The sequence below is a fragment of the Tauraco erythrolophus genome, chromosome 9 (assembly GCF_009769465.1).
Source record: "Tauraco erythrolophus isolate bTauEry1 chromosome 9, bTauEry1.pri, whole genome shotgun sequence".
NCBI classification, from domain to species: Eukaryota; Metazoa; Chordata; class Aves; order Musophagiformes; family Musophagidae; genus Tauraco; species Tauraco erythrolophus.
The window spans coordinates 19747813-19819312 of record NC_141473.1 but is presented as its reverse complement, the minus strand read 5'-3'; the positions used below and the strand labels follow the sequence as shown (position 1 = coordinate 19819312).

Genomic DNA, 71500 nt, shown 5'->3' with positions numbered 1-71500 from the left:
GATTTTACACCTTTCATCATGTGTATTGCAACAAGTAAAATAAGCTTCTAAATCCTTCTCCTTGCCACAACCAGCTAGAAGCTTAGCAGGTGCTACAGCTACGTTAAATAAGCAAGATTTGTTATAGCAGCACTGGAACATAAATAAAGCCCGCTACTTATTTTGTTTGGGTATTAGTGCTTGGTAGATAACACACACCCATCAGCTTTTTGGGTACAAATTACTGCCAAGTCAAATTAAGGTGTTTGTATTGAGAAAGTTTTGGTTAAATTCTTCTAACAAAGTAATGAATACGGCTTTCACAAAATACGTATTATAGGTTTCTTCACTCTTACTTCACAACTCCATTGTAGCCACCAGGAAGGTGTAGATACCAAGAAAGCTGCTTGGCTCAGCAGAGTAAAGCATACAATTCAACTTTTCTGCTAAAATTCTTAGGAGGAAAAGAGTGAATATTTACTTTCCACTGCTATCCACATGTTTTTTGAGATAAAAATCTCTAACAGTTATAAGGTTAGTTCTTACTTCCCACTAGGTCTAAGAGTAAGAAAAATACATCGACTCACAACAGATGAAGAACATGTATATTGTCGGGTTTTATTCTTTGTTTTGCTTTTCTGCAACTGTAATGATTAGAAACATAACTCATCCTCAGGAAATGCTTAGGTCTTAGAAGAAAGTTTTGCAGCAAGAAGCAGGCGCTATAAGTAATTTCTGAATGCAGAAGGTCCATACTATGCCTATAGCCCCTTAGGAGATAGCTTTTTCCTCTGTGTTTGTAGAGCTCCTGGCACCTAGAGTTTGGTCAGGATTTCAAAATGATATTATAAATAATAATATTTGAACCAGTGCAAACTGCAAATTATTAGGCTTTACTGAGATGGTTAACTTGTAGAAATGATACTGATGCTAGTACACGGGCGCTAATTTATCCCATTACCCTATGATTAAGGGGTCTGAGAGAAGAGCAGGGAAGCAGCAAGCTGAAGCTCAACAGGCAAAGGAAATAAAACAGAGAATCAGCTGCTTCTGCTGATACGGCAAAGTGCATGTGCCTTTCCACATGTAACATGCTCTGGTCTTTTGTTATCTGTCCATAGCTTTCAGAGAAAAACAGTGTTCCTCTGCTAGCTGTGCCAAGTGGGGAGGAAAATTAAATTCCTTCTTCTAAAAAACAGTTCAATTACTCAGAATACAAATCTGAGCCACAAAAAAGAGATAAAAAAAATAAAAATAAATGCATATAGCATAGGGGCTAAACTATGCAATTGATTTCCAGAAAGAAAAGAACACAGAACAGTAGGTTTAGGGCCCAGATTTAACAGCAGTGGGAGGAGGGTTTTGTGTATAGACACAGCATCAGGATTTGCTACAAAGCAGATAAACCAGTAAATGATCAGTGGTGGTACTTGCAAAGAGTGTTGTTACATAGACTAAGGCCAGCCAGCCAGCTGCATGCTAGTGATTTTGCTTCAGCTTTCTGGCTTGTGAAAACACATGCTATGTAATATGAAATGGAGCTGTCATGAATGGGAAAAGCAATTCCTCACAAGCATCACAGGAATCACAAGAAGCATCAGACACTACTGAACCCACAATGAGCCATGGCTGTGAGGACAGAGAAAAGGCCCTAGCTGGAAACAATCTGGTTCATAGAAAAAGTAATTAAACATTCTTTTGCTATTAAGCTATTATTACTCACTTTCTTGAAGCTCCAACTTTGGGTCAGGTCCGATCACACTAGAATTGTTGCTGACAAGAAACTTGGATACCTTCAAACGCTGCATCCTGCAGCTTTACATCAGCATGGCCCTGCTGACCCAACAGGCACAGACCCACCAGAGACCCTTCCCTGCACACATCATCGGACTGCTCAGCTTCCTCACCAGAGGACCTGGCACTTGCTTTATACTCACGGAAGAAACCACACATGGGAGCCTTTGAGCTGCACCACCACCCACAAGCACACTTACTATACAGCAGAGAAGTCCGCCATGAGTTAAGGTCACTTCAGCAAGCACAGTGAGCCAAACCAAGACCTCTCTGAACTAGGATTCAGGAGCGGAAAGATGCCTCTCCTGCTTCTTTGAGCTGAGCTTAAGTGGGGTCTCAAGAGGCAGGTGGGCAGGTAACAGGAGGATGTCCCGCAGGGAACAGACCTAGAGAGAAAACACCTGAAAGGTGAGCCAGCTGGCACAGAGCTGAGTGGGAGAGAAAAAGGGACAGAGGAGAGGGATTGCCTTCTCAGGGGAGTTTTCCAGGAGAGGTTGTGAGGGATAAACCTCCACTTGCAGCAGGACATGTGAGTGCAGTGTATTATGGGTTCTTAGCTGATGCAGGCCAAGGGACCGATCGTCTGACTGCCAAAGTGAAAAAACACAGCAACCTGGCAAAGCAGCTGACAGTGCTCGGCCAATTTTCTTAAGGGATGAGGGGAAACTGTCAGCAGCTGCTCAAGTGAAGTATTTTGGGGCTACCAGGAAAAGAGAGTACCAGTGGAGGAGATTACCAGGATAAAAAAAAAAAAGAGGGAAGGCAGCTGGTGGGCATGTGCTCTTTCTGGAAGCTCAACTGGTTAAGCCACCTCTGAGCTTGCATCTTGCTCACCTTAAAAACAGATTTTTCTATAGCTTATCCTAGATTTAGGGCTACTTAATCCCCTGAGTTGTTTGCTGCTTAGTTCTGAGGGCAAATAGAAGTACCTGCCATCTAAACTCTCCCTGGAAGTATAGGTAACACATCCTTCCACATCCCTCCAAATCACATATCTGTAGTTTTGAAGTTTCTCTCAACAGATGGAAACCAAAGCAGTCACATTTCTGCCTGCCTGTCCTACCATCCTGCTGGATGGTTACATCCAGCCTGCTTTGTTAGCTTTTTGGCTTCACACACGTAAAACCCGTTATCTCAAAACTGACCATGGAAGAGGCACTCTAGTGCTTGTGCCTGTAGAATTTAACTTAATCTTATACCTGATGACACAAAAGTATGTTTGCGTTTATGTTGACCAAAGGCGTAATTCCCTCTTGCAGCTCACTGTGTTTTGCTGCTGTGGGAATTTCCAGAAAGAGCTAGATAATAGGCAGGAAAAGCTGTGTGTGGATGTGGAGTTTGTACCACTCCAGCAGTAAGAACCTGAGGGCTGAAAGCATCTGTGCCACTGTGGGGAGGATACATCAGTGCAGCACTCCATCCCTACCTGAAAGGGAGTGCGTGCTGCACTGAGGGACTGTGATGGTGGTGCCTGTGGACACTTTAGTTTTCCTTTCCCTTTCTCCTTTCTTTCCTCCTCCTGTCCACATCTATAGCCTTCATCATGGCAATCCTTTAAGTTTGGGAGACAAGGTGATTAGTAAGTTTTTCAAATCTTCTTTTTAAAAAGAAGAAAGTCTGAAAAGAAGGAATAAAAACCCCTCGGCATCATTTTCCACAGCTAAAGGCCCTTCTGCATTTGTTCTGTTGTCTTTGAAGCCTGGAATGCTTGTGTTGGTCGGTTTTGGGGGTGTGGGTTTTTTTTTCTGTGTCCTAAGCAACTTTGAATTTCCATAAATTAGAAACACATTTAAGTTTTGGAAAACAATTTTTTGGCAGTTCTTTTTATGAGAAAAACATACTGCAGACACAACTCCAGACTGTGCTACAAAGACCTTTCAGGTTGGACAGTACTAAGCAATGGAAGATCAGCCCAAATATTTGAGCAAACTGGCACATCGGTCAAGCCCAGCATAAAAAGCCAGGGTCTTAGACACAGTTTACATGTAAATGTGATAGTAGGCTCCCACTGAGAAGTCTCTCAACCAAGGTAATCTGGGAATAAATCCACTGGAGTTTTGTATTTTGAGAGAGTCCAAGACGACTGATTTTTTCAGATACAGAACCGTAACTGGTTCGAAAAGAGTGGCATGGATGTAGGCAGGAAATACTGGCTGCTTAATACTTGTGCATGAAAGCAAGAATAAGTAAAACTGCTGATGTGACTGCTGAGTCCACTAAGATCACATCAAAGAGTTATTTACTTCTTCCAATAATGTTGAGGCACAATGGATGACAATTAAGTGTTCTGTCATTACAAATTGCTTCAAAACTAATTTATAGATAGCATAGTCTGATAGCCCAAAGGGAAACTAGTTTTTCATTTAATCCAGATAACACACTAAATCCATTTATGACACAGATTATTTTTCACATAATAAAAAATCAGAGCTGTAGTCTGTGTTGGTCTTCCACTGTAAGGTACCTGCATTTGATCAACATGAATAGGACAAAGCCTTTTCCAGAAGTGAATATTGACTCAGTATGGCTCTAAACTTCATACACTCTCTCCAAAGCACCTGAGGAGCAGCACTGAGAAGGCACTTGCTAAGCAAAAAACTGTCCCTTTGCAGTGTTGTATACTGTTATCTCAAAACCGACAAGCCAGGTATCATTTGAGACTCAGCATAAATTTCAAGAGAAGTATAGTGCTAAATTGCCAGTGAGAATTTGGGAACTCCTGCAATTTGTAAGATTGGACAGAGTGAGGTACTTAAGCATGTGCCTATGAACTAAGATACAGTTACAAAGAGAAATGCATAAAATTTTACTTCTTTGACCTTTATTGAATAATTGGGATTTTTAAAGATATATAGTGGACAATAGCAGCATCAAAAATCTATTTTTAGCTTCAAGGGTCTGTGCAAAAATCCTCTATTTACTCACAAATGACAATAGATTACCTTTTGGCAAATTAGATAGGAAGTCTGTGTGGCACATGATGTCCCATTATAATGAGGAAGGAAGCTGCAAGAATTTTGGAGCAGAAGAGAGAAAGTCGTTTTGGTTTCTGACATAAACCCTTAGAATAGAGTGTCACGTCGTTCCATTTTTCTAGCAAAGACTTGTGGTAAAGACCAATGGGGAAATGCAAATATAGGAAGTAACATCTGTTAAAACCCATTTTAAAATCTCAGCACCATCAATAGACAGAACTCGCTGTGCTCTCATGCTCAGTGGTACAGTGTATGCTGAACTTTCAATGAAAACAGGAAAAAAACCCAACTCTTATTTGCTTTATTTTCAGTATATGTTTTGCTTTTCATTGAATTGCAAAGGCCTGAAGTTACATGTTTGTCTGGGTCTTCTGCTCATGAGTTTTTCTGATACATACACCTAAAGTTATATTATAGTACATTGTTACAGAAAGTGTTTCAAAGTACACGCAATATGTAATGGTGTCAATCTGTCACAATTTAGAGCCTAAGTTACCTTCAAAGCATTGGAGAAATAGGGACAAGGTATGCTAGGATTATGTTATGATGACAAAGTACAGATATTTCTAGCACGGATTTCAAATAAGCCATTCCACACATGTGCTAGTCAAATTTCCATATGACAACTCCTTTTTTTTCTTGTATAGTTTTCCAAGTCCATGCAATAATGAACCTTTAAATTGAGACTTCAGGTCTGACTGGCAAGACGTTCAGTACAGATAGAACTGGGGGAAATTCCATGTTTGACGAAATGCAGTCTTGGAGCATGTCTGAAGTCATGCAAACATTGAGGATGTGAGGGAGAGAGGAGTCGGCAGGATCATCATACAGTACATTGCCCTCCTTACGTTGTCACTTTGATCATCCTCACTGCTCTTACACTGTGCTGTCAATGACAATGAGGCTATCATTTCACTTGGCTTGACAAGAGCAAGCACAGTTTTGCCTGAAGGTGACTAGGACTCTCTCCGGTAGTGAAGTATTTGTTATATCAACTGTTAACCGCTTCACATAAAAAAGTAGAATAATCCCCATGGGCTCAGCTACAACCTTTCTTGTGAGATTTGCTCATAGGCTTCCTATAACAACATATCCAAGCATCATTTAGCCTTAACCTTGCTTACTTAGAAACCAATAGTACGTAAAATTGACTGTCAGAGTGGTATAGTTACAATATACAGTTATAGTATAAGGTCTAAACTCATGAAACCACAGAGCACCCCAACCAGATGCTCAGTATTTGCCAAGCTGAATTAAGTGGGATTTCTAGAACTGAGAGCGTGACTTTGGGATACTCAAAATGGCTAAACAGCTCAAAGAAATCAAAGACTATATTTTGCCTCCTGCATTTGGCAGAAAAAAAAAAAAAAGAATACTTTCTCTTTGTAGCAGACCTCAAAATACTTAAGATTATAATCATCAGAAAGATTGGGAATTCTTTCTTTCAGCTGAATAGATGCATGGCAAAAATGCCAGTTTTGTATGCTTTTAAGCCTCAGTTTGCTCTCAGGGGATATGTCATGCTCTTACCACTGAAAAGAAGGTTGCTTGTCTGTGACATCCAGAAAGCAGAGGGAGTAGTAAGAATTCAGCTTGCAGCATTTCATACTGTTTATGAAGATGTTTATGAAAATTATTTCCTGTTATCAAAAAGATGCAGTATCCAAAAGTGCTGTTCCCTTTGTAATTTCACATTGCTGGAAATACTATGGGTTCTCTCTTCTCCTGGACAAACAGCCTCTGTAATGTCACACAACCCTCTAGACATAACATAGTGATGACAAAGACATTTTTGGATGATGATGCATAAGTGTTGTTACACACTCTCTACATTATTTGCACTTTCTCTGTTCATATCGCCATCCTAAGAAGTTTATTAGTAAGACAGGACAGAGATTATAAACACTAAAATGTTATGTGGTGGATATAAGAAGTCCATACGGATCTCTGCTGAATGAGACATGGAAGACCTGCTTATCTCTTCATGCATACTTTTGTCAGTGTGACTTCTGTGAGATTACATGGCAATATTTCATATATAACTGTTCTTCTAGCAACATGTAACCATTTTGTTCTATGGTTTAGGATCCTGAAAGGTTTGATTATATTCCTCTGAAATCTACTTGAAAGAATAGTCTATTTTGTAGAAACCCTGTTTATATTCCTTGTGAGGTTTTTTCATGCAAGTGACCATTAATTGATGCGGTTCTAAAAGACCAATGCTCCTCTTTAATAAAATGCTGCTTAATGTTCTGCTCTCACACCATAAACTTAGTGACATTATTCAAGCTTCTCACAAATGTAATAATAAAATTTCACTGTAGCTTTTTAAACTGCATTCTTCAATATTCTGTTTCTACAAAATTGAAAACTATTCAAAAATAAAACGTGATCCTAGAGAAAAAGTAAGTGGTTCACTTTAGAAATAACATCACAATATCTTAATAGAAAAAGTCCTGAAACTCTGAAACTCAAATAAATGACACCTATGCAAAAGGAATCATACCTGTTCCTAATTTGAACAGAGGAATGAATAAAATGAAACTGAATATAACTTTAAAATAATTACCATATTTATTTCTATAAAAAACAGACAGTACATCAAAATTTAAAATATAAATATCAAAATTATTGCACAGTTAGCCAACTAGCTTTTTTTGGTAGCAGTATTTACAACATCATTGTGCAACAATATATTCTGGCAGATTAAACTCCACAAATCCATGATGTGTACCTTTTCTGTTTACATCATAAATCATCCTACAACAGTAAGATAATTGTTCTGGCGTATGTATAAAACATCATACAGTAATACAATACATGCTTTATGAAAGCTGGAAAGAAGAAAGAAGAGAGAATGTCTCTTAATGCTTCCCTTACACCTTTGACTCAAACAAATTAAGCAACAGATATCTACCCTCCCATTTGCAGTCATTTAACATGAGCAATTCCAAGTACACCTACAAATTCACATATATTAAGAGGATTTGTTATAAATAGCTATTGCTTTTATAGGCAGCTTCAAATATACAATCTTCTGTATATCTTTGAAAAATTAATGTCCCAGTTTAGTCTATTAAAAAATAAGAGTTCGTCCACAGGTAAATATCCTTAATTAGAATGTGACTCTGTGAATGTCCCAAGAGTTTGTCCCAGTGGGTGAAGTAAGGAGCGTAGTTTGATTTGAATTTCAGATGATGGAGATCATGATGGTGGCGCTCCTCCATACAAACCAAAAGGTACAAGTCGGTGAGTTGACCACGGAAGGTCGTATCCTGAATGGTCCTCCACTGACAGCCAAATGTTTACAGGAAGAAAATCATTTCTGTCAAAGGATGGCATCCGAGGAGCCTGGGTTGACAGCAGCAAAAGTCCCAGTGAGAGCAATTCCCATACGCTGGAATACTGTGCAGTAAGAGCAAATGTGACACATGCTTATGATGCACCTTGTGGAAGGTCTTGTAGAGCAAAGGCACCTTGTGATGAAGCAAATGCCACAGGAAGTACTCAAAATCAAACAGTAGCAGGCAAACTGCTACTTCCAGCAGGACCTCAGGCACCTCTGGAGCTATCACTGGTAGATTCATTGGTCTCCAGTACCAGTGGAGAAACGTCACTGGAAGATCAAACGACATGGTGATATGCACTTTGAATAATGCAAGGCACCATCATTCCAAGAGGTGGATAGTTCTGCGGCTGGATTTTGTATTTTCTCAAGTTTGGTAGTCTAGTGCTTAAAAAGTCCAGTGCAATATATGGAAGACAGAAAGCCATGTATGCTGTAAAAGAAAACAGCACTGGAAAAAACGGTGACTTGATCAATGCCTCCTTTGCTGTGACAAAGTCCCAAAGAGACTGAAGGCACAACCTGTCCCGCTGTGTATCCATCGCGTGGCTGAGCAGCACTCTGTCTGGCACGCTGCAGTTCATGCTGATTGCAGTCTGAGAGGTCTGTAAATGCTGCAAGCCTTTATCCAGTCTGCTCAAGGGAAAACTCCGCCCACCACAAATCCTCCTTATTTGGTAATATTGAAGCTTTAAATAGGAAGTTCCCTTTCCTGTTGTACAGAAACGTGTAACACATTACAATCTCAGAACAGAATTACCTGGCCAGGATGATCACTAGAGCTCTACAAGAGACTTGCACTGTTGCAAAAATAAGCCAGAAATACAGAACTTTAACACTGGAATCCAGAGAAAGAGGATAGGAACATTTCCACTCCACTTAGTGCACCACACTTGAATAACTGCTGTCTCTTAATTTTTAAACTGTCCTTTGTTATCCTGTTGCCTTTTTAGGTAAGGAAATACAATCTACCATGGATTGTTTTTTATGTAACTGCTACCAAAGACGTACGTGTACCTAAACCCCAGTGCTTGACTTGTGGATGTTTGGTGGGTAATGGATGTGTGTAAGCAACATTTTCTTAATGATCCCTTGGGTATACAAAAGGCTAGATCAAAACCTTAAGGAGACCTACAGCATGCTTCCAGTCTGAATGTGGGGGCTGCGAGTTATATCCATCTGCTTTGGAGGTCATGTTCTCCTTTGTGCTGTTCTATCTGCTTGAGACGGCAAAATCCACCCGACTTGACCAGATGCAAAATGGAGCCAACAACGTTGGAAAAACAAAATATCCACGAGTTGCTGGAAGAATACAAGGTAACATCTCATTATGCTTCCAATCAGATACTTAGGTACACGTATTATTGCATTATTACAATATTGACTCCACATACCTACAGCTCTTTGAGCAATATGATATGGAAATCATCCTTTAGCCAAGTATCAAACTATCTTATAACTAAAGATCCACTGGTGAGACCTACGTCCTTAAAGGATCTTCCTTTGACCATAGCCAAGCACAGACCAGACAGAAGCTAGCAGGTTTGAGCCTCGACATTTCCGATTTGCTAAAAGTATTTTGAGGGTAAACTATGGAGGTTCTGATTTAACCACTAAGACATCACTTCTTTTGTGCTTTTAGAAAAGACAAACAAAGCTTTGAACATGTAGGGAAACAGAGCTTGCCATTAGTTTCCTATGAACTCACCTCTTTTGTAGGTACAGCATTTATTCTGGTATTGGAAATGAGCTCAACTTCCTGGATGACTTTATTAGCTTGTTCAGACAATTTTAGTTCTTTGCTATTCAGAAAAGAAATCTGATGGGGGAAATGGGAGACAATTTCCTTGCTTCTCCATAATTAAGAATGACTAATTAGCGGTGACCTTTTCTGAACTATGCATGGACTTCTCCCAGTACTTAAGTTGCTTTCAATCCCAACTATTTTCTCTTCAAGAGATTCTGCTCTTAAGGAAGCACAGATTTGTTCTCTTCTTAGACTTCAGGGAGTTTAATGAAACAGTAACATTACCTGTGCTATTATTCAGGCAGTCAGAAGTTATTTGTTGGAGACAGGTATAGTAAGGCCTTCAAGACTTTACCCATTGCATATACACTTCAGAAAACAGATTCAGATTTTCTGCCGTGTGAGACTGTTCTGTTGAACTCAATTCATTCAGACTGTCAAATACAGTGAAACTAAAACCCAGTGATAGACACTAATTTAATGGACAAGGATCTATATCCAAGAGCTTCATTTCAACCTTCTGACTGTATTTTATCCTGACCTCCTTTTCACAATAAGGACATGAAAAATGCATTTGTAACTCAATCACTGCCTGTGTCTGAAAACATTGTTGTGAGAGATGCTTTCTGTCGATTTATGCAGTTATAATCAGAAATTAAGCCTCCCAGATATGATAGGTGATTCTCTATTTTATTAGAATTATGCAGGGACTGAATTTATTCTATAACGTATTCCAAATCTGCCTAAAGGGGGATTGACAGAAATTGCTCAACTGCCCTAAAGACACTCCTCTGACTAATCCCCAATAGCCACGCAAGGTCTCAAGAAGCTTTAGAACCACTGCTGCCTGTAAGCTAAAATTTAAAGAACAGGCATTTCGCCTGCAGATTAGCTCACAGAAAAAATATTCTTAAATCCCTTACGGAAAAATAACGGGATTCTGCAGTTTTATTACTCATAGGTCCGGCAACACAAAACCCCAGGAAGGCGCAAGGCGAGCAGAACTTACCTCGGAGCGCAGCGCAGCCCCGAGCTGGGCCCCGCTCGCCGCCGGGCCGGCCGCGCACCGCGCACCGCCCACCCCGCACCGCGCACCCCGCACTCCGCCTGCGGAGGACGCGCTCTGCTGGCCAGGCTGGGCCCGGCCGGGTACCGAGTCGGGCTCAGCAAGTGGGTGTGCTCAGAAAGACGAATCCTGGTCCATCAGAGAGGGCAAACCCGTATCCTCCAGAAATCGATTTCGAGCTGTTGGGCTTAGCCACCACCAAGCAGTTACCACACACTGCCGCTCCGCTAACTCGCGTTTCTTTGTCAGCGCAAGGTACAATGTGAAGAAAAGACAAAGCATGCGCAAATCCTTTCTGTACCTAATTCAGCAATACAACCCCAGCTTTTTTCCCTGAGCTCACGATGCTGCCAAACTTCCCCATGTGTTACAAGACTCTAAACGGGTCTCGCAAAAAATCAAAACTCCTGCTACAGAGTTTAGGTTGAAGGGCACATAGTTTGGAATGAGGCCCCGCAAAGGGTCTTAAATAGATTCCACATGAGCACAAGATGCAAGCACCTACCCCAAGCTGCACTGTTAGGTACAAGTTATAAGCTAAAGAGCGAAACGCTACGCGGGTAGGCAAATGAGGAAAAGTTAGCAGGAGGGAATACCAGGATCAACATGCTGAAACTAATGTCACTGCAGCAGAGGCAAAACTTCTGTTCCCCTTCTCCTCTTCTGGATGGTAGGATTATTGTTGTACCAGAGATAAGGCAACATCCCAGTGCGTGCTGAGCCTTCTACCAGAAAAAGGGTGCTGAGGAGAGGGGTCAATAAGTTTTTCAGGACAGTAGCAGGGAAGCAGGACAGAAACCAGAGCAAAGGCAGGCAGAGGCAATCCCTTCTCTCCTTTTGAAAGAAAATGTTACCATGCTGGAAAAATACAACCAATCTGAGGTCCTCACATCCTAACTCACCTCACTGCAAGCGCCCGAGTGCAAGGAGACACTGTTCAGCAGTGCTCAGGGCAGCTCCGCGGTGCGATGCGATGCGACGCGATGGGAGCGAGCGGGTGTAAGCGAGCTCTTTGTGCCCCCCGTGCTGGGCTGCCGCGGCCTCTCCGCGGGCAACAGCACCCCCCAGTGCAGAATCCCGCTGCCAGCAGCTCCGCTGCCCGCAGCCCCGCTCAGGCAGCCTGCCTGAGTCAGCTGTGAGAACCACTTTCAAAGTCAGTGTTTGCTTTCTGTTAACGTTACTGTTACCAGGAAATATTTATTAGACTTTGTTAAAATTTTCAGGGATAACAAAATACACACTACTTTGCAGCAGGACAAAAAGTTGGTAGGTGTAGATCTGTCATAGGCCTTAGAGGTGCAACAGGTTGGGAGGGAAAGAGGGAGCTTTACATTTACATCTTTTCAGCCTATAGTCTCCTTATATTTAGATATACTGAAATTCAAATTCAGGATATGAATCCAAAGAGAGATGTGAGCCTCTACTCCTCGCATCCCAGGTAAGCGGCTTGAACCCTGAGCCCATGAGTATGCTGAGTACTTGAAGATGAAGAATACACATTCCTCTTGAGTTTTGATTAAAAAATTGAGCTTACACACAAAATACTTTTCTTAACAGAACTAACACATTTTCATAATCAAAATATTTTTGTACCAACATTCTATCTCCCTAACCAAGCTTCACTGAAAGCCTCTCCAGCCAGCACAGAAAGAAACCTTAATCGAAGGTCTTTTTAATGAATTCCTAACAATGGCTGGGGATGGAAAGCTGCCAGCAAAGTAAATCATTAATTCTCAAGCTTTACATTATCAGGATCAGTTTTCAAAATAATAACCATCAGAAGAAGATCCTAAAATTCTTTCATTCAGAATTTGTAATTCAGTAGTGAGAAATTGATTCACATCCTCTACAACCACACACATTCACCATTTCTAGAGGAGTCAGAACGCAACACACTTTTCAGCTCAGTATCCTCAGAAAATAAGACTTAGGAATCGTGTTACAGGTGTGGCTACTGCCCAGCCAACCTTCATTAATTTTTTTTCAGTGATGACTTTGTTCATATAAAGTTACTTGAAAATAGGCTACTGGAGAAGAGAGACCATTATTAGAATGCTCATGATGGGCAATGCTGCAGCATGAGTTTGTATTTTGAAAGACATCAAAAAAGGGAGAAGATATTTTAAATGATTTAATTATAGGAAAATCTTCCACCAAGAGCCATGTTTTATTACGTATCAGAAAACCTATTAGCCATCAAGGTCTCTCTCACATATCTTACAGATTAAAGCCATTTGTAACTTCTCGTGATATAAAGTATATGTGCTGCCTTTTTTTTTTTGTATGGCACATTCCCATAAGAGTAATTTATAGAAAACTTGTTTCTTTTGTTTCCAAGCTGACAAAACAGTTTCTCTTACAGGGCCAAGGGAGTAGGAGCTCTGTTTTACCACCACTTCCTATTCTGAGGCACTTCTATGTTGTTTGAGTTGCTTTTGACAGTGTTTTCACTAGCTACAGAATCACTAAACAGTGCAAAAATTCTCCACATCAAGCTAGTATATCATTCAGTACTTAGCACTACCATACACGTGCTCAACCATCCTTAGGCCTTCTGCATGAAATGAACAATGTGAATATACTTGCAGATGACTATAAAAAAAATCCTTTTCAAGTTCCAAGCACAAATATGGACAAAAACATGTACTTTTATGACTGCGTAAGCCCCCGTATATCCAATTGTGTTTTGCATCTTTACGTCAAAGCCCTGGATCATGCACTCACTTCAGATGCACACAGCTCTGTGAGTCTGGCAATCCATCAGTTGAACAGGGATTAGCTTCTTCTGGCTTTCTAGCATAGTTTGATCACGTTACTAAATGCTGAGACTAAGTCAGCAGAAGGTGTCCAATGCCCTCTGTTATGCTAGTACACTTTTATATTATCCAAAGCTGACGTTCGGCCAACCTTCAACATCATATATACACTTACAACACAAAGGCATCTATAGAACGGGCTCTAAGTGTGCAAGATCTGCTTTGAAAAAGGTGCCATTCATTACTGCTCATTCTTACTAGACCAAGCTTCTTGCTCTTCTCCTCTATGTTCTGAGCATCTTATTTTGCAAATTTCTTTCCACTGACACCTCTCCAAGTTTGTGTCACACAGTGCTTGTAACTTTCACAAGCCAGGGAGAGCACAGCAGCTCACAATTCCCATAGCCATCCCTGCTCCAGCGAAGCAGAGAAACTCCATAATGGCTTTTGCGTAAAGCTTCTGCTACTCTGGCTTTATTTCCAAGCACACAGGGGGTTCATCAGCTGACAAAGCTAGCAACACACAGGATTTACTACACCCTGCTACCTTGACTGCACATCTATTGCATTCAGAATGTACAAAAAGATACAGTCTGATCATATTTATTACTGAAGACGACAAAGGTCAAAAGCTGGGTCAAACTTACCACAGCAAAGATTATTACCCTGCCTTACTATGTGGTTAAGTGCTATTTATGAGATTACCAGACAGTCCGTTAAGCAATCCAATTACCCAAGGTTTAAGAATGTGATACAAGAAGCTTTCCACCATGTCAGTGGTTTGAAAGGAGTCTCACCTGGAGGCTTAGAAAGTGACTCTGTCTTGTGAGCAGTTACCTACAATTGGTACTTTACTTAAAAGTCTCAGAGAAGCCCCTCAAAACAACATGAATGGCCTTTTAGGTTTAGGAAAAGGCTCTTTTAGGACAAAAGTAAAATGGAAATTTACTTGGCTATTTTACTTTTTTATTGTACTTGTTCTATGGATGAATAGCTGTGAAAAACAGACTTGGCTTTCTGGATTCTGTCCCAAAGATTCACATGCAATCATGAAAAAAAAGATGCAAAACAATACATCACTCCAAATTCCAAGCAGTCGTCATATTTATTGAAATGTCTCAAGCTTAATAAAGTTGATGCACGTGGCTGTTGCTGTATCACATACCGTCACACTTTGGACTCCTACAGAAACTTCCTTTCAGCACAACAAGGTGTGGCAAATATGGCTGCTACAAATATAAAGCAAACTTAAGAGGTCCTGCTAGGAATCACAACTGAAAGACCATGAACCACTTTTTCCTTAAACAAAGCCTGAAGATTCCCTGAGTCTGAATTAGGCATAAAAGAACCCAAACAAACAAACCCTAATTTATGGCTTATGCATCTATTTTTTTTTTTTTTTACAATACAAAAAAAGTGTGCCTCAGCATAAAATGCACTATTTCCTATGCCATGTACAAAAGGCTTTATACCCTGTTGGGGTTACTGACAGAAATCTGGGTTGAATCCAACCATGGCACAGAAATTATCATCTGGACAGAGGCAACCAACTCTGGAGATTGTTCATACATCTTCATTTAGCATGGAACTTTTGTGCAACTCAGAGGAGCCAAAGTCCTCCACATAGTTAACGGAAAGAGCAAGGCACCTATACTACAGACAACTACAGCTCTAAAGTCAGACCTCTGAAGCAGACGTGAATCCTCTCCCCCCATTAAATGAGGGCTTAGCCTCATTTTGAAGTAGAAACAGACAAACGGAAACTGCCGTTAATACTGCCAGGCTTCAACAGGCTGTTGTACAGTTCCTGAACACAATGGTGGCAAGCACCACATAAGCAGCTAAGAAGTAAACAGATCTTTAAAGCAGCAGATGATTAAGGGGAGAAGTCCACACAAATTAAGTCACTCAAGCTATAGAATTAATGCTTTGGCTCTTCCCTCACCAGTAGTATACTGGGGGAGCTTGTTTTCTAGTGGTCAGTGCAAAGAAAACGAAACATGAGTATGTTAAATCATTCTCCTTGAAAGCCATAACCTATTGACAAAGCTAACTGAAAGTGGTATTTCTTTTAACTGCTTTTCTTGTTCCAGGAATCTGCAAGGGCAAATAACGATCCTTCTCCACAGCTGGTACACGAAACATGAAAGGCTTCACAGACACCATTAAATCAAGAAAAATGCAGCAATGAATCAGTCTCAAAATAGGAGATTTCAACTGACAGTGGTTATCTTCTCTGGCTTCATGACAGTTCTTCTGGGCAATATTGAAAAAGAAAGTCATCTGATGTAGCTAGTTTGTACGTGATGGCCAAAATAATAATGTAGCAAAAAGCCACTAAGTGCTTTTTAAAGTACCAGCACCAAACAGGTCACTGCAGTACAAGTAGTACTTCTGAAAGGTACTCAGAAACGGCAACGTACTGAGAAATGGCAGCGTTTTATGCACAGTGACATACTTATTGTTTTAATTGTCAAGCACCTGAGGTGCTGAACGGACTAATTTGTCTTTCAGACATGTCACTAAATTGATATGCACATGACATACTCCTTTTGAGCAAAGTCACACTGCTGTTTTTCGAGTACCATGCCACTGTGTGCAAAATCAGCAGGATACAATGAGGACTTTTGTAGGGCAGAGAAATAATACTGAGAAAAACAAACAATATGAGTACAATTCAGTAGTCATTGCTGGCATTTTAAAAATGCATCATAAATAAACAATGTAGCATTATTGCCAGAAAAGCATATGCTTCAAAAAGACGAATTCCTGGTGAACTCATACTCTGAAATACCATGCTTGTTTAGAGATACTTTCTAATCATGTTAATTATTTCATTATACATGCGGTAAGGGGCATCAAGGCCCCAGATGAAATCCAAATGTTCCCATTCTGGAATGTTTTCGTGGTAAACCAAATTTGTGATCTGAGTGAGCAGCATAGCAACATCCTTTGGGTCTGCCAGCCAGTCCTGTCCACCAGTCCACACCGCAGTTGGTACAGTCATCTCCTTTATTTTGTAGAAAGGGGGAGTAGACTGAGGAGGCAGAAAGAGAAAACAAAAGCATTAGGAAGAACAAGTCTTCAGTGTGATAATACACTGCAGTGTAACATACTAGCAAATGCAAGAAGAATGTGTCAGATTCTCATTTGCTTTCTTGGGCAGCTAGAGATGGAGATGGAGTCCTGACTCAACAGAAAATTTAACTCCAAGAGTCCTGCAATATTATACCAGCATAGCAGTTACATATCGTTTACAAGACAGCAGGGTAGCAGAAGTCTCAGACAACACATCTCATTCAGGTTATTTCTAAACTCTAACCAAATACAAAGTGACCGCTACTCTGAAAGTATGATACTGCAATTTTTCCCAGTCACTAAAGTGACAAGGGGCAAAATATTTTTAGTATTGCACACAGCAAAAAACAAACACGTGGAGATTAAATAGGTTGAAGATAAGCAATACACATGAATTGATAGTCTACGCCTTGTTGTGAGAAGTGCAGTGGGATCTTATGATCTAGGCAGGCAGGACCACCCTCAAGAAACAGTGTGCTATGAAAACATCATATTCAAGCATGTGCTCCATACTGACTTAGGACTACCTCAGAGCTCTATAGTCCTGTCTTTTTTTTTTTTTTCTTGAAAAGGCAGATCTCCAGCTGGTTACTGGGCAACAAAGTGGCTCCTTAGCATGCAGTATAAACACAGCACCCAGAGAAGTGCCCAGGGACTTACTTTGTGACACTCAAGAATTATAATATATTCATAAAAGATGTCTACCTGGTTGTAGTGAGCCATATTTGCAGCCTTGCTTCCCCAGTCATAAGCTTTGAGTTCCCCAGTCTTCACAGCCTAGAAATAAAAAAATATTTGCACATACAAAGAACTGTAACACTTCTATTGCAGGAATAAAAGGATACAGGTCATCTGGAGAATTGGCAAAGGTAACTGACACAAGAAAAAGTGAAATGCCAAGTATTAAAAAGGACAAGTGTCACTGCTTTGCCTAGCATCACAGGAGTGGGAAACATTAACATTCAATGCCATTGAACCTTGTCCCTTAAGATTTCACACTCCATAGCAACAGTAGGAAAGATTAAGGAAAACAGTTTAGTGTATCCAAAGCCAGGATGTGGCAGCTCCATGTTTACTTCTGAAATATTTACCTTGCTGTCTAAATGTATGTGAACACAGCATGGAGCTTTCTTAGAAAGTCTACTCTGTATGATGTACCTATTATTTTTCAGAAACAGAAATCTATTATTTTTCAGAAACAGAAATCTATTATTTTTCAGAAACAGAAATCTATTATTTTTCAGAAACAGAAATCTATTATTTTTCAGAAACAGAAATCTATGTAACAGGAATCGGGGTGTGGGGGGGGAAGTCTTCACAAATTTCTTTCCAAGCCAAGACTTGAAGAGCTATGTACAACAGAAGACATTGCTTCTGAATAGACGACGAAGTGCAGTTACAAGATCACAAGCAGCACTGACCACTACCTCCATGGCAAATGTTGTCTTATATTTGTGAGCCTGCTGGGCAAGCTTCAGGCCCAATAGCATCACAGGCACAAAACTGTGTACTGAGATGAAATTCAAAATACACTAATAAAACAGAAAATTAAGCTGAACAGAATAGAACAGAACAGAAAGCCTGCTGCTTTACGCTGGCTAAAACTACAACTTGGAATCAAGACAGCGTTTTCTGAAAGGGCAGCAAATGCTTGTTACAGCAGCTCTGAGTTAAGTTATTCCGACGTATCATTTGTGGGCCTGAAGTACTCCCAGTTAGCCTATCAGGGGAGAGGGATGAGCCACCATAAGCCAGTATCATCAAAGCAGCTGCAGTGAACCGTTGACATTCTGACAACTGGCAGTTCCAGAATTTCACTTGGGCTATGCTACATGTATATTTTGGCATTTTATTCCATTAAATATCAGAGGCATCAATATTTTACAAACAAGCTAGAATCACAGACATTTTAGATTCTGGAAACTCTACCTGGCTCCAGTGGATCATGTTTTGTACAGATGTCCCCGCAGGGCAGTGTGTTGAATACACATCCACTCGGCTCTGCAATAAGATAATTAATATCGTTTACTCCTCACAGTGCAACAATGCAACCATTATTGCTTCTTGAACAACTAACAGAAAATGTTCCATTCCTCTTAAAATTGTTATAAACAGAAGTTAACTGCAACTATATATACAGATGAGGTAAAATGTTTTGAGGATTACTTACAATTAACTGCAGAACTTTAAAGCTGAACATTAAACCTCATAACGATATCTCTTAAGCATTTTTTATATATTCAAAATATCTTTTTTAAAAGTGCTAGTATTCTAAGAATTGGAAGCACATTAACTAATATTTAGGTAGACCTCCAGAGAAACCTCATGTTACTCTGCAGCTAAACAAGAAGTTGTCAGTCCAAAGTGACTCAGAACTTCATACACTTTGAGTTTGGAAGTAAAGAATATCTAGGGGAAAAACTTAAATCCTGGCAGAAAAAAAAATATTATCCAGCATTAAACGCATGAAAATTGTATGTGCTGGGCAAGAAAATATCAAAAAATTGCACTTTCATCTTGATACGAAATACAAAAAAAAGGTACATTTTTGCACACAGAATAGTGAAAAAAAAAAAAGCTAATTCTATCTTACACCAATTAAAAAGTCCTCAGCCTTCATCCACCTGTGGATAAACTGATATCAGCTGCTACTGATTTCAGGGAGTCAGAAACACTAAGAAGCATTATGAAAAAAGGCACTCTCACACCAGTTGCTGGTAACTAGCTTTTAGATAATAAAACAGTTCCTATGAACAAATCCTTTGGAACTAGAATTACAGATGAAGCCATCAGCAAGGTCAGAAATTGGTCCCAGAGAAAATAATTGCACACTTCCACTGAGAGACCAGAAAACTTCAACGTTCTTCTCAAAAATTATTGAAAACTGTATCTTTATTCCTCACTTCCTTGCAAAAGGAATTAAATACTTGCACTATCATATTAATTCACTTCTCTTACCCACTTCACCAACAGATCTAAAAGAACGTATTTTAGCTTTCCAGTAATATTTTAAAAAGGTTAATTCTATCTATCCAAGCTGGCAACTACATCTACACCAAGGAGAGATATTAATCCAAACTCAGTATGATGAAGAAGGCATTAGTTTTTTTCTAATTACATGTGAAGGACAATCAGTACAGTGATACACGGACAATACTGTCTTAGAGTACCCAATAACTGAGCTATTAAAAGTCATCAAAACATACCATATTCAAGTTTCTCTCATTAAAACCACACAGAAGAAAGAATACATTGCCACAAAGGTCATCAAGTATTCTGTGGGTGCAAACATGGGTAGCAAGCCACTTCAGCAAAAAATTCTGAGGGAGGAATTGTTTCTTTCCAAACATGTCCTACAAAATAACAAAACATAGGACAAACATGTAATTGCATAGAATGGCCTGGGTTTAGCCTTTACACTACAACATTCTTGAAGTAATTATTTCCATTTGCACTGGTGACAGATGTGTCATATGAAAATGATCAACCTTGTTTACAGTCCAATGGTCACAGTTAGTGCTTCTGCTACAAATGATGCAGTCCATTACTCCCCAAAAAGTACGTGGGATCTGAGACCATCATTAAAGAATGCCAAACCTAATCTCAAATTATAATAATTTTTAAATTCGGTATTTTACAGGAGTACTACACAGCTTCTTGTCATCAGAGTTGTTTAAGGCTAAGATATTTTAAGCTGCATTTGCTAATGTTACATGGCTTTATATTTGCAACTTCCTCTCTTCAAACCATGTAAGAAAAACAAGTTGCATGACTTGTGGTGGTCACCTCCTCCTGATGAGTATTTTTAAAACATTCAAGGATTTAAAATGGCCCACTGAGCACTTCCTTAAAAAGTGACACAGCTCTTTAAAGATATGACTGACCCATGGGTTTGTGGCTATCTTGTACTTCTGCACTCCAGATTTTTTGCAAGTCACCATGAGAATCAAGTTCCTCAGCACATCACGAACATCCGCACAAGGCACTGGTCAGCTATTATCCTCATTAGACAAAGTTCATTACACGAGGAACAGGAGACCACAATTGTTAGTATTACTTTAAAGTATCTGCCTTTGGAACAGGTAACTAATAATGCAAACAGACATGTATTAGAACTGTACGAGGCATGTTAGAGAAAGGTTTATCTCACAGAATAAAACAGCTCTGTGTGGGAATCTCCATGGGTGGTGGAAGGGAAAGTGATGGTTAAAAATGACACATAGCAGAGTGTTCACAACATCTGACTTCAGGCAGTTACTGTGGCCTGCCTACAGTCCCTTTGATGTTAAAGGGGAAAAGTAAACTCCTCCAGAAGATGATTCACAGCATCTAAATAAAGCTGCTGGTCTTAATCACCCTCTGAAGGATCCTCTTCTAATACTAACTGGTTAATTGTGAAACAAATCTGTTAAAGTTCATGACAATTCCGAAGTATTCTGTATATGGCTACCATATGACTCCTCTAAAACCGACCAATTGTTTAATTAATCATATGATTTCTGTAGCGTAAATTCCAGATACATGTAAAAGGAAAAACATCATTTTACTCCATCTATTAAGTTCTAATTGTAAAATACTACTTTAAACTGATGCAAATTGTCTCATTAGACAGCAGTAAAGCCAGAGAAGCCACTGCTCACTTCCATAGCATTATTATGGAAAAGCTAGCCCAGTATTCTTGCCAAACATGTTAATCTAATCACAGTTATTAACATTCTTTGCTATGCTGTTTTAAACTAGAAAGGGGGACACCTCGTTTTGCTTAAAACATTTACACTCAAATACAAACCTTGAGGAGCAGGTCAGGAAATACTCCCAATTTTACCAGAGGGCTAGTGGCAAACTTGACTGTAGCTACTGGTGCCAAGGCAAAGAACATTTTGATTTTCTTAGCCAGCTGTGGCAAAGTTGAAAAAGCAATGAAAGCTGTAAATAACATGAGAATAATTAACAAAGTTCACCAACGTAAGTTAGATGAGAATTTTACCTGGCAGTGATTCTATAAAATCTAAGATACGTCGAGTGTGCACAAGTATTTTCAGATTAATAGTTTGATGTTGTCTCTAGGATCAGTTCAGATAGTTTAAATTAATCTAGTTACTATGGAACACAAATTAAATAAGGCAAATCAGAAGGATTTGTTTTTATTCTTGCTAACTAATCCAACACTCTTCCAGCTCTTTCTGTCTGCAGGTCTAAAAGCACCTGAGCCAGGCTTTATATACAGCAAAATACTCTGGAAACGGGAATCTTTATTCTACGTGTCTAAGGATTCTAACTTTATTATGCAGTTTATCAATTTACTTTAATAGAAACAGTACTGGTGGCTACCTGGGACATCAATTTATCATTTCAATGGCTTCCCACTTTAAGTAAACATAGAAAGGTTAAGTATTTTCTTTTTAACGTTGATGAATATTCCAGGAAGCGGCTAAAACCCAGAAGCAGTAGATTTCAAAAGCCCTACTTTTTCATCATTAAAACACATACGTGGAACTTGATATAATTTCAAATACAATATGTTCTAACAAACTCGTCTCTTCACATACCCATTGTGGTACCCTGTGAATGGCCAACGTAAAATACTTGCTCCTGTCCAGTCTTCTTCAAAATAAAGTCCACTGAGGCTGGAATGTCATACTTAGCCATTTCATCAAAGCTACAAAGCAAAGATAAAAAATCCATTATGTAACTAAAGTTATCAGTGTGGAACAGCTCCACAGAGCTTTATTGCACTGCAGATCAGTTGTCTGAACATAAAGTAAAGCTTCCTTTGGATGACACAGAACAATCTGGTGATTGAGTCTTCACAACAAGCACCAGTGAAAGCAATTAACGTTCTACTGACCACATATAAAGGCTGCCTCAGGACACTATACTGACCATAAAACTCACCTTTACTGCCCCTACATATGTGACAGCACACGTAACCAGAAAAAAAATAAAAGATAATCTTGTACATTCACAATGTCACTGAACTGAGATGACGGGCAAAGAGAGGAAAGAAGTCTGCTCGAAAACAACATGCACAATTTCTCTTGCAAGACGAGGATACCTGAAAACCCAGAATTCTTCTTGCTTCACTGTGAAATGTGTATGTTTCCTGGACCAGGTGTTCCCTCTGCTGTTTCCCAACCATACATCATAGCCAGCGTCCGCCAGCATAAAGCCGAGGCTGTTGTAATCCAAGTTTGTGATCCAATTGCTGGCATCTGCAAGCAAACCATGCTGCAGAAACACAGCAGGCCTTGGACCTGAAAAATAAAGCATCTATCATAGCTTCGTGTTCATCTAGAATTGAATGCCTAAGAACAATTCAAGCAAGTTATTGGAAGTCTGCTTTAGATTTGCATTTTGAATATTTAATACACTTGACTTAACCTACTAAGATTAGCAATTCATATAATATTCATAGTGCCATGAAATAACTTTTCATGAAAAGCTACTTTTTATCATTAAGAATTTTAAACTAGCAACTTGTTAGTTTCCAAACTAGAACAAAAGACTCCTCAAAGTTCAAAACAGATAGCAAATGTGCAATAAGCAAATATGAGAAAAGCAGGAGCTGCAAGAAAAACACAGGTAGCCCTTACAACTGTTTAAAGCTCACAAATACTCAGCAAAGTGTCTCAAACACAGAGGCAGCTAAACTACTTATGACCCTTGCCCTGCCCTGAAACCTAAGGAAGGCATTCCCATGTATGTGCTATTGAGATCTTTGTTGCCCAGTTAAGACAATGCCACAGTCAAGACCCAGGTGGAATTTAGAAAGCCTCTCTCCTGACTTCCCCATCCTGAAAAGGGAAATGACACTTTTATGGGGAATACTGATTAAAAAAATTGAAGGTTCAAGTTTCAACACAAAGAAAATAAATTAACATATAATCCTTTTGGAGGAACATGTCCTTCAGAAAATCCAAAGGCCTGTCTCTGGATCTCACAGCAGCACGGGTGTTTTGTGGGGTTTTTTTCTGGTTTAATAACTGAAATCTGATAACATGGTAACTTTAGCTCAATGGCAGTGATTACTCAGGAATTTACCTCTGCCAATGACACGTCATTCTACTACAACACTAACTCACGCAATACTTCCTCCATTGATAATTTAGACTTGGATCTTTCAGCAGAAACAGCCAAATCACAACTGTTTCAGTCACCCACACCCTCCATTCCAGGTCATGTCCATCAACATTTGCTGTGAGTTCCAAAATCCAAATTAGCAATGTTTCTCCCTCCTGGCAACCTTTATACCTGTGACAAGGAACTTTTTCAGTGCTTGCTTTTCCCATTTTGTTAAAAAAAACCCAAATAACACATTGTGGCGTACTGTCCCTGCAACCAGAGCAAATCTCCCGCAGAGCCAAACTGGCACTGGAGACAGTACAGTTCAACTGAACCGTTAACTCTGCTGCAGTAATACTTCATTGCCTTATGAACAGTGTGCAGGATTTTCAAGCCTAACATTAAACTGGTTTTCAGTAATGTTCACTTTTAGCTTTGATACCTTCTTCCCTTTTACTAAACTCAGATCAACCAACTTGTGATTTTTTGAAGAACAGGCTCTCCTCAAGCTGCTACTTGCATGTTTCATAACATAGGAAGGGGAAAACTGTTTAGCTGCTTTAATTCTGTTCTCCTATTAGCCTCCAATTTCTGCCAGTTCCTTTTTCGCTTTACCAAGTAGTCACCAGATCTGCACATGAACTGCACAATCATATGACAAACTTCCTTGGACAATAATAATTTTGTATCACCTATGATCCTAAAAATCCCAGAGGGGGAACAAGAATGGTAGGTTCTTAAACTACCCTTTCCGCTATAGAACATTTTGTTCTCTCTACTGCACCCCCAAGAAGATGAAGACAGACTTATTTCCATGCCCTTCTTACCCATGCTATGCAGTTATTTTAGATTTTTAGTTAATACTAAAACCAAAACCCATTGATGTTTAGGTTCTCTGGACATTTTAATTTTTTAGCTGAAGAGCTGTAGGTTTTGTTCCAAAACATCACGTGATACATAATTCCAAGGGATCCTATTCACATTATGCAGGTATTGCAAAAGAAGAATTATGGCATATATACGCTAAGTCAGCAGTAACACATCATCGGTATCTTTCTGAGAAAAGATACCAAGTCTATAAAAACTTAAAATCAACATGAACTTTGAAATCTTCATTCTTCTAGGAGATCATACTTCCTCAAATGTGCTGGGTAATCCTTGGTTTCAAAATTAAAGCATTTTGCAAAACATGAACTTGGGGTCGAGGATGTGGCAAGGGGAATGTGGAGAATTCCCACAGGTCAGGAAACTTCTGTTTGCTTATGTCATTGATGAATGATTCGACAAAATCAACAGGTACAAAGGCAGTCTGTCTTGGAATTCCCTGTGGGCTTCTCTGAAATTCTTAAGTACAAAGACACCTGCCAAGTTTGACTGGCCTCATCCATGCACTGGTCTTTACACATCCACCGTGTGAGAGGCAGCGGACAGTGCAAACATCCTGACCCGTACAAAACCAACAAATAAGGTCAGGAAGACTGTTGCTTGGCCTTTGGCAGAGGACAGGGTTTTTCCACAGGTCTTGTTCACACTCAAGGCTATAGGACAATCAATTATTTCTTTACTGAGCTCTGTGTTTTTACCTCTCACCTTAGTTTTTTTCAGTCCAAAGGGTTCTGAGGCAGTCCTTAGAATATGTACAGTTTCTATGCAAACAGGCTGCTGTTGTATGCATGCCATTGTCTGTAGGATCTTTTATAAGTGGTGGCGACAAGAATGCTACCAAATTCAGCCATTGCTATTCAAATACACTGTTAATTCTATATGCAGTGTACGAGGATAGCAAGTCAGAGGCTACATGCCTCTCCCCTTCCATACGCATTTTTCTCATTTTTAAAGCATTCTATCACTCAGTCCTTGGAAAAGCCTTTGCCCATATCGCTCCCTCAAGTTTCAGCTTACATTCCCCCTATCCTTCCTCTCCCCCACCTCCTGACCTGTACACCTCCTGCATCCCTTCCATGGTTTTATACCAACTTCCACAGTAAATCTTGCAGCTTGTAACAGTGCTCTGGTGGCACATGCCAATGCTCCTCCTAGTTGCCCATCGAATCACATCCATAAAACAGTCTTGGTTTGGGCTGCCTGTTGTCAACTACCTGTCACATACCCTCATTTGCAATATGTTTTTAAATTTATTGTACTCAAGATGTTCTGAAGGGATTTTATCTTACTATATTGTGTTATCTATTTAAGTAGCTGTGTGAAATATGACACTCCAGTAGTCCCCAGTATTGAACTGGCTTGTAGCTTCAGACAGGTTAAAATTACCAAACGAATTCTTATTTTATGCAGAAATCAGGCAGCAATTATTTTGTGACCACTCTAGTGGGAACTCTTGTAGCTTAGTTATATTTCACCAAAAGAGGCGTGTGAACAGTCCTTACTTCTGAAAAGGGCCAGGCATTTTTAACAAACTTATTTGGTACAAAGATGCATTTTTTTAAAATGAGGTTCAGAATAACCCAACAATTTTACTATCGATCTCTTTTCAAGACTCTTCATTACTTAAAAAAAAAACAAAATCCCCACTTCCTAGAACATCCAGGCCTCTCAGCCCCTCAAAAAATCAAACAACAATGAAGGGCTTGTATTAATGTCACAAAAAGGCAATGTCAGGAAAAGATAGCTCCTTCTCCCTTCCTTTACTCCAAAGTCATTCTACATGTGCCTAATCTATTTTGGCCATAATGTTCACCAATAAAACATTCTAACTGCATAGGTCATATAGTCTTTAATCTTTTTCTGGATTATTAGAGGATCAAATGGTTTATAAATCAAAGAGCTTTTTCTTGACTTTCCATTTTTCCAAGTAGACATAAATCTTACCTTCGCTCCTCTCACGGCCTTTTCTTCCATAAGGAATTCTGTTAACAGAAAGGATATACCCATCTTCTGTTGTCACTTCGTACTCCTCACTAGGGTATCCCCTGAAGGTAATAATTTGACTCTGAAGAAAGAAAAGAAATGGCATTGGAGTCAGACTGTCAGCCGCCTCAGTTCATTAACATGTACAAAGTGCTCTGGGTGAAATTAAAGGATGCGGTAGGAATGTGCCATACCATCTGCCTATTAGATGCAGATAGGTTTTTTATGAGATTTACCCCAGTACAAAGTCAGGAACTACCCAGAGCACAAACACAATCCTAGGAATTTGAGAGGACACCCTAGCCTATCCCCATTCACTGTCATATTAGTTGCTCACATGCTGCTTACAGTAAGAAGAGAGACTGAACTGTTGAAAAGCAGAGTGTGATAACAAGGCAAAACACCAAGACACAGACTTGGCAGACAGAAAATTGAAACCGTCTGCTCTCAAGGAAAGCGGTGTTTTCCAGTAACAAACAGGTGAGGACAGCAAAAAGCCACTGGCACCACAGTGGCATACGGAAGAAGAGAAGGTGGGAAGAGTTCATGTTTCCTGAAGGGAAAGGCTTCTTTAAAAACATTTCAGATTTATATCTGAACTTTATGGCAAATTCTCTGTTACATAGAGGACACAATCGTGTTTCGGTAATGTGCTGAAATGAATCACAAATACAGTAGCTTTAAAATGCCATAGTCACACTCTTCACATCTGTGAGCTGCTGACATTGCCACATCAGCTCGTGGTTTCATGTGTCGTTTCTTACTCGCCTTTCTTCTCAAACCTTACACCTGCTACAGAGCTTTTAAGTGGCTTTGCTGAGAAGCCAAATGAGAAAATAATAATAAAAAACCCCCAATAAAAAGTGCTTGTTGAACACTATGATTTCACTAATAGGTTTATCTCCCATCTCTTAAGTCTCAGGCTTTATGTTATTTTCATTTGATGCAACTCCCTTAGGGCAGAACTTGTTATTTAACTGGTTTTACGACACCGACTGTACCTTGAGAAAATAAGAAATGCAAGACATGATCAGAGTTCTACTCTTAGGCTGCTAGGCAAGGAAGAGAAGGAGCACTTAATTAAACATGCTATTTCTTTTAAACGTATCTTTAATCATCTACAGTGACATTAACATTCCAAAATGATTTTGAGGCTAAAGTCCATTCAAATACCATTAGCCTTGGACTAAATTACTATTTTCCGCCCTCGAAATTGTGTTTAGATGATACTGACAACTCAGGCACTTCTTCTCTTACAGACTTGAAGCATTTCTAGCTTGAAGTATCTTCTCTCACATGTGAAAAAATGGCACAGCTTAGATGGGGCAGAGGAAAGAGCAACTAATACCAGTTACTAACAGCAAATATCTTCTGGAGTTGGCTACTGCAGCAGAAGGAGAATAAAGTTATGAGAGTAAATGCCAAAAGGGAAGAAAAGCAGTTGTGAGTGAGAACATGGGAGCATCGTGCTAGCAGCACGAGTGTGCTTCATAAACATGCGCTATTTTAGCAGTTAAGACAGAAAGTGTCCTGACTCTATCAAAAACCACAGGTCTAGATGAAAAAGCATGTGAGAGAAAGATCAGCCCCAGGAACAGGGGACCAAAAGGGACCTGGAAAGAGGAGAAGAGAAAGACGGCGTAGAAGCAGCGGGTGTCAGCAGCAGCAGGCCGACCGCTGACCAGTGGCTGAAGTCCCGCGGGGCTTTCACCGCGGCTGCTGAGGGCGGCAGGCACCCGGCTTGCGCCCGCGGAGCCGGAAAGGGGCCGCCCGCCGCCCGGATCCCGCTCTGCTCCGTTCCTCGCCCCGTTACAACCCCGCGGCCACACCGGGTGACAGCGCTCGGGCACGCTTCCCTGACCGCCGCGCCCCGCCGCGCCACTCACGATGTTCATGTTCGCTTCGGGGTCCACATTTCTCCTCCCTCCGGCGAACGCGCCCGAACCGGCGATGCTCTGCAGCAGGAAAGCGGCGAGCACCAGGCCCCGCATCATGGATGGCCCCGCGAGAAGGAGACGGGAGGGCCCGGCTCGCCGCGGCGGAGCGGGACTCGGCGCTGGTGCGGCAGTGCGCGGGCCCCGCCGACGCTTATGTGCCGCCTCCGCCGGGCGCCGCGACCGGCACGGGACCGCGTGACAGGGGCGGGGGCGGCCGCCCGGCTGAGAGGGCCAGGACGGGGCGGCGGTGCTGTCAGCGGCGGGGAAGCCGCCGCGGGCCGGAGGCGTTGTCCGGCCCCGAGCGGCTGAACGAGCGCGGCCGGCCCCGCCGCAGGGCGCTGGCGGGCTGGGCGCCCGGGTGTGTCCCACGCACACCCTCGGGTGGCTGCGGCCCGGCGGAGCCACCCGGCGGCGGGACGGCTGCCCCTCCGCCGATTGCTGCTGCCGCGCCGGGACCGCCCCGCGCGCCCGCCCGCCGAGCCGAGCCGCGCCGCGGCGGGAGGAGGGCGCTCGGCCGGCGGCGCCGCTCAGGCCATGCGGCGCAGCCTATCGGCGGCGGCGGCGGGGGCCGCCCGGCCCACCGCGCCGGGCCCCGCGGGGCGGGAGCGCGCCCGGGGGCGGGGGCGCGGAGCCTCGCGCAGCCTCCGGGTGCGGGCGGCCGCTGCCGCTCGCTGCCGCCTCGCCCGGCGGCCGGCGGGGCGTGCGCCGCCTCGGGCTGCCTGAGCCGCCGTGGTTCAGCGTTTCTCCAGTATTAGCCGCGTAGATTCCCCCTGCCCGCCGGGACTCCATTTTGGGAAATCTTTCATCCCCGAGAACGGCGCCCGTGACTTTTGCTTCTCAGCCCTCCTCGTCTTCTGCTTCTCATCTGAAGTCTCCAGAGTCCCCATAGTGCCGCTCCGCCAGCGTGTGTTTTACTTTCCGCCCTGATCCCGCCGCAGAGCCCGCCGCAGTCCCCAGGGAGAAAGCAGCAGCAGGGAGAGGGTAACGCCTCGCCCGCCACGGCCTCTTCCCGTAGCGAGAGCATCCCCGGGGGTTGCCTGCCCAGTGTGCTGAACATCTGCACCTCGGGAGGAGCCGGTCCTTTGTAAGGGCTATAAAGCGTTGTCAGCAACCACTGTTATTGTTACACAAATAGATGGTCTGTCTATCATCTCCGAGCATACTCTACATACACAAAATCGAATACAAGTGGCCTTAAGTTACATGCAGGCACATCGTTCCAGCAGGGTTACCATCAGTTTCCTGCCAACCTATTATATCTTCGTTCTCTGAAGCAACTAATTGGCACTGTATTGCATAGCTGCAACTTCTCAGAAAACCTCTGTGGTCAGAAGACGTGTGGCCAGGCTTGCAAAAGCTTGGACCAAATTCAAGCCTATGATATAACTATTCATGTTACTACGTTCATAGTAATATCTTCAAACTAATACAGAAACCTGATATAAAATACACAGTGGTAGAACAGGAGAACAAGAACAGAATTATTCTATCAAGAACAGAAATCTTTCTGTTTATTTAGAAAGCATCAAGATTTTAATTGAAAAACTCCCTTGTTTTGATACCTGGATACATCACTCGATACAAGTAACGCTATGCAACCTTTGCATTCCTGGATCCAATTTCCTAGGGTCGTTTTGTTTTAAAGAACTTGAGTAGCAAAAATATTGCTCAGTGATTCACTTGGGTTTTCTGTTAAATTAATTACAGGGTGCTCTTCCCCCCTAGGGGAAAACCCAAGTTATAAAATGCCACAGCTGCTGCTGTCAAACATAGTAATTATATGCTAAACTAGGCTCAGTTGAAACCAGCATAAAATAGAATATTTAAAGTGGATCCTGTCACTTACTATGGTATAGTTCATTTACAATATTTTTATAATGAAAACTGCATTTCAGACAGTTGTTAGGCTGGGCTAATGCTACCAGGGGAGAATTCTTTGTCGGCAGGTATTCATTTCAGCTGCAAGGAAATGTACAGATAGGAATTTTGTCCCTAAAATATGTACGTATTTTTGAAGCCATTCCCTATTCTTGTGTATGTACAGGACACTCAAGTAAACAAAGTCCTTGTATTAAATACGAATGCTGTTGTTGTTTCCAGCCCATTTCTGCATAAGTGTTTTCCAAGAAGCTCTTGCTTTTGCTGCTATGCAACACTGGTCTCCCTGGTACCAATCAGCCCAGTCACAGCTTTCCCTGAAACGAAACAAAAGCAGAAGGGCTGTAGAAGTGTTTCTGAATTTTCCTGTGCTGTGCTCAGCAAGTTACAAAGATGGGTGCCAAAAGGCATTGCATAACAGTTCTCTTACTTTATTTCTCTATTTTAAGCACTTTCCTGCACTTATTTTCTGCAGTTATTATTTGTGTCAAACCAAAGCATATAAATGCAATTAAATTTGTAAAAATATGGAACCAGGGTAAATTTTTTTCATTCCAGAAGGAAATTTCCTACTTTTTCCCATCTGTACCAAGCTAGGTACCAAGCAATGTACCAAGGAAAACAGACACTCGGGACAGAGGAAGAGACAAGAAACCCACATATACTCAGTAGCATAGTAAGTCATTAGTGTTCCACATTTGGGTTTGGCCTTGCAGAAACCTTTTAAATACATTTTTCTACAACTACCCGCAACCGTTATTTTCCATAAAATACATGAATCTGTATAGATATACTAACTTTTTCCTTCCCACTTCACTACCCCTTTTCACCACTTATCAAATACCTGATTGCTAGGAGGTTGCATGCTACTCAGAGCAGTAACTGTCGAAACCTTTATCCTGAACTCTGAAACATCAGCTCCAACAAAAAAAAACCACCACATATACACACAAAATCACTTAAATGTGACATAAGAGGTGTGTGTGTTATTAAGGCTCTGCAACTTTCTGTAGAAACCAGAAGTTCTCATATGCAAGACTGTTTTGGTTTGGTTTGTTTTTAAAAGAAAGGGAAAAGGAAAGAAGGGAAAGGCAAAAGACCGTCTTGTCCTGAAGAGTTACTGCCTACCAGGAATTCACTCCATGCAGGCTGAAACTCTCCACACCGCTGGGAGCCTTCCCAGAGGGAGCACGTCCCCAGCAGCCTGTGGGTTGCCCCACCTTCCCCTTGGACAGCCCAAGGGTCACTGAAGCTGGCTGGACAGAGCCACGACCTGGCCAAACCCAGAGGATGAGTGCAGCATATCACCAGATCCAGAGGTTTACTTTGCCCTACGTGGATGCTTCCTATGCACTATGGACTGTTCATACTGCAGAAGATAAACTTTTATAAGCCAGAACCTAAATTTCTTTAAAACATACAAATTAGCAGTCAGAGATCATATAAATTTATAAATAAAAAAACAGAATACTGGTAATTCTTGTCTGTAATTGTAGAAATTGAACATGATTTCAGTAGCAGCAGTTCTGAGATGATGATGAGGTTGATATAAATGACTTTTTGGCTTGTTAGGACAGAGGAACAACCTTATGTGTCCTCCACTAAAAACCATTCAAAACAAGGGGAGCTGTCATATACCAGGAATAACGAGAAGCCTTGTGAGGCACCCTTATATGCATTATTCTTTGCTTATTCCTACAAAATAGGGGGTGGGGGCTCAAATTCTACAGATATTAATTATGAAAGGACACGAGACAGTATCTAACTAAACATATTACTTAACAAGATTCTTTCACAATTTAAAACAGAATGGATTCAAGATGGAGAGAGGTTCTGTGATGTTATGTAAAAGATCTTGTTTACGAGTAAAGAGGAAGGAAATCTCATACAGATAGGTGAAGACGAGGGTTTTTTGTTAGCATCGTGAAAATCTTAGTCTAATCCAAGAATTCTCATTAGTCTAAGTCTAATTATTCCAAAAAGAGAAAGAATAATAACGCAGTTAAAGTACTAATTTACAGAAAAATCACAACAGTAATATTATGGCTAAAATTGTTACATGCATGCAAGGACGCATCTTAGTTTCTATTCCTTCTCCTAGAGATTGCTCCTGCTCCTCCGGGAATTCGGGTCAGCAGCTTCAGGCTACTGGAGGAAGTAACACCAACAGTCATCGGCCACTGGCGTCCTTTCTTGGGAGAAACATTATGCTAATGGTGGTGGTTTCTTCTTCCTCTCCCCAGGATCCACTTTGGATCATTTTTATATGTTAGCTAACATGCTTTTACACCTTTCTTTTTCTTCACTGGTCTGCACCTTCAGGTTACATCCGAATTTACTATATATAGTGTCATTTATGTATGTTAGATAGTATCTGTTTGTTAGTTAGTAGAGATAAGATCTCTTTGTTACCCCTAAAATCAATTTTACTAAGTCAGGTCTGCATTATTTTTTTTTAAACTAAGCATCAGTGAGTTGTTTATATCCATAGGTGCTCCAGTACCCAACCCGTGCCCCGTTTGTTAACTTGCAGCCTTGTAGCACGGCCTTGCTCAGAGGCCATAAGCTTTGCAGTGAGTTTGCATGGCCTCAGGACCCAGGCTTGCCAGCCCTGCTCTGTTGGAGCTTGTCCTGACCTGCCTGCAGCTTTGTTTTGGTTGGCACAACTGTGACAGCAATTTCTTGAATTGACTGTCTGTATCCAATTTGTTTTGCTTTCTTTTATCTTTGCACAGTACAACTGCAGTTCGATGTAGAGAGCAGCAACAAACAGTTGTTCTGGGTGGGATGAGATATTTATTACTCTTACACAATGACACAGCACAGAGAAACGTGGGCCTGGTACAACAGCAGAGACCTTGCGATGAGAAGGTGCAGGATGAAGGAGTGTGGGCAGGGGTGATAAGACCTTCTGTGACAGTTATGTGGATGACACGATGCCAATAGAACAGGAGCCTAAAGCATGGTGCAAAACCGCAAAGGTGCATCAGCAGAGGCAGAAGGGGGAAACAACCCTTCCCTAGCCTATGCATGATAACCAGGTCAGCCTATACTAGCCTGAAATATTCTCCTTATCATAGATGCCTCTGGATTTGAACAAAGTAAACACCAAGAGCTATTTGAAGCTGTTGCCACATTCTCTGCAACACAATGTAATGCATGGCACAGAGCCAGGCTAAAGACAGCGGCTTAGTGACTCCTAGGTTTCTTTTCCCCTACAGGCAGCTCTTCCAGCTTCTTTTGCAAATTCAGACACAAGCTGTAGTTTCACTTTCTGGTTCCCGTTAAATTACTCATAGATCACGTGAGGGCTGGAGCACATAAAAGGAAAGTCATAACAACAGTGAGTGGTACTCCTTTGGCTTTGAAGCTCTCTTAAAGACAAGTGGGCAGAGAAGGAAAACCATGAGGTAAGCAAGGAACCCAATCTCTGAAAGATGCTTTTTTGCTATACCAAGGGAAAATAATGCTTGTTATTTACAGAAATTTAAGCAGTGAGGGACTTTGGGGATCCAAACAGCAGTAAGTATTTTACAGAATATTTACTGGAAGAATCGAAATAAAATAAGGATGCTATTGAATATTGTAATGTTATTGCTTCTGTGACAAGGGCCAGTCTCTGCGAACAGAACTGACAATCAGAAAAAGTGTGCTTGCAGTTCAGGGGTGAAATCCAGGCTGGAGCTGGAGCTGGTGCCCTGCCAAATGAGTGACTGGCGCTGTTGTGTTTGAGAATATACTTTCTGATCTCTGCTACAGCGAGGACCAGCAAACAGGGCAGTGCAGGCTGTGGGCTGCAGCTGGGAGCATAAGCGGGGGGTTAACATTTTCTGAAGACTGTCGTGCATGCACAGAGGCACCCACACAACTAGGACAAAGCCATGTCATGACAACTTTGGAAATTGCATTTACCAGTTATGTGTTGAACTAAGCTAAACTGTATTTAATCTGCATCACTGTGATAGTTCGGTGTGGGGGAGGGAGTTCTGGTGGTGGGGGAGGGATTTCTGGTGGCAGGAGAGGGGATTTGCTCCCTGTGCCACCAGATACATATTCCCATCCCCCTCGGGGTTGAGCCAATCATCGACGCCTCTGCGAGAGTAGTTTCTGGAGTTTTCCTCATGCGCAGGGGATCCATTGGAGCAAGGGAAAATGGTGTAAGGACTCCTTTTCCTTTAAGAAAGGAGCGGCAGTAACAACATGGATGAACTGACCTGCACTCCCCCATTCCCTGTCCCCCTGCGCCGCTAGGGGGAAGGTAGAGCCGGGAACAAAAGGAAGGGGGTGTGGGGAGGTGTTTTTTAAGATCTGGCCTCGTTTTCTCTTTATCCTCTCAAGTAACCTGTTTAGTTTCCCTTTGTCCTTTTAAGCAACTGTTAATAAATTGTTTTGTTTTAAGAAAACTGAGTCTGTTTTGCCCAGGACCATGGTTGGTGAGTGGTCCCTCTCTGGTTTTGTGTCGACCCTCAGTCCTTCTATTATAAAACCACAAAATCACAAACCTATTTTTGTGACATTCATGAATATTCATTTTCCACCAATGTCTTTTCATTAATTAATCTCCACTGTTGTTTTCAACCATGGACATTGTCATAGTTCTCAGCTGAGGCGATAAAAAAACACATTTCATTTTGAATTGAATGGGACTGTTCAAGTGCTTCAAGCTATTCCTGCTGATCTGGGAGCCAATATCTCTTCTGTGGTATTCACCTGTAGCCAAAGGTGTCTAACAAGATAGTCCTAATAATAGGAACTTACTCTCACTTCCCCTTCATCCCAGAAGAACTGTAATTACCTCATATACAGCTTGATAATTAGGAACAGCTGTTAATACTAATAAAAAAACCATCAGTTAAGCAGAGGAGATTATTTAAGAAAGGAAAAGTCTGTGAGACAAACTTATGCATTAACGGCATTTATAAATACCTCTTTTGTCTAACATTCCTCCAGTACCTCTGTGTCACGCGGTTTGGATGGAAATGTGTATTCAGTGTCACTTTCTCCAGTGTCCTTCCCTCTGTCCCACAACCTGTAAGAATTGCTTCCTGATCCATCCTTTATGTGTCTCCTCATAATTTTCTATTCTTTCCACTCACTCCTTTTTTATTTTTTTTTAACCTAAAAGATATCTCCTCTTGTACCTGATTTTGCAGGTAAGCAGCAGCATACGTTATACCACATAGGCTGTTAGACCCTCTAAGTTTTACAGGAAGGAAAGCAGAGCTGTCTTTCTAACAAAGACTGATTTGACTGAGAAACATCGGTTATAAAGTCGTGTCTAATTCCGCCTTTAAGGGAGAGCAAAATATGGACTAAAGTGTTATCTCCTCTGCCTTGTAAAGGTTTGTCCTTGAGAGATTATGTGATAAAAGCTGGTCTGCACACCCACACAGGGGCACAGGCAGGCAATGGCAGGAGGGGGAACCCAAATAACACCCTACCCCGGCTGCTCCCAGGCCTGTCCCAAGAGCCATCAGCCCATCCCCACACACACAGAGGAGCACAGAGGGACAAGGGCAGGTGGGGGCTCCTCGATGCCCCAGGGTGACATGAGCACTCACCCAGCTCTCTCGGGGCTACCCCAGGGGACCCTCAGCCCCATGGGCCAGGGGTAAACCCAGCACCGGGGGTCCACAGGAGTGCCTTACAATCTGAACTGCTCCAGGGTACGAGATACGTCGTGGGATGCAGGAAAAAGCATTTGGGCATTACATGAGACTTACTATGGGCTATTTGGGGAAGGGACCGAAGACAGCGAAACAAGGGATCTGGGTGATTTGAGAAAGAACAAATGTTGAAAAATAGAGAGGGGATAAAGGAATATTAAGGACCAGTTGTATGTAAAAAGGGACTGGTCAGTATGCGTGCATGCATCTAAGGATAAGGCACCTGAGCAGGGAGGATCCCTGACCAGCTACTGGATGTCCAAAACCAGCTTCTGGGGATCCGCAGGATTAGTGAGTGAGTGAGTGTGTGGTCTGTACCAGCAAGTGGAGTGGGATTGCGCCCTTGGGGGCCTGTACACCCAAGTGGCAGCAACTGGGGAGACTGGTGGGATCCAGGAGCCAGCTACTGGATACATCAGTATGGTCATAACAAATATCTGACAAACAAGGATTTACAAATTCAGGAAATGCAAAATGAAGTTTCTAATCCAAACCATAAAATATATAGAGACATGGGAAAGGCACTATATCACTTTCTCTATAGTTTGGGGAAAGATTTTTATTTGATTACCTCTTTTAGATAGGCTTCAGTAATTGTTCCCAGCATAGAAAATATGTTCCTGAGGCTCAGAGGAGTGCCAGCTTTACAATAGAGACCGCCCTCCTCTTTGACATCTGGATCGCCAGGTCTGTTGTTATGTAAGAGGCGCCCTCATACACTGGCAAGGAGAATTACTAAAATAATTATTCAGCTCTTTAGACCTATGGCTTTCCACAGCTTTGGCTTGTTTGAAGTATTGTTGACTAGTGGCACCAGGTGAGGTATTGCCTGCTTTTGAAGTACGGTATGCCTGGTTTAAAATAATAGCAAAAAGCAAAAGGAGTATAAGTAAGTTTCCCTTTGTTTCCTTCTAGTACCAATTCCAAGAATTCCTTGAAGACCTTCCTGCTACAGCTAGAATGTCATTTTACATGGACTTTGCTGAAGCAGGATGTGGATCTCGACGAGCTAGAGGAAACAATATACGATCAGATCGAGTTTTTAATAAAATCCAACATCCAAAATTATAATCTACTATCCTATGTATGCCACCTAAAGAATTCAAATGAGGAAGCCTTGAGAAATCTCCAAAAAGCTGAAGAAGAAATTAAAAATAATTATCCAGATGAAATTGCCAGGAGAAGTCTTGTTACCTGGGGCAACTATGCCTGGATCTATTACCATATGGAGAGATATGAAGAAGCTGAAACTTATATAAGAAAAGTGCAAAACAGCTGCAAAAAGCTTCCAAGTACTGCTGAATGGAAGATCCAGCTTCCAGAGATCTATGCTGAGCAAGGATGGGCATTAATAAAGTTTGGGAGAAAATACTATGAGAGAGCAAAGAGTTGCTTTGAAAGTGCTCTGAACATTGAACCCAATAACCCAGATTTTCATGCTGGCTATGCAATAGCAATGTACCGTTTAGAAGATTTTTCTCAAAGACAATGCGAAGATGTAAACCCATCCATCGAGCCCCTGAAGCGTGCAGTGGAACTGAATCCAAACGATACTTTCATTATGGCATTAACTGCATTAAAACTTCAGGACTTAAAGCAAGTTAATGAAGGGGAAAAGTACATTGAAGCAGCAATGCAGAAAACCCCTGATCTTCCTTATTTCCTGCGATATGCTGCTAAATTTTACAGAAGGAAAGGAGATGTGGACAAGGCACTGGAGATTTTGAAAAAGGCCCTAGCAGTGACACCAAGATCTTGCTTTTTGCATCACCAGCTAGGACTCTGCTACAGATCAAAGCTGTGGCAATTGAAAAGGACTACAAGATACCCACCTCAAGAGCAAGTGGAGGCACTCATCCAACGTGCCATTTTTCATTTTAAAACAGTGATTGACCAAAAGACAAAATTTTTTTCTGCCCATACTGACCTAGCAAACATGTATGCAGAAGGAAAGAGGTATGAAGAGGCAGAAGAGACATTTCAGAAAGCGTTCCAGATAAATATTCTATTTTATGATGATAAACAAGAATTCTATTACCATTATGGCAATTTTCAGCGTTTTCATATGAAATCAGAATCTGAAGCCATAAGGAATTACCTAGAAGGGGTGAAAATTGAAGAAGATTCTTATGGAAGAAATAAGTGCATAAAGGCACTGAAGAAATTGTTGGAACAGAGAATTCAGAGAGGTTTAGAAGATGCAACAGATTTTGCTACACTTGGACTCGTTCACAGTCTCAATGGTGAGAAACATGAAGCAATTGAGTGCTATGAGAAAGCCATTGCATTGTGTCCTGACAGTGAAGAATATCTGACTGCGTTATGTGAGCTACGACTTTCCATCTCAAGCTAAAGTTCTGAAAAATCCTTCACACCAAAAAAAACCCAAACAAGGCCATTTCAACAGACTCTCAAATTCTTTTTTTTTTTTTTTTTTACAGTTGAAGTTATAACCAGGTGAAACATCTGGTAGCATCACTTTCTGATGATAATGTAGAAACTGCAGATAATGATTGTTCATTTGTTCATTCATTCACCAACAAACAGTATGCTTGGAAACATTAAATAATAGCTAAGCTACCTTACTCCTCAATGTTAACACTGATATAAAGGTTGTGGTTAAGTGATGATCTGTAGAACATAGAACTTCTAAGCTGGAAATCAGATCTTACCTTCTTCCGAGAAAAAGATAAGGGAATCCTATTGTAGTATTTCACCTATCCACTTGAAAGGCATGCTTATACACAAATGGAATTTCTGATGCTTTTTCAAATATTTTAAATATGTCTTTTTTTAGTGTTATTTACAAAAACCTTTTGTTGAAGACATGTTTAGTTTACTACCTTGTGTGTTGTTTGACCATGAATATAAAGGCTGTTTAGCTAGCTCACTGAAAAGCTTACAAAACAGGTATTGTTGTTGTGAACTATTAAAGAGCATTGTGTCCATCAACTATTGCTTCCGGTATCTCTCTGCTGACTGATCGTCATGTTAGTAGATAGAAAGAAAGGGAAAGAGCCATTCAAAGAAGTAAAAGGGATAAAGTTATGACAGGATGTGAAAGGGTCAGGAGATAGGCCCATTTGTTTTCCCAAACTCTCAGCAAAGCTGGCTTCAGAGCTATTGCACCGAAGAATTAAACTGTGCACAAAACAACATCCGTCTAGTTTACCCAAAACAGCGCTCTCAGGAACTGCTACAGCAAACATCTGGAGAGGAAGGAAGGGCAGTCTTTGAGATGCCAAAGAGATGGCTGTCTGCGGCCATGCTTGTGAAACAAGCCAGGGATAGAGAACACACACAAGAAATGTACTGAACTGGGCACGGAGGGCAGAGTGCACGTAGAGCAGGAAGTTGCATGAGCACTGAAGAACAGGGCAGCAGAACACAAGGGGCATGTGGGAAAAGGGGTAGGCACCCACAGCGTCTACATGAGAGGAAGAAAGGGCGGAAAGAACAGAGAGAATGGGTGGAGGTAGTGATTGTTTTCAGATATCCAGCTATAGGCCAGTCTAATTCCACAGTATTGTACCTTGGTATAATAGATTATGATTCTCAGAGAAAACTAATGCTGCACTTCCAAAACACTTCTGAGCCCTAGCCAGTAGCATAGAACAACGCAAACTGGTGACAAAGCCCATCAGGAAGGATGTGTGGTTTTGTTTCTGGCCATCCTGGAGCATCCCTGCCCCCATATGTTGAGTTTATGGGATGGGGTTTTGGTAGCAGGGGAGGGGCTGCAGAGATAACCCCTGTAAGGACCTGCTAGAAGCTTTCCCAGCTCCAAGTCAGACCCACTTCTGGCCAAAGCCAAGCCAATCCGCACCGATGTAACACATTTAAGAAGAGACAAAGAAACCTGTGCCATGCGGGACCTGCAGTAAAGAGAGGAGGGAGGTGGGGGGGCCTGGCCCCTGGTTGCCTGTGCAGATGGGTGCCCTCGCTGGGCCAATGCCACTTGACTGGCAATGGCTGCGGCAGCATGGCTTGGAGCACTTTGCAGCTCCCTGCTCCCGGGACACTCCCTGGGCGGAGTTTGTCCTGCCAGGACTGCCGAAGTTCATCAGGCCAGTCAGGCCCATCGGGGCTGCAGCAGAGAGAGGAGTGAGATCTGAGTGAAACAATCCTGCAGACACCAAGGTCAGTGAAGATTGGAGGGAGGAGGTGTGCCGGAGCTAAGATTCCCTTGCAGCCCACAGTGAGATAGCAGGTGGGCCCCTACCATCCATGGAGATTAACGGTGAAGCAGAGATCCACCCACAGCCCGTGGAGAACCCTACACTGGAGCAAGTAGCTGTGCCTGAAGGATTTCATAGAGGACTGTCTCCTGTGGGAAGGGACCTCACACTGCTGGAGATCAACGGCTGAGCAGAGATGCATCTGCAGTCTGTGGAGGACTCCACACCAGAGCGGGTGGCTGTGCCTGAAGAAGCTGCGACTCCATGGGAAGAGCCCATGCTGGAGCAGTCTGATGGGTAAGGATCACATCTCGGGGGAAGGACTCATGTTGGAGAAGTTCATGGAGAACTGTCTCCTGTGGGAAGTGACCCCATGTTGGGAGCAGGGGAAGAGTGTGAGGAGTCCTCTGCCTGAAGAGGAAGGAGCAGCGGAAACAACGTGTGATGAAGTGACCGCAACCCCCATTCCCCATCCCCCTGTGCTGCTGGCAGGGAGGTGATAAAGCCAGGAAGGGAGCAGGGGGGAAGGTGGTGGGTTTTTTTTTTTAAACATCTGGCTTTGTTTCTCATTATCCTCTCTAATGTGATTGGTAACAAATTAAATTGATTTGTCTCCAAGTCAAGTCTGTTTTGCCTGTGACCATAATTAGTGAGTGATCCCTTCCTGTTCTTGTCTCAACCCTCAAGCCTTTGTTATATTTTCTCATCTCCATCCCACTGGGGAGAGAGGAGTGTGCAAGCGGTTGAGTTATGCTTAGTTGCCAGCTGGACAAAACCATGACACCCCACAACAGCAGTCCCGTGTACAGATGGGATGACGGGCCTGAACGAGTTTTATATTGCCAGATCATAAACCATCAAAAAACCTCTCCCTGCTCAGCTCTCCCTCAAAGAATCTTTCACAATACAAGCAAAAGTGATCAGGAGCTTAACAGTGCACATCATACAACTGCACCTTGTTTCTAAAAAAAGAGCTGGGGCAAAATCCACCCTTGTTTTCCAGACAACTGCCAGCTTATCTCTTACAAAGGTGGCCCCACCTAGGGAAAGAGCCAGGAGGGAGGAGAACAGGAAGGACTGGGAGCAGGACTGACACACCGCTCCTGAAAGCTGATAGAAGCAACAGTATGTTTGAAGTCAGGAACTGGTGACTACCTATGGCATTGTGCTCAGCTACAAAGGCAAAAGGGTACTTCAGGGGAATCCCCTGCCCTGCTCTTGAGGCTTTTAACGTCAGCATCATCTCCATTCAAACCCTCCTGACGGTATGGAAGGCAGCAGGGAGGAATTCGAGGAAGAGCTGGTGCAGGTTCCCCAAGCCGTGGTGGCACACCCATGCTCCTCTCCACTCCCTGCCCTGCCCCCAGAGCCACTCCTGCCTCTCTCCTGGAAAATGAACCTGGCAGAAATAAGAAGCAGCAATAAAGTATTCTGAGAAAAACAGGAGCCTGAATTTTTACGAAGAGTCAAAAGCGGCTCAACCTTCTCCATAGCGAAGAAATTCGCTGTGAGGCGCAGTGATGCAAGAAATCTCTTTATTGTGCCTTACCTTCTTTGGGATGTGGAGGATCACTGCTCGACCGCAAAACTACCCGGGGTGCTCGGAGCAAACGCTGCCTTCCAGTTCTTGCCCAGTGGCTGGTGAAGGAGGAGAAACGCTGTTTCCCACGGGGTGGTGCTGCCGCATCACCCAGCGCGGCGGCATCGGGAAGAGACCGAGCCTGACCTTCAGGAAGGGGACCACGTTGAACACACGTTTTGCAGTGTCCGAGTCCAACGGGCAAAACCAGAAGCACACAGAAGCTGAAGAATTCTCAGGTCACACTCAAGCATGAATACATCAATGAAGCCTACGCTGGCGGTGCAGGGAAAAAAAAAAAGAGGGAAGTATTCATTTACGAATCAAAAGTGCCTTTAAAATTATATCGAAACTAGTGGAATACACCAGAATAGTCACTTAGAAGAAGGTGTTATTGAAGCGATCCCGACTAAGGACTTGGTTGTGCTGACCGTGAAGTATTGTTACAGCTCAACTTAAACCAGCTCTTCCTTCTCACAGAAATTTGTGAAAGCAAACACGGAATTGTTGTGGCAATATAAAATATATTCACCATATAGTAGCGCAGACACCTTCTTTCCCAGGAGAGAGATTATCATCCAAGCTGTCAGAAACGCTTCAGGCTCAAAGTTTTATCTTTTTTTCTGAAAACAGGGTTATTTTTCAACAGAAAGTACTGGACTTTTCCAATGCTGTTTTTCACACAATTTTTCAAGGTGCAATTTATTACATGTTCCAAAGCCGATTTGATAAAAATTATCACTAGAACATAAGCGATTTCAGAATAATGATGATTTTCCCAATTCATATCTCATGGAATGGAAACAGAAGTGATAATTTCAGCAGTTGTAAGCACTTTCACTTACTTCCTGTTCACTGCATGGAATAGAGTATTATCCCAGGCAGGATTCATCGGAGGTAGGATTTGTCTGTTTCTGTCTTGGACAGATGTTACCTCAGCCAAGTCAGATCACGCTGTCCCGGGAAGCCAGACAGGCTCAGCGGTGCAGTGCTCCATCCAAGCTCATATCCATGAGTGCTCAACAGGGCTGGTAGGAACACGCAGTGTTAGCCAGAGAAATTGTTCACAGCCAGCCCAGGTATCTCTGCCTACCTCTGCACCATGCCGTACCAGGAAATACCCTCTATGGGAAGCAGTCTGAATATTATAATCTCTGGAAAAAACAACATTGCAGATACAATAAATCATTTTTAATAAACAGTATAATCCAGAGACTTCTATAGTGCATCACCTGAAATATTTCACATGGCAGGATGAAGATGAGTTGTTCAGTTTGAGTTGTGTGGACCAGGGGGTAGAAGTCTGGCATGAGGCTTTGGATTGTAATCTCAGTTCTTCCACTCTCAGCTCATTTCTTGTTATGCTTCCTTCCTCCTGCCTCTGAGCTGGGAAGATCTGTGACTGGACTGATACTTCACAGTGTGTTTTATGCACAGAAAGCATCATTCTGATATGTAAGCTTTTCTCCATTGACTTAATTCAGAGCACAAACAGTGTTGGAAAAGCCTGAAATAACTGTAATTTTCTACAAAAGGTCTGTGTATAAAACCAGTTGAAGGTTTTCTGCTTAATTAGATATTTTAAACAAGAAATATTGCCTTAATTGTAAGTTAAACATAAACCAGAAAAGCATATAAAAACATATTTTGAAATTAAAAAAGAATCCACAAAATGCTAATAACTTATTACACAGTATTATTTACTAGGATAAAAATGCATATAGTAGTATTCCAACAGGCTTTTATAACAAGCAGTTCTAGTATGAACCACTGCTAACATGTCACAATGTGGTAAAAAACGTAATTTAATTTTTGTAAAGTAAATGACAGCGGTAACTTACAACTTATTGAAATAGCCTATCTTTTTTGTAGGCCACACTATTCTCTACTTTTTGATAGAAACTTTTGCATTAAGTTCTAAACCAGTATCTTTATCACTACTAATTAATAAAGCCACCTTTTTTTTTTCCTCCCAAGTGTGCATATTTTTCCTAAGTCATTAAGAAATACTCATGGATAATTTTTTCTGTTTTTATGAACATATGTTAAAATCAAAATTAGGGTCCGGGACTCAATTGTCTCACAGAGCTGAGAAAAGGTTGTGTCATTAGTTTTAAGCAGTTTTTGCACTCCCATCTTTTAATCTGTGGTCTGTGCACGTAAATCATGCTACTTGCTCCAGTCACACTTCTGAAGCAGGGCAGTGAGAAATGCTTTTTTTGAGCACTGACAACTGAAGTCAAACAATTTTAATATGTTATATTTGAAATACGCAGGAATAACAGAACTACTTGATACACATACTATTCATATATATAAAAAATACATCATACCTTTATGGCTGCACTTTTGATCTAAACCAAATTTGTGAACATCAGACTATTTTGCTTTCCCTTCTGAGGCTCAGAGTGGAATGGGACACCATGACCAACCATTGAATACACTGCACATGATTAACAAAACTACTAGTTCAGCATTGATAAATATTATTTGGACTCTGATCAATTTGGTAATGAACAGAAAGCAGCTTTAGATAGCATCAAAACACAAAAATGATTTGCATTTCAGGACATGAAGTTCCTCCATTGCTGACAACAGTTTGACTCTGGAAGTGTAGAAGCATCCCATTATCTATTAGATCATCACATCAGGAATTTACTCCATGAATTACATTCAGTCCGTAGCTCCCATGGAGCAGCCAGCTATGGTATATTCCTCACACAAGCAGTAGAAAATCATCAGCAAATCGCAGCTGTTGTGTTCTGGCCATCCAGGACAAGCAACCCAATAAGCTCTTCAGTTGGCACGAATGAGTAATTTGCATCATCTGAAGATACAGCTCCTGGATCCAAAGAGAGACAGACTTGCCACTGGAATACGCAGAAACAACTTTGTCTGCCAACATGCTCTTTACTAATAGTCTGTGGAGAAAATAGCAGTTTCTCAGTCATCTGCTTGCACAAACTCTAAATTTCTTCAATAGCTGCCGATTTTACAGGAGGAAGGCTCTGTATTTGGAAAAACGCAAGCCTCTCCTCTGGTCTCCTTGGCTGCCTTTGGGCTTCTTCCAACTACTGCAGCTAAAGCAGATTCGTCTATCAGCATGCCTAGTCCCCCGGCACAAACCTGCTCCTCCTTCAGACAGCAGAGCAGCCACAGCACCTCTTCTACCCTCGCAGACAAGGATCGGATGGAGGATCATACCTGGAATGTCAATGCTTACAAATTCAAGCTTTAAAGATATCCAGCAAAAAAATAAAAAGCAGCAGCCACCTCAAAATTTTGCTGTAGGGGCTTAGGAAAGTAGGTCTAAAATCATATTTGAAATTCAATTGCAACCTATGTACAAAATTCAGCCACATTGTAAAAATTAAAGCTGCTCCAGAGATACTTTCAGCATAAATCAGTTTCCTGCCAGATTTTCGAAAAAAACCACCCAATAAATGGCTTTGGCATTTAGAAACAGTTATTTGCAAAGAGTTCAATGCAGATTGACAAATGTGGAGGTTTTTTGGTGGTGTGTGTGATTAGTCCATTGAAGCATAACAGACCAGAACAGCAAAAAAGTTTATTTCATTAATACTATTTTTGAAATAATTTAAACTTCATTGCTTGGTTTTGGTGACTGATTACTTCATAGCTTCCTTTTGATTACAGCCAATTATCATCTTTGGGATTACCTGTGGAGTCGACATACTGCATTTCAAATAAATCTGCGAACATTTGTATCTACGAATTCTCTATTTTCAGCCTAGCTTCCTTCTATTACTGCATTAACTTGGTATTACTGTTGCCGTATGTAGATTTTGGCCAACTAAAACATGACAGAAAAAAAAAAATCTAATTGAGAGATGCCTTGTTTCACAGGAGTAATATCTTCAACAGTGCAGCACTACAGAGCCACCTCCATCTCAGTCACGGCTGTGCAGGAATCCTGACGGTCCTTGTCATCTGTTGCTGTAGCCGTTTGTATCCACAGCCAAAAATTCAACATCTTTTTGATCTAATTCTGCTGTTACAGAATAAGCTATTGCTCCATTTGTCCAGATGTGCTGTTTGGTGCCAGTATCATTGGTGAGTGACCGCAAACGTGTTCTTTTGATTTTCTTTGCTAGTCTTGCAAAGCACAATAACGTTGAACTAAATATCATAGAAAATCCACAGAGGAGGAATGATGCAGTATAGCTGCCAGTTGTGTCCACAAGCCAACCTGTAGGAAAACAAATCACAGGTTTTTAAAGGCCCACCAAAATTCTGATAATTTACAAATCCTGTGATCAACGGGAGTCTTATAAACTTCTGGAGTTATCATATATAAACACGATCAAACAATGCGGGTTTACATCACCATCACTATCGTTTCACCTCCTGAGGCAGGGAAAGATTTGTCCTGCGGGCGGGTAAGATTTTTATGGGCTTTGTTTAGAGGTCAAACCCATAAGAAAAACCACAGCAGTCATCACCACAATACTAAATAAACGTCTTTGAACTGTGTGGATTTAACTGGCAGTCTTTAGAAATGCTTAGAAAGCCCTGAGATTAAATACTGTGTGCATGAGATCCTCATCCAGAAACATCTAGTAAGCTATGCCCTAGGCGTATGCATCACTTAAAACAATTCCATTTTGCAATTTTTTTTTGCTATGGAAAATTAAATTAAAAGCATCAGAAGCAGAGATTAATCGGGAACTGATACGAACAGCAAATAAAACATGCAAGACACGTAGGTACATGGCTATTTGAAAAAAGATCTCTGTCCTTCCAAAATATTCAAAACCGTGTCAAGTTCTTTTTAAAGAATAGGAGTACAGTTGTCATCCTTATTACGCTGGAATGGATTTGATGGGGAAAATGATGGTTAGATATTATAGTGATGAGGTTATGACCAAACAGTAGTGAAGCTGACTCACCCACCTGTTCAAAAATAAGTCCTCCATACAAAAAAAAAACCTTGGAATGAAACTCTCTTTAGGTTACTTATTCAAAATCGTGTAATTTAACAGTGAAATCTTTCATTCTTTCTACTTGCACGATTTCTGAACTATGTGAAGTGGTGATGTTACAGCTCTCAGAAGCCCCATTCCATAGTGCTTTGTTTTTTAAATTTCAACATAGAAATCACCCCATCAAGGTGGGGCTTAAGTGGGATCTAGAGTCTTGTGAAGGTCTAAGTGTTACTTCCCTGCCCAGGGGCTACCTCCACATTCAGTGTCCATTTGCTGTCCTTCCTCTCCTTTAAAATCACACCAATAGGTAAATCTGAAGTAGTGACAAGATTATAGGAAAGTCATTTGTGAACTGACCTGCAACAGGTGGGCTCACTAGATACGGTATGGCATGCAGAAAATACACGACGCCCAGTGCTGATGACAAGGAATAAGTTCCCACCACATCTGCCGTCACAACAGGGATCAGCGTTACATAGGCTCCATCGAAGTAGCCAAAGGTAAATGAGAAAGGCACAAGCAAGGGGAAGTTTTGGAGAACTGGCAGGAAAAGACAACAGAGGCCATCCATTCCCACAGCAAAGAGGTAGCAAAAGTGCCGATGCTTCTTCAGACACCTGCAAATTTCAAAACAGAAAAGAAAAATGCTACCACTGGACACAGCATCTCAGTTTCTATGCCCTGGCATGCAGCACTTTAGTCTCTCTTTTATATAGCTCAAATTTAAATCCATTTTCTTACAGAGTCTTCAAGATGGAAAGCTCAACACTGATGATGCCAGGCAGGGAAAACTGCCCACCTACAGCTGCAGAAACATCTGGTAAGCAGCAGCGCATGCTGCCTGCTGTGTTCTTTGGGCTGCCCCAAGTGAGGGGAGTAGCTCCACTGCCCAGATTTTGCAGCCCTCCGAAGTTTCGATGTTCAAAGCAGTACTCCATCAGGCTTTACATCCCAGCTCAGCAAGGTGCTCCCAGTATTATGCAAAAAATATTACAGTATATCTCTCTTAGCTGTCATCCTTCACATCAGCCCTTAAACACTGGAGTTAGCATGAACTAAGTGAGATGGCAATTCCCTTTCTCCCTGCCCCACAAAACCAATAATTGTTTTTTCCCCACAAACTGGATAAGCACAAAGAATGTGTCCTTTAGAATCAAAATCCTTCTTAATTTAGCCAGTCTGTACTGATGTTATAGATGCTGCACACAAATGTTTGGAGTGAGCTGAGTTAGCAAAGTACGGTGAGTTCTCATATAGTGGAAAACATATAACAATTCTAGGTCAGTCTTTCCAAGTATATGCCCAACAGCATTGGACCAGACCCTTGACCCTTTTCCATGACTTCAGTGCCTCTCCAGCAGCACAAAAGAGATGGAAAGGCAGACGAAGTAGAGTGAGATCCTCTAGGAAATAGGTACAGAGGATCACACTCAGCATACCTCAGGCAGGGGGTTACATCTCCACTGACAAACGCAAGAGCTTTGCACAAACATATCATTTCTTCAGGAAAAAAAAGAAACTAAACCAGCAGAACTGAACAAACTCAGAAGAAACAAAACATTAAATAGAAAGCATTTCTGAAAGTTAGACTGTGTTGGGTTTTTTTTTAAAAAGTTATACATGCTACAGAACAAGTCCATAATGCTGACTTTTATATGTATTACACCTCACTTGCACCCAGCCTCCTACCAGCTAAAGCTCACACTTGTTTAGCCATAAACAATTACCTTCTGTCTGTTAGCCATCCAAAGGTGACATTACCGATGATGTCTATGACACCAAGTATGGACATGAGGAAGGCAGCCTGGTGATGACTCACTCCAACGCTCAAAGCATAAGGCACTAAGTAGACAAAAAGAGGGCTACAGCCATATGCCATAAATAAAACTGACACTGCCAGCACCATGAAGCCTGGCATCAGTAAAAAGTCATATTCCTTCCATGAACAGTAGCACAAACATTCATGAGACCATGCTTTGATTAAAGGTGAACAGATGAACGTTCGTTTTAAGTCTCGTTTCTGTGCTTCGGGGACATAATCCTGTTCGAGAAACTCAGGAGCAGTTTTATGGTCCTCCTTAAGAGCAATAGGCCGCATCAAGGCACCACAGACACAGAGGTTTAAAACAAAACCTCCCAAGATGAGTAAAGCTCCACGCCAGGAAAACTGCTCGATTAAGAGCTGGACCACGGGGGCCAGGATGAAGGTACCGATTCCACTTCCTGACATGGCTATTCCATATGCCAGCGCTTTTCTTTTGTTGAAATATTTGCCCACCATCGCGATGGCTGGAGAATAACAGAGTGCAAACCCAAGTCCTAGAAGAGAAAGCACAGGGCAAGTGGCTTAATACTAAGCATGACACATGGAACAGATTAAATGAAACCACATAACCTACTTTCATTAGCACAAATGAATAGGAAGCTTTTTCTGATGCTGTATCATGCAGCCCAGTCACAGTGTGGAAAAAAAAAAAAATCTGATGACTCCTTTCTTCCACTGTTAGGGTCACTGACTTGACAAACCTAAGAGATCATCATTAACCCATGATAACAAGGCTCAGAAAGAAGTGATGAGGTTCACTTAACAAGAACGAGGACAATCAATAAACATCAGAGAAATGGTGTGTCAGCCTCTCCTGGATGCAAAATGAGGTCTTGCCCCAGGGTCTGCGCAGATACTGGCACTGGGCACACTGTCTTGATGAGGCACCACTTTGTGTTTTGGTCTGTTGCAACCCTGAACATTAATTTTCAGGTCTCTGAAACACAGTACAAAGAGTCTGTCTCTGTTACTAATATTCTACAACACAGCTTTTTTAGTCAGCTAAACAAACTCCACGCAGCAGCTGCTTGGAGCCCTGTCCATTTTAAATCCCTGCCTACAAGTAAAGAGGGGAAAAAAGCCTCAGAAAACAAAGCCATGTTCCATTTAGTAAACAAATAAGATCCATCTCTTGGAATGGGAAAAAGATTGCGGTCTCTGCTGTAGAACAAGAGAGATTTTAATCACCAAATGCTTGCCTTAACACTAAAACGTGCATTCCTGAATCAGCTGCAGAAATGAGTTCCTGACTAGGTTTTGGAGCATGTCGTACATTGAGGGTAAAACAGTCCTCACTGCCTCTGGCAGAACTCGTCAATAGAGGAGATAATCACCTGGCACTGTAACCAGCTTGCCACATCCTCCTCAAAGGCTGCACTGTGCTGGGCAGGCACTAAATCTGCCAGGATGGAATAAGTGGATTAGAGGGACCCTGGGCAGCGGGTGCCTGCTCTGGCACCCCTTCGGAGCCGAGAGGAGGAGCAGGGCAGAGAGTCGGGGTTGGACCTGCACGGGCAGCAGAGCCAGAGGAGCAGCCCTGAGCTAGACAGACATCACTCGAGAGCTGTGATATGTGAAAATCATAGTCTATTTGGTGTACATACCATTTATTTTTTAGTGAGTTGGCAGGGGGAAATAGGTCCCCAAAAAGCCAATAAATGTCCTGTGAAAAGTGGAAATGCAAAGTTTGGGGCTGAAAACATTTCATCGCTCTCAGAAGGAGCTCTGCTACATATTGCCATTCCTGCATCTCACCTCTGCTTCAGTCTTCACAGTTTCAATTCCTGCAGCTTTTATGGATTTAGACCTTCACCAGTTATGCTCCCACCTCTTCTCCGAGTTGGGGCACCACCGCTGATCTTTACCAACAGTTCACCTCTCCGTTAATCAGTCCCCACAGACTAGAAGTTCACTGCTTGTAGAATCGGCTCTTTACAACTCCATGTACAAAGCGCAACTGCTTTTCCGCCTCAGTATTCACAGCGGTTCTCACTAAGGAAGCCTCAGTGGCATTAGCATGGTATGTGGCACAGGCCCTCAAGTTACAAGGAGCCTTTTTATTTGTTATGAACACATTTGTCAAAGACTAACACTGTAACACAGGAGTGACATGCACTACAATAAGGATTTTTTTTTTTTTTTTTTTTTAAAAAATAAGCTGTTGGCAGCATGTGAACTGCAGTAATTCCACGAACTTGTTACTAAACAGCAGGGGACCAAGTACAAGGGCTTATATCACCGTGGCTACCAGGTCAGTACTAATGAGGAAGGAATGTCAGTGTGACCATGGGCACCTCTCAAGTTCCTCTGTGCACAACAAACACAGGGAGATAGGACAGAGCAAAGATGTGTGTTATCACTATATCTGAATGCAAACAGAGAGGCTGCTACAGCAACACTACCAACCAACAATTTGCTTTTCAAATGGAATGTAACAGACAAAAATGAGGTGTGCAAATGAGGTACCAGGTATTCACCCAGTGCTCTGCCCACTTACTCTTATGTTTTGATTTAAACTTTTTTTTTAATATGCAAATATTTTGAGGCAGTCTAGAACTCCTACTGTAACAAACTCCTCCCAAATCACAGGCAAAAAAGGAAACCTTTTTGTGCATCACCTGCAACAGCAGTCCTTTCTGAACTCCTGTAATTTCAGAACTTTATCCAGAGTCCTCTCTCTAACAGAAGTTAGAGAGTTGCTTTTGCAGGGTGCTGCATTTAGGCTGTATGAGACTCACTGAGCGCTGAAGCCCTCACAGGAGCAGCCAAAGCCTCTCTTTTACAACGAAGGGAACAGGTCTGAGTATCTCCACTGACCAGTGCGGTGGCCATATGACATGGAGAAGAAATCTCCCCTCTTGAAAAGAAGGATTATAATTTTCAACATTCCTGTGTGTTTTCCTGGCAGGAACAAAGGGGCTGAATGCCTCCTACCTGTAAGGACTCCTAATGATAAGTAGAGATGTTCCAGGCTGGTGGCGAATGAACTCAAAATTAGTCCAGAAGACGCAAGCAGCCCTCCTAGCATGATACCAACTTGGCAGGACACATGATTACTGATTAAACTCCCAAGCGGGGCTTCAAAGAAACAAATAAAGTCGGTAGTTAATGGCAGGTCCTTACATACAGTTTGTTGCAATGGTACTCAAGGAAAAGGAAGCAGAAAGCAAGCAGGAGAAAACAGTGATCGCAGCTACACAGAGTGGTCTTTCAACACCCCGCCCCCCCCATCACAATGATGTGAACACCAAAAAACTTCCCACAAGTCAGGATGAAACTGAAATTTACAGTAGCTTTCTCAGCAGCCACGTTAGTAGATCAAAGTCATTATGAGACACAGTTATTCTGCAGTTTTTGGGGTCAAGAGAGGCCACAGCAACAGCCCACACTGTTCATTACTCCACACTTAACAACACTGAGACCTTTCCCCACCTGGAATTTGCATTTCAGCCCTCAGTAATTTCAGGTTTCCGTCCTCGCTCCTCCCTGGCCTTGTGTGCTCTGCCTCAGACCCAAACAGGATGGGTCTCATCTTTTGGACCACCTCCAAAGCTGCTACCCCTCTCCTGCCCTTCTCCAACATTGATGGCTCCCAGATCACGCTGCCTCTACCATGGGGTGTCATCACCAACCCTCTCCCTCTCTGCTACCTGCAAAGCCAGGGCAAGATTATCCTTATTTCTTCTTCCCAAGATACAACCTGGCTGACACTGGAGAATTGCTGTGTCTCATTCCATCTTGTCCCTTTGCCTTCATAGCAATTTTCATGGATTAACCTTCTACCACAGGATTAGGGCATGGATTTTCACTTAGCTGTACAGTTTTAAACTCATGAGAAATTTGTTACAACTGCTGCAGTGATGCATGTCATTTTTAGTAACACTGAATTTTCTTTTAAGGGAAAAAACTATTTGTAAACATACAAGTTTGCTAGAAGGAGGATGACTGTGACTTGATCTGAAGGCAAGATGTACACCCTGTGCTAAGTCTAAAATATGATTCCAATCAAATGGCAAAAGAAACAAGTGCTCAGTTAGTAGCTCTCGGACATGACTTGTCCCACTGGACCTCGACAAAAGCACGTTTCTGAAAACTCAGATCATTTGACAAAACAAAGTTCTGCTTCTTTTCTGTGGTATGAAGACACTCCCTTCCTGCACAACTATGCTGAGGGAAGTAGCTTGGATATAACATATCCCAGAGAGCCCACAGTATTTGTCTTTCCCAGCTGACTCCACCAACTTGTGAACATGCTAAAACCAGATGGAGCTGAAGAAAAAGCAGCCACAGTAGTCTTAAAGCGTAATACACACCACAGAGCATTGTAGCACAGTCAACAATAGAGTGGATCCAAGCTGTTCTGGCATAATCCTGCCCAAAGTATGTCTGGAACTCCACAAAAAAAATGGAGATGCACCTAGGAAAGAAAACATGAACACCAATCTGTTGAATATGGGATATTTGCTTCACAGAAAACATGGGTCTCGTTCTTCAGGTATAAAGAGCACCTTCTTGTAGGTCCTCTCCAGCTCCCAGGAAAATCAAATCTGTGGTTTGCCTAAATCCCTATGAGATGGAGAAATTTTTAAGCAGTTTCTAAGCGATATTGGAAATAAAGGGCTACCTTAATGCATGAGGGACAAGACATGAAGTGATGCGTGCAAGCCGAATAATTTCAACAGTACTCTGTGTAAGGCACCTAGGCTAGGGTGATTCAACCAGAGAAGAATTCTTGCTCTGCACTGGCAACAATTGAATCACAGATTGTTATCCAACTATTAACCCAACAGTGGGATTAGACAATTAGACTGATGTAGAATCTAATTCAGGCAGATAACTACTCAAGAGAGATTATGAAGATTGTAATACCATGTTTCTCACTGTGGTATTTGCTGCTAGATTTTTGTAAGTTTTATTATTTTTAACTGAAATGAAATTGAAGTTGTAATTGTCAAGAACAATTTATAGCCCACATCATGATGTTACTTCCCTGGCACACAAAGCCCCAGCTCCCCTGTTCTTCACTGACCTGATTGCTTGCTAATGGTGGCATTCACATCCGCACAAATTGTCAGGGCAGGGCCTTTAGAGCCAACACCACCTATAGCTATGTGTTCATGGATGTACAAATGCAAAGTAAGTGAAAAGCAACTCCTCATAAACAGAGAATCAAAACACAGCAAGAGCCCATGGGCCTTCCAACAGTTTATTAAAATGCTTCCAGGAGAGGTTACTTTGCTCTGCTTAACGAGTGCTACTGTTCTACCTGTCTCTGCAGGGGAACGGATTAAAAGGCTGCATAGTTTCATTCTGGTTTCTGGACTAGCAAGAGATCCCCTCTCCTTCTCCGTTTTTCCTCCTGCAAATCAACAAATGACCACTTTCTTCAGCTTTTTTCTTGCACATACTTCATTCTTGTATATACTTTAGATGTGTGCCAGCCATTAGACGATTTCTCAGACGTAACGCATTCCACACATGGAAAAGGAATTAATTCCACTAGGAAATCTCTACTGTTATTACAGAATTGGTACATTTGCATAAATAAACTAATGTGTCAATGTTTCCACGCCCCTTTTATGCTGTTGACTCCAAGATCCTAGACTTTAGATCCCTAAACATGGCAGCTTTATTTTAAAAGAAATATAAAATTTAGGCAGGAAACACTGTATTTACATTATACTGACTGTCTAGCAAGGCACTGTCTCAGTGTTCCTCACTTACCAGGGTGCCTGTCTCTCTGTTTAATATAGCTTAAGTGTCCATGTTTACACATACCAGGCTCCTCTGCCTTCAGTTGACATCAAAGTCATCCAACAGCAGCTGTGGAAACCATCTCACCCCAGATGTATACCTCATGTTTATGCAAGGCAGCAGCCTATTCCTGTTCTTTCTATTTTTGAGAAAATATTTTCTGCATATTTTGGATACCAGAAGGGTATAGAGAGAGGCCTTCTCTGTAGGGCATGGACCTTCTCAGGCAGGACGGTACCTGAAATGCTTGCAGGAGGAGAGGAGGGGTTCTACAGGTTTCTCAGACAGATTGGGGAGCCAAGAAATCCACTGGGACTAGCAAACATGAGCACGGTTGTGGGGTCGGAGGGACACAGCAGACCTGAAGAGACTCTACACGGTTCCTCCCTCCCCAGCCAAACCACCACAGCCTGAAATCACTGCCTGCCTGAGGCTCCGATTCTGAAAAAAATCAAGGAGAGGGTGTTGAGAGATGGAGCAGCTGTCAGAGGAGGCGAGACTAAAACCAGAGAGCTCATAATCCCTCCACCATCCCCATGCTCTTGGAAATTTCAGGAAGCCTTTAAAAACATAGCAAGAGAGAGGTTTGGACCTAGTCAGAATAATCCCTGCAGCTGTGGGGCATGAGAAGGGATCCCAAATCCTCTTCCTAAAGCAAAACAAGAGAGGGGGGGTAATGCCACACACAGGTCAGAAAGACAAGACGGACCCCCTTTACCTCGTCACGGCCCTGGTACAGATAGTGACAAGGAAGCAGCCGGCGACGATCATCCAGCCCCAGCCTCCATCCGGAGGGCCGACGTGCCGCAGCGTGGCCATGGCGCTGGCTGCGGCGAGTCCTCCCAGCGCCCCTCCTCAGTGGCAGGGGCCGGCTCCGGGTGGCACGGCGAGGACAGGCGGGGGCTGCTGGGCACACGGGTTACTGGCCATCTGCAGAGGGAGACAGAAATCAGGGAGAGAGGGTGTGAGGGCACATCGCAGGTGCTATAAAACTGCATGGCTGGGCTGGGAAATACTGCCGCGGTTTCACCTCGTAAAAGCAGGAGTTTTCTTACAAATGCAGTGTGTGAAGAGTTGTTGAAAGCGAGAGTGCCATCAGAATTTGGCCCAGTGTCTGGTATCACTTATTTCAGGGTAATTTGCCTAGCAGTTACATCCCAGCACAATACCCTTGTTCCCCAAAAATGTCATAACACGTACGTGTAAGTCACAGACTTTACTGGTGCCCATCGCTGCAGCTCATTTACCTTCAGAGAGGCTTTCCCTGCTGACACCAGTCCCTGGCATGACTGTACTTTCTGTTGCAGTCTCCACCTAAAGTAGCTACACTTCCTTGCACACACTTTAGTGAAAAGCTTTTGTTTGAGGGAATATGATTTTCACCTTTGTATGAAAAGGGAATATTCACTGCAAAATCAGAGCCAATTCAATGATGAAATGATCTCCTTCTTCTCACAAGCCAAACTCTAAACAAAGGCTATAATCAGGCAGGACACAGCAACTTCGTTTTCTGAGCACGGAGAGTTCACTGAAGGTTAGAGCTAGCCTATCCCCTTCTTCCAGCCACTTCCATGGAAGCAGTGTCTGCATCTAGGCCATAACACAGGCCCTAAATGCACACTGAGTGCCACAGGACACTGCAGGAGACCAAACAACACCCACTGGACCCGAGATGAGTAACTGAGTTGTACGTGTTGGAGTATCTTTTTTGATGCTGTATGTGTCACCAGCAGCAGGGGACCGACAGCCCTTAGTCCTTCCTGACTCGGTGGCTCCATGGCAGGTCTAGACCTAGGGACTCGAGATGCCCTGCTTTGCTCAGCACAAGAACATGTAGTGCTGCTTGTCAGTGCTGGGTTTCAGGCCATGTTTTTGCCATCACCAGCAAGCACCTATCCCCTGGATGAACCAAAGATTTATAAGGCAAAACGTCTTTCAGTTTTGGTTGGAGAGAAACCTCAGATAGCTTCTACATCAGCTAATATGACAGGTGCTGAATATGCAATATTCCCACTGACCCAGGAAATGTTCCCTGTTACAGCACGTAAGAGGGCTGCAAAGCTACTCAAAAGTGCAACTCAGGAAAGCAGCTACACGGTTAATAATGTGCCTTCTCAGTCCTTGAAGCTGCTTAGGCGATGCTCAAGGCTTGGCTCTGGAAGGCCCAGAGCTCCCTGACCCAAAACATCAAGGCAACCCAGAGCCAACCTTACATATAACCGCAGATGAACCTTTGACAAGTATTCATCAGCTGCCTCACCTAAGATATCAGAAGGTGCATCTCAAAACCATTACACAATTATTTCAAGAAAGCATATACACATTGCCAAACTTAACGGTGAACAAAGTAGCAGAAAACAGGAATAACAAAACAAACAAAACCCACAACATATTGAAAACTCAGCTGAATTCCTACTAGGCTGTAAATAATACTCTTTAATGACACTGTGCAAGAGAATTAGTGAACAGTTTTAAAGAAGATTTGGTAGTTTCCTGATTTAAAAAGGATAAGAAGCGTTATCCTAATGTACCTGCTTGGCTTTCAAAGCCCAAGAATTGCAGCTGATCACACAGGCACAATCAAGCACTACATGGTAATACAACTCAGCCCATAAATTTTAAAACCAGAAAAAACAAGTGCGATTTCAAAGACAAGGGTAAGTCCAAAATTCAGTGGCTGTGCTGTCAGAAGGCACCTGAACTGCCATGGGAAGTGAACAGGGAAGAGAATCAAAATGTGCACTTGTCGATGCTTTTGAGGACTGATTTAAGGGAACTATGTTTGAAACAATATCATTGAAAAATATAACTTAAAAATATCTACAAAAGTTGCCAGAACTATATCATATTGACATCCAGTTACACAAGCTAAAAAAGCTACCATTAAATATCTGTTCCACATCTTTCTGTATTCCTCAAGTACCATTTATTTTTGCCTCTGTGCTAGTCAGTCTATTACCTTACACACATTTTACTTTAGGCCAAAAATGCTGTATGCTATTTGGAAATAAAAATTACTGTCCTGTTGTCTCGCTTCATATAATAGGCTTTGCTAATATTTATTTATAAGTAAATATTTGTAATGATTCTAATAATATTTCTAATGATTCAAAGCCCAAAGCAATGCCCACGATAAGCATTAGAACATGTACTAATGCTATTGACACTCTTCTCCTGCATTGTCACAAACATCTACTTCATCCTAAGTTGAATTGTATCCTAAAGACTTTGCAAGGTCTGTGTTATTCTCTGTGTTTATATGGATTCTAGCATAATAGGGATCTTCACTGCAGCATGAGGTACTATTACAATATAACCCACACTAATGAACTAGAAGAGAGCTCAGGTACGATAAAATGAAAATCCCTAAGGACCTGCTTTGCTTGTCACTTCCACAGTGCTTTGGAGAGATACATAGTGCTCTCCTCTGCCTGATTACATAAATGCTTCACTTTTTGTATAAAGAATAGGCCACATCTCAAATGGGGCATCTGACATAGCTACCGTTTGGATTGTATAGCAATGGTCATAGCAGCTCACAAGATCAAACAAGAATTCATGGCTGGGTTACAGCAGCTTTTGTAAGCAGCCACCAAACCTGGTATCTCACACGCAGAGGCTCCTAAGTGAGTTTAAAGGGTCCCAGCTGAATGCAGTCTTTACAAGTTCATTCCTACAGCTCATCAGAAAAAACAGACAAAGCAAATGAGATCCAAATGAGTTTATGATTTCAAATCTCATCTTTGAGGTATTCCATTGCTAGGACTTAACATACATAAAAGATCAATGAAAGCTCTGGAACGGACATCAGGACAGTTTGGCTTTTCTGACACAACTTTCTGATACGCAACAAAAAATGCCAATGCAGCTGACAGAGCTTTCTAAGCAGCCTCAAGAAAATCACGGGCCTCTTCACAAGCCTTGTGACGTTTTGCTTGAAGTGTAAAGTTCATTTTCTGACCTTACCTATTTGCTTCAGGAAAAACACATAGCAGTGCCAGTGTGTACCCACACCCTCCTTCCCTCCCCACTATGTTCCGAAACAAACTCTCTGACACAAAGACAGACAAATTGAGGAAAAACAGTACAACAGATTGGCTAATGCAGCAAACTAAGAAAGCATGTGTATAAGCAAGTATAGCATTATTCACAAAATCTATGAGGGAGGCTGAAAACGCCTGCAGTCAAAAGTCCGTTAGAGGATGCTGGGCACATGATACAGAAGACACATCAATGGACTTGCCACTTGACACACACATTCTGTATTTGCCTTCCAGCATGTGCTGCTAATTTGTGAGCAGACCATACATCTCATGTTGAATCAATCCAGACAACTGACAAATTCTGCAGGATTTATGTTATATTTTGAATAAGTTGACATGAACCAATGATTGATTCTTTATTTTTAACTAATAAGGTCTATTATACATCCCTTCCTGAATAGCTCTAAACAACAACTGTATTTAATATGTGCAAATATTGGATCAACAAGTTATCTGACAGCTAAGGCAGTGGTTACATGATTCTTTATCCTGGATCCGCGAATGACTAGATCATGAAGCAGTACAGTTTGATGCAAACCACCACCACATCCCTGTTTATTTAAACAGAAAACAAAATTCAACACTTTTGTGTGTGTCTGCATCTAACCTAGCCACAAAAAAAAAAGCCGATATCCAATCTAGCATGAAGCCAGAGTAGCACAAAGAGATTATACCCCGATTTGGCAATAAAGTCTCCCATTATATTATCCTGCCAAATTCACATGAACAAGCAGAGCAAGTACCAATGCTTTGCACCATGTAGTCAACATACTTTGCATCTAACACAAAGGGGCTCAAAGGTGGATTTATTGTATTATTGCGAGTTTCATATGTCACATTCAAATGCCTGGATGATTGAATAGCCCATAAGAATCCATCACAGCCACAAGAATTAGCAGGGCACTGACAAAGTTCAAATTATTTTGCTCCAGAGTTTCCTGGCAATCACAAGCATTGCGATTTGGTGGAGTTTGCATAAGCACGTGATATATCACAGAGAGATCCTGAGCAATTCAGACGTACCTCTGCAGCACTTTTGCGGAGTCTTGGCAAGAAGACCACCTTATTTTATATCCGAGCAGTATCTTTCATTGTCCTTTCTGGAGGGGTGAAGATTTCGAGTTCTGATTATTAAGGGTGGAGGAGATAGTTCCAGGAATGTCAGAAGGGATAATAGTAGCCCTTCAATAAGCAGAAATATACACAAAATCTTTCAGTGTATTCAACAATCTCCACATGCAGAGCCCCAACTAATTTTAATGCACATACAGCAATAGCTGGGTGCCAGGACCGCTGCCTAGGTCTCTGGTGCAACTTCGCAGGCAAGCTTCAGGTCAGGTCAGAGACCCTAGTTAGCATTTTAGCTGTACATTAACGTACTTGGGAAGAATTTGATAATATATCAGGTTAAGCAAACATAGACTAGGTATTTGGTTACATGATCACTTGCTGTAATTTTCACAGAATCCTGCCTCCCAACGTACAATGAACAGCAAATATTTAATGAGGTTATAAGCAACCGAAAACAACCATATTTATAAGAAATGCCTGGCCAACATAGAAACAGGCCGCGCAACTTCCCCATAGTAGGATCAGGGCAAACCTCACCTCCTTGACTTCGTGCTCCCTTCAGGGAGTACTATGTCTTTCATAGCCACTGAACTAATAGGTAAATTAAATAATTACCTTTCTTGTTGCTGCATATGTCTAATAAACACTTATTATAGCATCCTGGAAATTTTATTCTGAGGTTAGAAAACTCGTTTGCTTACACACTGTTTTCTAATTATCCGTATCATGGATAATACAGACTGGGGACTCTGTGAATGAAGTCAAACAAAGCAGAAAGCACATACTTTGTCTGAGCAACCATGTCCTCATCTTCCCAGTCCTATCTTTGTTTGCTCTGATGTTGTATTGTTTTCTTAATCTTTCTAGTGCAGGATAAGCCTCTTATTGCATGTCTGCTCCCCCTTTAGCACTGTAAGGCCTGATTCCCACTGGCGGTGCTGGTTGCTGTTGTAACACATCTCAGACAGGCATAAAAGCTCCTGCTGCTTGAGCTGGCTGGAGGAAAGCAGGGTTAAAAGTAAAGCTCATGAAAGAGTTCTGCACTTTGCAGCCTTTGCCTGATAATTTTCACTCGAGCATTAAGAAAATGTGCTTTGCCATGAGCTCAAAGAAGATGTAAGTGGGGTGAAGGTGGCAACAAATTCTGCTGATCCCTAAGAAAGCCTCAGTTACCCAGTGTGCCCTGACAGCTCACTGAACAGTGGCTCTGTTCCCCAAGTTAATAAATTAGGTTTAATTTGGCAGGATAAATAACCTATCAGTTACTTCAGCAGATGTTTTCAAAAACCCTAGAACGAAAACAACTGCTCCTGAGAGCATCTCCATTACTTGGTCTGCTCAGCCAGCAGAAAGGAGCGAGTAAGGTTACTAAAAAGGCACTACCATAACCTTGCACCTCATCACGAGATCCCTTTTGCCAGGGAAAGGAGCACAGAAATCCACGGCAGCCTAGCAACTGGCCGGCAGAGCGACAGGAGCCACTGACCTTTTAAAACACGGCTCGCAGCCAGCAAAGCACTCGCTGCCCCCTCCGTATGCCCCTCCTTCCACTGTAAAGATTTTCTTCTTTAAACAAATTTATTCAATAATGATATCGCAACAGTGTCAAGTGAAGATGCGAAGCATTTGCATGACAAAGGACGGAGGAACAGCAGGTACAGTCACTCTGACCTGCCTGGGAACCAGAGAATTGCTTTTTTCCTACCTTGTTCAGCTGCTCCATTTACAGTGTTGATGTACCTGGGCAGCTCCATCATCTCCACGAAATGCCACCTCACCTGCCAAACAGTTTGGATGCTTTTTGAAAATGCTCTGTCTGTAGAAGGACATGGCTTCAGGTGGAAGAACAGGCACAAGGTCAGGTTTGTATCGCCGCTGCCCCACAGCAGGAGCATGCAGCCCCCGGAATGCGCTAGAGGTCTAAAATGGCTGTGCATTAAGATGCCTTTGCAATTTCTTTCAGAACTGCATGGAAGGTTTTGTGCAGTTTATCCGGAAGGAGCTGGCTCAAATATGTATACCAGCACAAAGAAGCACAGAATCCAACACTTACTTTTACCTGTTTGATAATAGAGGTGCACATGAGAGAAAAACGAGAAGGAAACTTACGCAGAATTTTCTTTCTGGATCAGTGTAAGATACATACATATGCATAAACCGTACATTCCATTTGCTACCTTCACAACAATGATGGGTTAAGCAAGGCCTGAGAAACTTGTGACAGATTCTGTGTCCAGAACGCCAGAACACACTCCCAGAACACATTCATTCACACCAGTGAATATAAACTCTGTTTTTCTTGTGAACAACATACACAGCTTTCAAAGTCACTTTGAGAACATACGTGCAGATGAATTTTATGAAGAACAAGTATAAAGCAGCTTAAGCATAGCTGGAGAAATTAACGCTTAGAGTGAAAGGTAATGGAATTGCATGTATTTACTACATTTACCTCCCTATGCACCTAGCTCTAGGGCAGTCTTAATATTTTCCTATATTTACCCTATTCATGCAGCTCTCGGACAGTTCTCTTATCTTTCTCTCTTTTCTTGACCTTAAGATTGTACCAAGCATTAATTATTTGTAGTCATTTGCTACATTCATTCATGTTAACCTCTTGCTTTAATACTCTTGTTTTCTGTTCTCTTTTCTCCAACTGATGCATCTTTAATTAAAAAAAACCAAACAAGCAAAAAAACAAACAACCAAAAACACACACACACAAAAAAAAACAGAACAAAGGAACTATGAATAAAAAAGAATAAAAAGGACACAGAATGAGTAACAAAGGAATTAAGGGAGGGCAAAGAGACAGAAAAAAAGAACAAGAAGAAATACCATATGTGCTATGTGACAGTGGATCATAAGAAATGCATAAGATTAAATATTTAAAATGTTTTGAAAGAGTGAATTTTTTAGGTCTTGAAGGATCAAGGATGAGCTTATCTGTAACAACCTGCAGTAGAGAAATTAGTTTAAACCAAGTAGCGGGTTGAAGGAAAGACAGAAAACTGGCAGCATACTGATTACCAATTCAGAGCCGATTACTGTCTTGTTACAGGTTTCCCTAATTCCATAGTGTCAGGGATCTCCCTTCCCCACTGATCAGGGTCCTCCCCAGAGGCTTGCTAGCCCATTAACTCATTTCGGACATCTCATCAAATACAGCAGAGCACATTTAAGTGGGACGCGGTATTTGATATGAGCACAGAAGATGCTGACAGCTGCAGAAGCTTTTATCAACTGGATTGTTAGGAAATGGCACTTTTTCAGCTTCTTTGTGCGTCCCTCCCAGCAACTGCACACCGTGGTAGGCACTAGTCAGCAGCTTGGCAGGCGGCTAAATTCCGAGGTTGTTCTTAAACACACGGAAAGTAAAGACTCTTTAATTCTGCACAGCTCTTGGGATTCAAAGGCTATTTCTAATCTAACATATTTTCTGCAATAAAGAGCTGCCTCATTCTGCACCCTGGGTTAGCTATTTAACTGGAAAAGTACAGCTTGTTTCGATTTCAGCAGAGGCTATTTATCAAGAGCTGTATGATTATGACTTTGACTTGTTTAAAAACAACCCAAGAGGTCCAACCTTATATTCCTAAATAAAAATAACTCCACTGAGCATCTTAAGGCTGCTACTCTATATCCTTTCTTCTCTGTTTAAAGATGTCTGTGTGCAGCCTGTAGATAAAACCAAAGTTTATGCTCTTCTGAGAAGATTGGCAGGTTGGACCACTGAAAGCCTGAGGATTATGTGTATCTATATAAGCAGGATACACATTCAACTTCTCAGATCTCTATAAATTCAATATCTCCCCAGCACTGTTATAAATTATTAAAAACAAGAACCACTTACCTGAAAGTTCATTTTGGGAATTGTACCAGAACCAAAGTAAAAAACAATATATAAAAAATGTAAAAATAAACAAACAAAAACCAACCTGACTTTTAATTGCTGTCGCAGCACTAACACAAGAAGCATATTAAGACAGACTGTAATAACTTTTTCCAGTTTTTTCTCTGTAATATACCTGCTTAAATCTGGGTGGTTTACTCTGCAAATCTTTCAAGGAGGGGTTTCCGTATGATACAAAAATGAAACATTAATAACCTATTTGTATTCTAGTAGCCTTCTAATCAGGAAGCGGGTGTCACAGTGCTAGGCATCATACAAATATCTAATAAAACTTGCCCACCACCCAAAACATATCAAGACAGAGAAGATGAATCATACAAGAGCCCAGCTCATTAACTTCCATCACTACACGGAGCAGCAAATGTTAATTTGTTTCAGTTTGTGCATATGAAGGAGATGGCTGTTGAAGAGGATAGGTTAATCGGAGCATAAATGCAGGAACAGGAGGAGCAATGAGGAAAGCAAAGGGATGTTAAACAGCTGGTAAAGAAGGGAGGTGCCAGAGAGGAGTACAGAGGAGTGGGGTGGCACAAAAGTGGCAAGAGTTGAGAAAACTCCCTTTTACCCAAGAGCAAAGATACTCAGAGCAGAAACATGAAAATGGTAAAAAGTAAAGGTCGTAGAACGGCACAATATCCATTAGTCGCTCCCCTACTGAGAAGCGTGTCGCTGGGAAAGGAAGAGCCGTGCCGGCCTCCCACAAAGATCACTTTGCAACACTGGCTCCTTAATTTGTCAAATTTGCCAGAAATTGCTAAACCAAACAGCATGGCTAGGGCCCCAGCAGAAACAGTTACTGTCTGCTGGGTCAGTAGCATGCAGACAAAAAATGTAATGTGAACTTCCCTTGCCTCTGGAAACCATTGTACAGGGCTAAGAGAAAACCAACAGTCTGACAGAAGGGGTCTACAGCAAAGGGTTAAGCAAATTATAATGGAAACCTTTAGACCCTTCAACATGGTTTCTGGCTAGGTTAGTCCTTAAATAATGCAGGTTAACGAAAGAGAGTTAAAAAAAAAAAAATACAAAGAAATATTTTTGTAGGAAAACCCCTTTGCACAGAAAGCTTGACTTTAACCTACTTAACCTCACCTGGAAACGTACATTTTTGAGTGACATTCTGAAAGGTTTTTAAACTAACAAGTGCCATAGTCACCATTTCATTGTTCACTGTGATGAAAATAACAGAGGGCCCAACTACTTTCCTTGAGTACAAAGCTCTCACTGAAATCCGAGCTGAGCCCGTCAGCGTGCACGCCCTTAGCAAGGTTATGGTCACACATGTTCCATCAAACACGTATTTTCTCACTGAAAAGAGAACGCTACTAATTGATTAACTGGTAGCCAACAGCCATGCTGCTGGGGGCGGGGAGAATGGTACCATCACTGTCTCCATTTTAACATCTTCATTCCCCTTCCTGCAAATAAATGAGAATAGCCAAAGATTGTTACAAAAAATATCAGGAAATGATCAGTCCCTGCTGTCCCATAACTGCAATTATACAACAAGACTTCTGAGAAAACGTTTTGGAATTTTTGGTGTTCAGGAGTTGCTGATGACATATCTGTATTTTGAGAGCATAAGATAATACCAGAATTATCTGATGCTTATTGTTTTTCTAGTATCTCTACATTTTTAAATATCTCTACATTTTCCTAATATTTTAAATATTTTTAATAATTATTTTTAACACATTGTAGGTAGGCAACAATTGCAGAAGGTTTGTTTACAGAGCTACTTACATGTTCATTGATTTATAATTACATTGCACTTATCGGTTACTTTTGAGATTTATGACATATCATTAATGATGACTAAACATTTTGTCAGGCAATTCTTACTTAGAGTTAAACTTAAGTATGTGATAGTCCAATCATTTTCTGAATCATCCTTGTATGTTTGAGGATCTGTGCACTTCTCTGGATCAGGCACTTATTAATATCCTATTATGTCCTTAAAGAAATGCTAACATGCAATCATAATTGTTTGGAAATGCTGAAAAAGGTTTTTATTCAAAGCAGTCTTTACCTGACAGTTTTCCCACATATGGTATATTAATTTTTCCATCTTCAGGAAAATCTTGCCCTGAGAAAGAATAACACTGCAAAGCTGCCCTGGAACATGTGGGAATAGGACATTTCCCATTTTTTCTCAGACCATTATGCAGTCAATCTGTGGAAATCACTACCTTCCCCTTCTTCTACTGATTCTGCACTCTAGATTCTACTTTGGTGATAAAGATTCAAAAATCAGCCTCTCTTCGGGTTAGCTGGAGATAATCTGGCAAAGCAGATACTGAGCAAATGCTCTTCTGGTCACTCCAGAGAAAATTAGGAAGTTATTAGGTAGGGACCCTAGGAGTGCCCAGGTACCAACAGAGCAGCTGTGCCTGGATAAAACCAAGGGGCTGAAGACCATGGAGACACATCCTCCTGCACACACCTGGAAGTGCCAAAGGCCACCCAAAAGCTGTGATTGCTGCCAGCTTTTACGTCTCATCTCTGATAAGAAATCCATGTAGATGGACACTAGTTTCACCATATGTCCCCAGTGAGGAGACACAGCCTGACAAAGTGCTGGCAAACATTCTGCAGCGTCCTGGGAGAGCTGCCACCTACTGCTTCGATGCTCCTCGGCAGAGGGGAAGCCAAGAAAGCAGGAGGCAGGACCGTGGGAAACTGATATGCCCTCACCTAGAAATCTCAGTGATGTACTCAAAGAAAACATAGCTGTATTTTGAGCTCGCTCTCAATTGTCTGGAAAAACTTTATTTGAGTTATGCAAAACTACTTTGGTTTATGATGTCCTTGAGGCTCCTGGCTAGGTTTTAGCAAAATGAGGAACTGCACTTAAACAAAGACATCTTTTTCCCCTGTTCTTCAAGCATTCAGAGCCTGAGTAGCATTGTCAGGTTTTTAACAATTCACATAGAAAAATCATTTAATTTAATGTCACTGTTAATTTTGAAGATGTGAGTCTTACAGAAGTGCTTTCTAAAGGGAAGTGGGATGACTGTTTTAGAAAACAAATTCTGTACCTACAGAACAGGTTATCCAGAAGATTACCTCTATTTATCTGATATTCTAGGGCTGTTGTTAGCGTCAATTCATCTTCTACTCCTTCAATATGCAAGATTTGTTTGCAAAAACTAATCAGGCTTGAAATGGCAAGGCAGGTTATTTCCTTTCGTTCACACAAGCTTATGTTCTGAAACAAAGCTATTAGGATACTTAATGCCATATGTGCTCTTCTAATGGACAATACGCACCATATGACAGTAAACTGTCACTGTGACTATTATTTTTCTTGGGAGGCTTTCAGCTGAAACCTCGAACTCTGTGAAATTAAGATAGTCCTATTATCATTTCAAAGCCACTATTAATTTTTCCCTTTAATAACGATAATATATAATTATTACATATACAATTGTGCATTAATATAATGACAGTAGTAATGGAAGAAAAATCAGTTTCTGAGAAGTCACTGCACAGATCACATTTACTTTATAAAAAAGCATAATCTGTTATATTATAATACAATATACAAATAATATATCCATAAATACATACCAACAAACACATCTCTGTACAAGAAGGCTTATGTGAGTGTCACTGCACACAAACTTCAGAAAATAACAACAGGGAAGCAAATAAACTGGGAAGGAAACATCAAATACTCACATGAAAGACAAGGAAACAGATGAAGGTCAAGAGGAAAAACTCTTAGCATGCCATTAAAAAAAAAAAAAAAAAAATCACTGACCAGGAAGAACATATTTGACGTCATGCACATCGTGAAAACATTCACTCACAAGTAACAGTTTGTCATAGTGAAATCACAAGCTGAAAGTTAACAACCAACCAACACGTTTCGAGCAGATCAGCACATTCTTCATGCTCAGTCTCCCATTCAGCCTCACCAAGCCATCCATATTTCAACTAGATCCTTGCTTAATAGCTTATTTTAGCTTTTAGGGAATTTTTAAAGCTTCAAGGAAAGTGACCGAAGTTTCCTTTGCTGAGTGAATACTGGTGCAGCTGTTCGATTACATCATTTTCAGGAACAATCAGCAGAAACTTTCCACGCTACTTAAGGGTGTGCTTCTGCTAATTACTATTGCAGCCCAGAAATACAGTTTCTGAATTTTATGTTAAAGAACATAGAGAACGTTTTTGTTTTGGTAAGTGAAACATGAAACAAAAGATCTACCTGTCCTATTAAGTATGTTTTACTTTTGTTCTCCAGATTTTGGGGTAAATTAATTCTTTAAAAGTTAATTTCCATTTTCATTTTCTCTGGTGTTCCCATACAGCTCCTCAGCTTGGCTCCACAGACACACAGAACTGTCAGCAAGCAGAACATTACAGTAAGTCTTCAAATACAGTGATTTAAGGAACTTACAGAGATGTGATTGGAGAGAGTGCTGAGAAAATAGCTGACCACAAGAAGCATGGGATTAGCTTAACTCATAAAAAGCAGGAGAGCAAGGGCTCTGCAGCAAAGGACCCAAGGGAGCCTCTGGCAGGAAAACTAACCTATAAGTGGGGAGGGCAGAAATTTTACAGAAGAGAAGTTTCAGTATGTAGAAAAACAGGAAACCACTTTCCCCAGATTGTATCATACTTGTCCTTTCTCTTCAACAGCTACACTGAAAAGGCAGATAGCTGTAAGAAGGAGGAAGAGAGCCCATATGGAGCGGCGAGACAAGATGTTAGGGAGTCATATTGTTAAATGTTAGACGGCAATGATAAGAAAGCCCATAAATGTTGAAATTTTAAAGGACTTGAAAAGGGAAAAAAGAGACTGATACCATCTAAGAGAAAACCCTAGAAATTTATCTAAGAACTGGTTATAAAGAATTAATAAAAATGCTCCATCTCTTCTTATTTAACTCAGTCTTAATTACAGCAGTGAGAGCAGCAAAGCATTTACAACCACAGAACCAGCCCAGTCTGCCAAATCCCCCATAAAACACCCAAACACTCCTAGCAGCAAACTCTCAAATGGAAACACTTCAGAAGCAAACTATGTGTGCTCTGCTGCTTCATGTGATCCTTCAGACCAACTGCAGGCCATTTATCACAGCATCTTGAACCACTGCCTTAGAAAGTTTTGTAAAAACAAACACTTGGCTAAAAAAAATCAGGAAAAGACTTTAGAAATAAGTATAGGCTTACAGCCTGGTACCATATTGCTATAGCAGTTATGAGAAAGTTAAAAATAAAAGTATTCCCGAATCCTCTGTCTCAGCTCCTTATTGACATTACTGGACAGGAAGCCATCGTGAAGAAATGCTTTTGCTAGCTGTTCAGATTGGACAGTCATATGAGTATCGTTTGGATAAAGTCTCATCACATGTCAATTTGGGAACTAAAAAACAAGAGACTTAAAAGGACGACTCAACAGTTATCCTCTTACCCTGTTATTCCAGCCAACCTTGTAATTGTCCATTAACTAGATCCCATTATCAATAATCCTTTTAGTGGAATCAGTTTCAATTTAAACAGCTTATTACATGGAATGACAAAAGAAACAAAAATAACTCAAGAATGATTACACAACAAAAATTATGTCTAAACCCAATGTTTATCTTTATATACAGAGGAAGATATTCCTTAAAATCTTTCCCAGGTGAAATTAATATTTTTTTTTCCATAAAAATTACCCTAGCGATTTTTTTTTCAAGAATGCCTTCTATTTACAACGGAAATTCTATTTTTCTATTTACAGTGGAAATTCACTCTATGTAAGGAATAAACTGTAACTAATATGACAGCATAGAACTATTTAAATTGCATCTTCTGAATTACCTGAAAGAGCAACCTGGAGTATCCCAAAGAACAGCTATTACAGGGAACTGTTGGTTCATCCATAAGTTCATCAACACCACACTAACAAAAGGATAATCTTGATTTCATGTCAAAACTGATAACAAAAATTAAGTCAAATTCAATTAATATCTATTTCTCAGCTAAGAGATCTCCCACTGAGCTGAGTTTCCATTTCCAATTAAGTAACACTTGTGTATGTTGGTAGCCTAAAAACCACCTGAAAAATGTCAGTATCAACATCTGCCTATGAATCTTCTCTCTCAACAAAGCTCTATTTGCCTTGCATGTGTCAAATCCTGCATCGTTAGATCACTTTTCTTCTTGAGCAGACATTTCACATTAGGTCAGGCTGCATTTGATAACCTTTAAATGATTACAAACCTCCCAATTCACCTAAAGAATAAAAAAAAACAACCAACCTTTAGTCAGTCCTGAAGTTCCAGCTGATTTCCTTTTCCTCCTTCACAACCACCCTAAACCATGCTCCACTTGTCCCTTGTTTCACACATTATTCTGCCTGTCATCACCTACACATCCTCAGGGTTTTTTTGTTGTTGTTTGTGTGTTTTTTTCCCCCCTCTCTCCATTTTTTCCCCACTCAATTGTTATTTAGTGCTTCAGTGCCAAATGAATAGTCTTTCCATGTCAGGAGGTATTGATACACTGACAACACCATTTACATGCTATATACTCTAGGAGCAATAAAATAACTTTATCTAATTTACCATAAGTTTGTCCAAGGAGTAGCTTCATGTACCAGGTTTTCACAACTGTCTCCCAAGTTTTACTTTCTCATTTGGATAAAAGTAAAAGGGTAAAGTTGCCCACTAAAAGGGTCCTCTGCAAAATGTCTCTGCCAATACGCCCAAGACGCTCATGCAAGAGCTCTTATTTGAAGTATTTTGTTATCCCTTACTTTCTGGCAAACAAGCTGAGCCTGGAAATTCTGACAAGTGTCATTTTATCATCAGTGATGTGTGGGCTGTCTCTGTGTAGTGTGCACCATAAGCAAAAGACAGAATTACATCATATGGGTTTCTACTTCCTGAAGATTACCTTTCACTCCTTTAGCTTCATTAAGAATGAACTAGCTATGTGGGATAATTCTTTTTTGTTCTTTCCAACTTGCTAATCCATCAGGCTAAATTACATGGACACTGATAGAATGAACTCTGACCACAAAGAGGTGAAACACTCACTTCATGCAGAGCAGAGGATGGTGGATCAGACAGGGGATGAGTCCCAGTTCTTCCTAAATTTCCTGTTCTCTCTTGCACTGCCTTACTTTACTGCCCTACATACTCTGCATCTGTATCCCTAAGCAAACCTAATGGTAATTGTTCAAAGCTTGAGACTCGTGCTGTGCACCAGTAAGCTAAGGAATGGGGTACAGAAGTAACAGTGTTTGCTTCTACAGGAAGCCAGCTCTGGCTGGGATGTGCAGGGGTGTATCTGCTATGAAGCTTTTTTTTTTTCCCCTGCCAATTTACATTGCAGCCACGTGCCAGTTTGCAAAAAATGAAAATGAAATTTGACCAATTTAATTGTTCTCCAATTACATCCTGTTTTGACTGCTGAGATTTTCACATACGTAGGGTGGAAGCCAGGTCCTTCAATGCATAATGACACAAATAGAGTATTTTTGCTGAGAGTTTGAAGGCCCTTTCCGATCAGCTGTGATGCTGCATTCAGTACATTCTTCATCCAATGCCAATTTCTCTGCTGTTATCAAATTGTATTTTATGGCAGCTGCATTTCGCAAATTGAACTATTTGGGCTACTTTTAATACAAAATATCAGATGCACAGAGAAATAGTCTGAACTGTTTTAGATGAGGAAACAGAAAACATTAATTCTATATTTAATAATGGAAACAGGTTATATACAAAAAGCCCCAGATGCTACTGGAGGACTGCACTACTATTGCTCAAGTGGAGAAATTACCTAGTCTTCATATTAACTCAGTCCTTTCAAGAGGGCAAGTGCTGCTCCTCTCAGCAGCTTGCTCAGTGGATTTCCATTTCAATATTCTCTCTGCTGAAGGACTTTTTTCAGTCTCTTCTGAGCACTATTGCTTGCTACTGCTGGTATCACGCGATAGCTGCCCCAAGGACCATTCAGGCTAATTAAATAATGAAATGCTATCACAGCAGTTTAGCAAAGGAAAAAAAGGGAGTCAACAGATACAGGACACTTAATAAAGAAGC

The 71500-nt window shown here is 41.5% G+C and overlaps 4 protein-coding genes across 6 annotated transcripts; 1 reads left to right on the top strand and 3 right to left on the bottom strand.

The window, feature by feature from the left end:
* Nucleotides 1-7816: 7816 nt before the first annotated feature.
* Nucleotides 7817-8678, bottom strand: CH25H (cholesterol 25-hydroxylase). The gene is given in 6 exon segments (XM_009979355.2): nucleotides 7817-7960; nucleotides 7962-8059; nucleotides 8062-8120; nucleotides 8122-8176; nucleotides 8179-8375; nucleotides 8377-8678. Coding segments are annotated over 6 exon segments (855 nt in total).
* A 7665-nt stretch (nucleotides 8679-16343) lies between these two features.
* LOC104384131 (putative lysosomal acid lipase/cholesteryl ester hydrolase) lies at nucleotides 16344-28687 on the bottom strand. Of its 2 annotated transcripts, none has more exons than XM_086616786.1 (9): nucleotides 28558-28687; nucleotides 26633-26753; nucleotides 22797-22995; nucleotides 22291-22400; nucleotides 21531-21667; nucleotides 19948-20094; nucleotides 18671-18742; nucleotides 17447-17518; nucleotides 16344-16700 (listed from the first exon to the last, which is right to left on the bottom strand). In XM_086616786.1, the coding sequence occupies exons 1-9, from the start codon at nucleotides 28663-28665 to the stop codon at nucleotides 16467-16469; spliced, it is 1200 nt and encodes a 399-aa protein (XP_086472912.1). In that variant the 5' UTR covers nucleotides 28666-28687; the 3' UTR covers nucleotides 16344-16466. The 2 variants fall into 2 exon arrangements, with proteins under 2 accessions (XP_086472912.1, XP_086472913.1); XM_086616787.1 differs by lacking the exon at nucleotides 19948-20094 and adding an exon at nucleotides 20318-20338 and having other exon boundaries at nucleotides 21555-21667.
* Nucleotides 28688-30523: 1836 nt separating this feature from the next.
* On the top strand, nucleotides 30524-39056 carry LOC104374182 (interferon-induced protein with tetratricopeptide repeats 5). Of its 2 annotated transcripts, none has more exons than XM_086616524.1 (2): nucleotides 30524-30582; nucleotides 37065-39056. In XM_086616524.1, exons 1-2 carry the CDS (start codon nucleotides 30524-30526, stop codon nucleotides 38503-38505), a joined length of 1500 nt encoding a protein of 499 aa, XP_086472650.1. In that variant the 3' UTR covers nucleotides 38506-39056. The 2 variants fall into 2 exon arrangements, with proteins under 2 accessions (XP_086472650.1, XP_086472651.1); XM_086616525.1 differs by lacking the exon at nucleotides 30524-30582 and adding an exon at nucleotides 33819-33896 and having other exon boundaries at nucleotides 37068-39056.
* A 6800-nt stretch (nucleotides 39057-45856) lies between these two features.
* SLC16A12 (solute carrier family 16 member 12) lies at nucleotides 45857-55253 on the bottom strand. Its single transcript, XM_009980233.2, has 6 exons — nucleotides 55153-55253; nucleotides 52994-53097; nucleotides 51615-51758; nucleotides 48583-49174; nucleotides 47213-47472; nucleotides 45857-46119 (listed from the first exon to the last, which is right to left on the bottom strand). Exons 1-6 carry the CDS (start codon nucleotides 55251-55253, stop codon nucleotides 45857-45859), a joined length of 1464 nt encoding a protein of 487 aa, XP_009978535.2.
* Nucleotides 55254-71500: the final 16247 nt, after the last annotated feature.

Bases quoted from the DNA above. Each gene is read 5' to 3' on its own strand.
- LOC104384131 (XM_086616786.1), bottom strand. From the start codon at position 28,665: ATGATGCGGGGCCTGGTGCTCGCCGCTTTCCTGCTGCAGAGCATCGCC. The intron at 22,996-26,632 runs GTAAGATTTATG...TTTATTTTTCAG, and splicing joins AGGCCGTGAGAGGAGCGAAG to GTCCAAGGCCTGCTGTGTTT. The intron at 17,519-18,670 runs GTAGAGTTTCCA...TTTTATTTCTAG, and splicing joins ACATGATCCACTGGAGCCAG to GCTGTGAAGACTGGGGAACT.
- LOC104374182 (XM_086616524.1), top strand. From the start codon at position 30,524: ATGCTACCAGGGGAGAATTCTTTGTCGGCAGGTATTCATTTCAGCTGC. The intron at 30,583-37,064 runs CAGATAGGAATT...TTTGTTTCCTTC, and splicing joins TTCAGCTGCAAGGAAATGTA to TAGTACCAATTCCAAGAATT.
- SLC16A12 (XM_009980233.2), bottom strand. From the start codon at position 55,253: ATGGCCACGCTGCGGCACGTCGGCCCTCCGGATGGAGGCTGGGGCTGG. The intron at 51,759-52,993 runs GTGTGTATTACG...GTTTCTTTGAAG, and splicing joins CTGTGCTACAATGCTCTGTG to CCCCGCTTGGGAGTTTAATC. The intron at 46,120-47,212 runs GTCAGTTCACAA...GTTTTCCTACAG, and splicing joins AGTGAGCCCACCTGTTGCAG to GTTGGCTTGTGGACACAACT.